This window comes from Coenobita brevimanus, chromosome 23 (genome assembly GCF_032717465.1).
Source record: "Coenobita brevimanus isolate Jiangsu-jjx chromosome 23, ASM3271746v2, whole genome shotgun sequence".
Classification (NCBI taxonomy): Eukaryota; Metazoa; Arthropoda; class Malacostraca; order Decapoda; family Coenobitidae; genus Coenobita; species Coenobita brevimanus.
Genome location: NC_136976.1, coordinates 57,436,693 through 57,508,781, shown reverse-complemented (window position 1 = coordinate 57,508,781; position 72,089 = coordinate 57,436,693). Strand labels below are relative to the sequence as shown.

Genomic DNA, 72,089 nt, shown 5'->3' with positions numbered 1-72,089 from the left:
ATAATAATGCAATTATAGCAGACCATAAGAAGTTTGCTCTCTTTGGAGGGAAAGTGAATGCCAGAACTGATCCATTCCCATCCTGGTGAAGTACTGTACAGTACGAATGGAGAATGGGTGTCTGTAGTGAGAGTTATGAATGTGAAAGTAGTGTTTATTGAATTACTGTGTTAGGATATATATTTTATCAAAGTGCTAAAATTGTAGCATTAAAAAAAGATGTTGAAGCAATTTTATCTAGCATAATTTTGTTCTGAACATTTGTCATGATGCTAGTAGTGTTCTGTAAGTTTATAAGAAATTTTTTATGCTCTGCATGTATTAATGTGTAGCTTACTCCATAGCTGCATACTGTATTTTACAGTTCATTTATAAAATATGTGTTTTTTCAGATATCGTTGTGGTGCCACTGCTGGTGATCACGTCCAGCTTGATCCAAGATGGCAGATGATCTGCGTATGAGCATGAATGATTTCTTGAACACGGACACAAATATAGGAGTTTGTGAATTCATCAGTAATTCAGATCGCATGCGGCCTCAGAAAAGTTATAACTATGATCATGGATTATCTGCTGGCCCACCTGTTCCACAGATGGGTGTTATTGTTCCAGGACAGCCAGCACATCCCTTTCCTTCAGCTCCAGTGGTGTGTGGGCCAGCTCTCCATGATACCTCCCGACCCCCACCAGGGCCACCTATGCCACCCATACCCCCAATGCATCCTCCTGCTCGCCTGGCACACCCATCCCCAGGTCCTTTGCCACATCCACCCGGTCCTATGGCACATCATCATCCCATTCCAACTCATGTAACAGCACACCATCCTTCTTTTTTACCTCATGGACTTCCACATCCTCATATGTCTAATTTACCCATGCCTCCAAATCACCCATATGGATCCCATCCTCCATTAGATTCACAGCCTCTGCCTCCACCTCCCCCACCTCCTCCTCCTCCTCCTCCTCCTGTCTCTCAGATGCTGCAGACTTCAGTCCCACCTCCTCCACTTCCCCATGGGCCAGTACCCTCAGTACCCAGATGTGCCCCACCTCCGTTGCCCAGACACCAACCTCCCCCACCTCTTCCTATCACAGAGGCAGCACCACATCCCCCTCCCCCTCCAGATAAGTTTCAGATGCAGCCACCACTTCCTCCTCTGCCTCCTTTGCCTCCTGAAGTTAGTGATGAGTGCTCAAAACCTCCTCCTCCTATGGGCCCACCTCCCTCCCCTACCTCAAATAGCAAATTCACAAGACCCTCATCGTATGTCAAACATATTAATTTGACAGAAGCAGGGGAAATGTCTATTGTATCAAAAGGTGGAAAGCTTCCAAACAGTTCTAACATGTTGACAAAGAAAATTATCACTAGTGAAGAAGAACCGAAGCCCATTCCAAGCATAGTCACTCCTAGGATGTCTTCCAACACCCAGTCTAAAGCTACTTCTAAACCCACATGTTCAGCTCTACCCTCTGTTCTAGCCACTGTTGTCACTTCGGTTCCTGTCAGAGCTAAGGACTCCACACCACCACCTCCTCCCTTACCTACCTCAGTAAACCCAAACACCCACAACCAGTCTTGCAAGCCATCGCGCATGATAGAGGATGCCTATGATCCAGAAGATGCAATGTTCTCTCCCACATCAAGTCATGGTTCGCCATCAGAAGAGAACTTGGATGAATCTCTGATCAATAAGTATGTAAAGCAGTCAAGGAAAGCCCAAGCTGTTGATAATTGTTACAGCTCTGTAAAAGATCAAGAAAGGAATGGCAGAGATAGAAAGAAGAAAGTTTCTTTCTCTAAAGATACTTCACTTACAGCAAAAAATATCAAGACTCAGGCTGAGTCCCCTGCTAGACTGGATCTGGACACTCGGCTGAAAACAATATTTGGTGGTGGATCAGATGAAGAGAAATCTCCAAAGAAAGCTAAAAAATCTCGTAGCTCGTTGCAAGCCAAGGAAGAGGATGATGAAACCAGACCACTATCTCCAACCCCTTCTCCCTTCCGCTCTAGGTCTCTTTACCTGTATTGGCATAAAGAAACTTTGAAGGCAAGGCAAGAAGGCAGGCCCATCCACGTTGAAGTTGCAGCAGCCCGAGCTAACAGCGATAGAAGCATGCCAAAGCTCAATGGACAAGTTAGATCAGTAGCTCTACCTAATAAAGGTTTTCCTCCCCTTCCAAAGAACCTCCCCACTGTGCCTCCCCCAAATTATAAAAGCACCCTTGGAGAACCATTGTCTTTGAAGGAGAGTAATTTTAAATTTGATATGTTGAAGAATATGAAGCGCATGCATCCATATAAAGTAAGTGAGGCAAAGGTAACATATTTAAAGAATTCCATTGATACCGAGTTAGAGCTAACAAGTGCACCTGCTACTGATTCAAACGAGGAAAAAATTTCATCTACTTCACCAATGGGGGAAACTGATGATGTCGCAGAAGAAACTGTTCGCCTTGTCATGGCAAAAATTCTTGATGAATTGAAATGCATAATTCGAAAAGAGCTAACTAATGATTTGATAGATTCAAAAGTAAAAGAGTGCCTTTGGAATATAAAAAATAGTTAAGTGAAGTTTTCAGTCAGTACAAAACCCAAGGGAAATTGATGAATTACATTATACTCTTCCTTAAGGAGACATTATGGTTGAGCCATTTACCTGTACAATCAGTGTTCTATAAATTGGTCAGCTTCATAAGTACAGTACAGTATTAACAGAGCTATTGACATCACCTTAGCAGTACATAATGCACATGTTTATTATTAATACAAAATTGTGATCATTACTGTATTGTGTTTTCCTGTGCTAAATAATCACAGTATATTGTACAGTATTTTATGACCTGTGTTTCAGATGAATTGATAAATTTGCTTTTCAGTGTTACAATGTATCACTTAACTGATGGAGGATTGCCAGCTTTCACTACACTACCACCAGAACTGTAAGTTGGGCTTTGCCAGTATCGATATGGATGGATATTTGTATATTTTGCTTACTGTACATGTGCTACTTTACTATTGAGTGTGTGTGGATCCATGTAAAATAAGTTTTCTAAAAAAAAAAAAAAAAAAAAAAAAATGATGGAAGTTGACCAGAATAATGAGATACTCTTCATTAAACTTAACTCATCAGTTGTGTGCTATGATCTTAATTATCATTAGTTTTCAGTATGCCATGCAGTATGTATATGGAATTGCCATGTACTGAATATTTCTGTAATTTGGAGAGAATTTCACAAAGTACATAATTGCTGTAGGTGAAATACTGTCCCAGTATTGGTCTTCCGAAAAGCAGCAGCTGTGTTCTAAAATTTTTTCCAGTGCAAGTGTCCGTTATTCTGGTCCATTTTAGGTGGGTCTGCCTGAATATGATCTCACCAGTGTACTTGGTGTAGTATGTTATGACAAAACAGCAAGGTTTAAGCAGTTATATTTCTCTCGTCATTTCAGTTAACCAAATTAGATACTGTATTAAATGAACCATGAAACAGGCAGTAATAGTTTTCTGTCATATTCCGTGAACTGGTAACTTTTGGTTTTATAATTAATACTTTGAAAGACCCTGTGGTACTACTTTTGCTATTACAAAGAATTGCCATTGCACAGTCTATCTAAGACTTCTTGACCTCTTCAATCCAATAGCATATTCTTCATTTTATTCTTGCTATCCTGGTGATTTTTATTCAGTTCTGGAGAGATTTTTCAAACTGTTTTATTCTTGCTATCCTGGTGATTTTTATTCAGTTTTGGAGAGATTTTTCAAAGTTAGGGCTAGATAAAGCATTCTTTAGCAAGTTTTTGACAAATCTAAAAAAAAAAAAAAATGCAGAAAGCAAAAATAAAGCAAAACATTACATAACTAAATTGAATAGGTTATAGGAATTACAGTACAGTATTTTAAAATTCCTTGGTTTGTTCAAAGTTTCGTATGTATCAGTCAGTTAAGAAGTTTTCAAGATTATAATTTATGTAGGTTGGATTCCAGTAATAATATTTTTTTATTGTCTTAGTAATTTTCACTCCTTTTCTGGTACCATGTTGCTTAGATGTGTTTGATTTTAGCCACAAGGCAACAAAGCTGCAAGGATAAAAGTGATACTTCTCATTAACTTAGTACAGTAGTACAGCATTGGTAAAGTAATCCCTTATACCAGACACTGCTTAGTACAGTAGTTCTTTTTGCAATTCTGTGACATAAAAACAGAAATTGTGACAGTAAACTGCCAGTTTCATACTATTCCGTTTTGATTTTAATGACTTTGGTTTAGGTGACTGTAGTTCAGAACATTTAATGGCAGGTGACTTGCATGCATTATATCACATCATATGATGAAAAAGAAGAGAAGAAAAAAGAAAAGGAAAGAAAAAATTGCCAACATTGTAAAGATTTGACCATCATTTAGCACATATTTAGTATCTTGGATCTGTTGATCAACAGGCATCTAATGCTAGCAGTATTTCCTTTGATGTCAGGTAGCTTCTTTTTGAAGGAGTAAGATGTGTTTTTGAATTGGTTTGTCAGGTTCGTAAAGCATAGTAAAAATGTTAATGTGGCATGGGCATTCTAAAATACAGTATACATAGGTACAAGGTAGGACGGTGGATGTTGAAGCAACCCTAATAAGAGAGGGCAGTGTTTGGCAGCTCCCGGTACTGATGTTTGCAGATGATACTGTATTGTTAAGTGAAGACGAAGGGGATCGGCAAGGCTAGATGACTGAGTTTGGGAGTGTGTGTAAGAAATAGAACCTAAAGGTGAATGTAGGGAAGAGTAAAGTTATGGTCTTTGAGAGAAGTGAAGTCACCAAATGTACAGTGAGGGTGGATGAGGAGGAAATGGAAAATGTGAGTACATTTAAGTACTTGGGTAGTGTTATGAGTAAGGATGGAAATTTAGAGGATGAAGTGCTTGGAAGGGTACAACAGGAATGAAAGGTTGCAGGATCTTTGAAAGTAGTGATAAGGAACAGGGAAGTGAGCATGGAAGTAAAAAAGTCACAGCATGACCGTATTGTGATACCAACTCTAATGTTTGGAAGTGAAACTTATACCTTGCTGGAAGAACACAAGTCAGAGTGAGAGCAGTAGAAATAAGTTACAGTATTCGAGAGGAGCATGTGGAGTTACAGTACTTGGAGAGACAGACTGACAAATGAGGAAGTGAAGGAGTGCTGTGATGTGGATGTGGATGTGATTGAAAGTGTTAAGGGAAATACACTGAGGTGGTTTGGCCATGTGGAGAGGATGGAGAGCGAGAGACTAATGAGGAGAGTGTATGTGAGTGAGGTGGAGGGGGGAAGAAGGAGGGACAGGCCGAGGATAAGATGGAGGGATGGAGTGGAGAGGTATATGAGAGGGGGGATGTGTGAGCTAGGAGCAAGGCAGTGAAGTGGATTGGACAGGGTGGCATGGAGGTGATTTGTTTGTGGCCACCCCTTACAGGATTGTGGCATCTGGCAATAGATAGATAGATAGACTTACGTTCATTGTTACTGAGGTGAAGAAAGTTTTCCAGTGACTAGTTAAAGGATTCTGGAGTACTGTACATACCAATTTCCTGTAAGAAAAATGTATGTCATGTGCCCCAGTTAAGCCTTAAAGTGAAATGACGATGGAAACATTAGCTGTATACAGTATTATTATATACAGTACCAGTATAAGATTTTAAAGCTTTTGTTGTAACTAAAAAGATACCTTGGCCAGAGCACCATAAACCTTGTGCCAAAATCAGGTAAACTTGCTGAGAAAAATGTATGTCAGTAATTGGATTAAGTACAGTCTAATCCAACAAGCCATTGTTCTTGAAATATTGTATTATTGCACCTGTGATCCGTAAAGAAAATACCTTATGTCATAAATTCATACCACCTAATATGACAAGAGTAATACCTCACTGAACCAGATTTGAGTTAGGTATCCAGGATGTACCATAATGAAGATAAACCCTTCACAATAGAATGTTTATTCGTTAGGCACTTTCCAACTCATTCTCTTTTAAACTAGCCAGAAAATAGTCCATCCTAGTTACTTTTTAAAGTTGAACTGTTGTACAGGTGGTAGGTCTCTTCTTGTGTAGATGTATCCTCATAGTAATATGTACAGTACACCATTGCCACACAAAGTTATATGTCCAGTTGAAGTCTTAATCATTATTCTCAGCCTTCCAACGTAATCATTAGTTTTAACCTTCATACTGCACCCCCTGTAAAAGAAGAAAAAAATTGTTAACATGAATTTTTACATAATTTTGAACTTTCCTGTCCCATTATTTCTGGTTAGTAAGGTTTTGATATACAGTAATGTATTTATAGTTATGAGACCAAGTACTAGATAATCCTTATTTTAATTATCTTCATATAGGTATCATGCATTCAGAAGTAATTGTCATAACTTGCAGTAATTATCATTTTCCCCATTATCTTCCACTTTGATGTATTTATAAATTACAGTATATGAATGCTATCCTAATGCAATGCGTGTTGGAATTAAAGTTCTGTATGTTTTTTTTCCTACCAATACACATCAGGACTGTACACTGGAAGAATGTGTGAAAATTATTATTGATGTCAACAATCTACGTGTTGCATCAGAGAAGTGTTGTGTGTGTGGTGCCGGCTGAGTCATAGCTGTGATCCTGGCCTCTCAGGTGTTGGGTCCAGAGCTGCCAACAGCTTACTGATCAGGCTGTACTCTGTTAGACTTTCGACAGGTGGGTTAACATTCTTTCTGGAGATACAGTGTATACTTTTTGTATAATCATCTACTTTCTCCCCCTCCAGCTCCTTCAACTGATTAGCTCTAAGAGCAAAGTGGAAGTGATCACAAAGCATAACTGATTATTCTGACTGTTTATGGCACTGTTTATTTTGTTTATTTTTTATACAGGAAAAAATTTTGTTGAATACATATGTGCATATGTGGCAATGAAGCAAGGGTATGCAGGAATAGTATTGCTATACAGTACTTTGGTAACAGTTAGCACAGTACCTCATGCTTTGTGTAGTACCAATTTTTAATCAGTATCATCATGAACAGTGCTGTACATAACCATGACTTTTTTTTTTTTTTAAAGTAATCTGACATTATTATCATATATACTGGTATTTTCTACATACTTATCATGGAAGGGTAGAATGTATTTTTGCACTCATCTGTATGGTAAGTTTTATTTACATAATAACAAGCACTGATCATGGTAAATTACAGTGTGTAAGTACATGTACTGTTTGTTTTTTTTCCCATGCTTTGATTACCATCAAGATATTGGAAGGATGTTCATTGTTGTAAATAATTTATTATGTTAGTTGCAGGTGAAGAGTAATAGTATTTTTGTATCATTTTGTGCCACCCCCTGAGTTATGACGGCACTGTATGTATGTATGTGTGTGTGTGTGTGTGTGTGTGTGTGTGTGTGTGTGGTCTTATGCTATGATCATCCTGTCCATCATTTGGTATAATTGACTGAGTAGGACCTGATTTTTAAGTTTAAATTAATATTTTTGGGGGAAGTATTTGTTAATCACATCAGGATTTTGTAGGCCACAGTAATAGTCTTTTAAGATAACTAGCTTGTACAGTTTCAATACAAGAGCTCATTTTCTTGATGCAGCCAGTGATATGCTTAAAGGGCTATTGGTGTTGTAATGTGTGAGGGTTGAGATAGGGCCACTTCAGTGATGCTACATCATCCCAATGGATTTGTCCAGTTTATACACCAATATCTCTCTTACTTAAGATGGATGCTCTATAGAAGCCTGAAAATTAGGCTTTTCAATTGACAGAATATAGTGCACATACCACAGTGCCTAAAATGTCCCAGTCACTCCAGGAACATTCAAACAGCCACAGTTACTGCTTGTGCAGTACATCATTATTACTACCATGTTTACTATTTTTATATCTGATTGATGTGCCACCAGGTACTCAACTTTGTCATTCTCACCATTTGAGAGTACAAAGACAAAGACTTAAGAAATCTGAAGTAACCGAGGTATTGGTCTTCTTTGCTGAGGAATATTGTAAATTTAGTGTTATTATAAAGAATACATGTTAGCGAGATGTGTCGTGTTTTTTGATCCCCATCTACGGTATCTAATTAGGGAAGTAAAGTTGTAATACCTGTAGCATAATTTATATGTTGTTTGTAGTTAAAGCATCAGATTTACCTGCATATGCTTTATACTTTGCTAGTACAGTACGTCTCATGGATGGTTGGTCAAATTTCAAATTACCATACTGGGCCAGTCCCAGGTGTGACGATGTTGAGTGTTATATATGCAGTATTTGTTGTGAATGAAAGCAGTAGGTCCAGAGATTAAGCTGGGAAAAATGCTTATGCATATGTGAATAGATGAAAGGAAATGCTTGAGGCAATATGAACTTCTCAGTAAATATGGTTAATGTTGATACATTTGCCTTAAAAATCATTGGAAGAAATATGATTTATCAGTTATTAGGATAACTTGTGGAATAAGAGAATGCAGTACATTTGAACACTGTTTATGCAGGAGAGGGGAGTAGCAGGAGATTAGAGAGACAGGAAAGGTATAAAGATAGGAAACGTCCTTGTCATTGGGTTTCCGTGAGTGAGTTAGCTGTAGTATATGCTGTCTGGTTGAGTATTGATAATGAGTACAAATGAAGACAACTTTGTAAACTACCAAGTAATGTACAAATATATAATACCTTATCCTTCACTGCTTGTTATATGTGAAAGAGAATGAGACTGTATACATTATATATATATATAAATTTGGACTAGCTGAAAATAACACAATTGTGGCATTTATATTTGCAAGGGGGCAAAATCAGCTAGATTCTTATAGAAAACAAGACAAGACATGGACATGTGTGGAAGAAAGGATGATGTACATTTTTTTAAAGTTGTTCTCTCCAAGAAAAATAAATACTGTATATAATAGGGAGCCAAATTCGAGATCCGTTCATTTCGAGATGCCTGGACACATTGAGCATTACATCTCGGAACACAACTAAAAAAATTTATACTTCAGAACAAAAAAAGTACAGTACCTGAGAAATTTTTGCAAACAGAGATAAGGTACAGCTGGATAAATAATACGATGCAAATGAGATGTGAACAAAATACTTTGGTACTTTAGCAATGATAGGATAAAGAGCAACCTAAACTGTAACTTGGCAGATAGAAGGAGTTTCAGAACTTCCTATAAAGGAAAAGGTCAAGAAGCAGGTGTTGTGAAGACATTTAGGAAGTGGGAGAAAGGGTGCCTAGCAATTTAAGAGTCAATAGAAAAAAGACAGTTTATGACTAGCAGGGTGAAGGGAGACCGTGCAGTACGTATGAAGAGGTTTGTAGTATCTCCATCCTATGTTAGTAGAGGATGTGTACGTGAGATTTAGTGGTAGTGTTTCTATCATGTGTTTGTAAAGGGTGTGTACATAAGATGTATATTGTTAAAGTTGGATGGCAAGATATAATAAAATGCCAAGAACTGAGGCCTAGAGCTGTTGATGCAAAACATTGCTCAGTATGCCTCCTCCAAGCCTTGCACACAAACTTGCCATACAGCCTCCATGACAAGGTTCATTGTGAGTTGAAACCAAAGACAAGCTAAGTTGAGCCCATATGGCCTTGGCCTCTGACTCCTGGACCTTGCTGACCTATTCAGCTCATCATCCCTTCACACTTTATCACTAACAAAAGTTTGGTTGAAATCCGGTGAGGGGTTTAGGAGATATCGTGCCCACACTCATATGGCCTGAACCTTTGACCCCTTGACTTGATTGATCTAATCAATTCATTGTCCTTTCATACCATATCACTAATAAAAGTTTGTTCAAAATCTGTTGTGGGGTTCAGTAGATATTGTGCCCACACCCATATGACCTTGACTTTGACCCTATGACCTTGCAGACTTAATCAGTTCATCATCCCTTCATACTGTATCGCTGACAAAAGTTTAGATGAAATCCATTGAGGGGTTCAGGAGATATCGTGTCCACAAGGATAAGCTAAGTTGAATGACCATGACTTTGCTGAGCTAACAAGTTCATTGCCCCTTCATACTGTACCACTTACTAAAGTTTGGTCAAAATCTGTCCAGGGGTTCAGGAGATACCACACCCACAAGGAAAAACTAAGCCAACCCCATATGACTTTAACTTTTGACCCTTTGACCTAGTTGAATCAGTTCATCATCTCCTCATACTTTATCACTGACAAAAGTTTGATGGAAATCCATCTGTGGGTTCAGAAGTTATCACACTCAGAAAAGTGTTACGATCAGATGCACGCATACATGCACCCACATACGCACACATGGACAGACCAGTCACTTAATGCCTCCTCCATCATAGGTGGTGGAGGCACAATCTGTTGTGAGTGTGCTATATACAAAGGAGATCTAGTGGTTTAACCACAGGTGGAGGAGGTTGTTATAAGGAATAGAGCTCTTAAGGGCATTGATGAGTGGGGTAGGTTGGTTGATATGTGCCAGGTGTTGTACCGAAACTACAGTAGCTTTATTGCTAATTCCTGAAGTGACTGGAAGAAATTTAATAGTTGTTGCCTCTGTTAACTGAAGGGACTGTTTGTATGAAAAGAATATTACAGTGTGCCTTCTCTTTAGTTACTTGAGACTGGGAAAAACTGTCCATCAGAGGAATTCGCATAAGATGAATCAAACCTTTTACAAAGAAAATAGATTTGAGGCCAGACCCCTCTAGAACTTAACTCAGATATCCTCTCCACACCAAACCCCACCCAGCTAAAAGAATATATACAATATATATACCAATGGATTCAGTACATTTTAAAGTATATTAAGCATGCTAGAAATTATATTAGATACAAGGAAAAGGTGGTAGCAACAAGGGTGAAAAGTGTAGAAGAAATTTTTGGTCCTGTAAGGAAACTGTAGGATTAGCACACATACAGTTCATTTTTAACATCATTCATTTATTTGGTTTAGAAAAGCTCTAACATGCTTGCATGCGTCAGCCTTGGTCACTGAATGGTGACTGTCCATGCAGCTTGATCTCTAGCAGCCTCCCTATTCAGTCCCTTATCCCTGAGATTGCACACTATGACCACCTTCCACGTCTTTTCTGGTCTGGCTTTCACAACCCTACTCCCAGCGTTCACACTTCTCGCTTTCTGCACCCAGTGTCATCCCCCATCCTCTCCACGTGCCCAAACCATCTCAATCCACCTCTCCTCATCACAACACCTATACACTCCATCCCCATCCTTCCTCTTAACTCTTCCATCTTAAACCTAGCCCCCCCCCCCTCCCAGGCCTCACATTGAAGGACGCACTACACATCCATCTAATCGTTGTCATTTCTATATGTTTGAGCCTGCAAATATTCTCTTCCTTTGCTGCCCAGGTCTCAGTATCATACAGCATTACACTTCTAACACATGCTGCATACAAAGATCCCATAGGCAGTGAAGGAGAGCCCTCTCAGTGTCAGGAGAGGCAACAACTCCCTGAACTTCATCCAACCACTCCTCACTCTAGTCACAGAATTAGCTCCAGCCCCACCTCTAGTACATAACATGTCTCCCAAGTAACAAAAGTCTTCCACACACTCAAGAGAATCATCATCAAGATCAGCCCTATCACACTTGGCAATCTCCACATACTGTCCCTGACTTGTGCCCCATACCATCTCTCCACTTCCTAAATCTTTCCTCTGCCATCCTTTCATTTCATGCAATCAACACCAAAACATCGGCATACAACATATTCCACGGGAGTCCACTTCTGAAGTCACATGAGAGGGTTTCAGGCACCACAATAAACAATCTGGGGCTCAAGACTGACCCCTGTTGCACACCAACATTCATGGAAAACTCATCACTCAAATCTCCATTCACTCTCACCTGGGTGTGAGCACTCGCATACATAGCCATAACCGCTCTAACCAGCCACTCCTTGATCCCAAGCTTTCTCATTGCCCACTTCACTTCCTGTAGACTCTGTCAAAGGCCTCCAGGTCAGCAAAAAGTACAGATTCCTTTTCTTTCCTGTATATTTTTCCTGAAGCTGTCGAACAGTAATTATGGCATTAGTAGTCCCTTTGCCTAACATAAAATCAAACTGCATCTCAGCACTGTTCGTTCTTTCTCTAATCAAACCTCCTAGAACTCTCTCCATTACCTTCTTTATCTGGTTCAAAAGTTGTATGCTTCTATTATTTCCTTCTTCCAGGGCATCACCCTTCCCTTTGTACACATTTACAACCACACTCTTACAGCCAGTCATCTGGAACAACACACTTGTATACTGTATAATCGTATTTATCAAATCAGCAACTAACGCCACTCTTGTATTTCCTGAGGCCTTCAGCATTTCAGCATTCAACCCAGACACACCTGCCACCTCACCTCCACCCCAACATTGCCCTACTCAAAGCAGCAGTGCGAATCAAGGCCAAGGGACAATCACTGGATCCGCTGACTCCAAACCTTCCCTGTTCCAGCCAGTCTCCTCATTCAGGAACTGGTTATAATGCTTTCTCCAGACTTCTTTAGTATCCTCACTGTGTACCACTACATTCCTATATCATTCTTCACACACTGCTCACCAATGATATCCGTTTTCCTTCTTCATCTGATTTCCCACTTTAAATATCATATTCTTCCTTTCATCACAATTTGGGTTAGCCTGTAGAAGTCTCTGAGACTCAGATTTTGCCCTGTATACCTCTTAACCATCCCTGCATGATAGTTTTAATCACCATATTGCTAGTACACCATGTACTATAGTATACAGTATTGCTAGAATTAATTTCTTTCCATGCCATTTTGTTTTTGTTGGGTAACCCTAGTCTGTCTGGCTGAGCAGACCCATCAACTGCAGGCAAGCAGCTGTCTCTGCAGATGCACCCTGTGAAGTGAACCGTTACCCTCTTGTGGTATACAGCACCTTGTCACAGTGAGAAATGGGAAAGAGTGTGGGGGTTTGGTTCCTAGATGGACACCACATTTGCATCTCTCAACCCAGTTAACTGGGGCACCATAGTAGGTTCCACATTACCCAGTCATTTGGTTTTATGGTTACCATCAAACATTGTAAATAGTTTGCTGAGTTACAGGGAACTATTGAGTTAGTCACTCAGTGTACTGTACAGTCACCTGAGATGGAAAGAAGAGTAATAAAAACTGACGGGAAGCATCAACGAAATAAGAAGAAAGGAGAGCAGACACAGGGGAGGTGGGGAATAGTGATAAGGCAAAGGAAGAAGTAGCGCAGCATCAAGTGAGTTGATAATGGTTGCCACCACCTACCATCTAGATATGTTGTTGTTGTTGTTGAGTAACCTTAGTCTGTCTGGAAGAAGAGACCCATTAATCACAAGCAAGCAACTGCTCCTGCAGGGCTGTCATGTGCAGTGACCTTATGTTTCCCTGCATAGGAAAGTTCCTCGCTTCAGCAAGGCGCAGTGAAGTGTATGGATGATTGGTTCCCAGATGGACATTGCATTTGCATCTCTCCATCCAGTTAATGGGCACATAGTAGGCTCCACATCACCATCTTATTTAGTTATATGGTTACCACCCAGGGCTGTGAATGGTTTCCTTGGTTACAGGAAACCCTTAGGCTTGTTATTCAGTGGAGTGCCACCTGATGTGAGAAGACTAGTAAGAAAAATTAACAGGAAGGTTAGAAGACGTAGAGAGAGAGGAGAGCAGGTAAAGAAGAGAGTGATGAAGGTGAAGGAAGAAATAGGCAGCACTACATCGAGTGGATGGTGGTTGCCACCACCTACCACCTAAATAAGGAATAGTACGAGCAATGAGTGAATGGAATTAGGCATAAAAAGATAAAGGCGAGAAGTGGATGAAAGGGTCCAAGCCTTCAAATCAGTATTCATGTCGGAAGGTAACTAAGGGGTTTTTGTATGCAGCATGTGTTAGGAGTGTAATGCTGTATGGTAGTGAAACCTGGGCAGTAAAGGGGGAGGATATTCACCGACTCAGACGTAGAGAAATTACAATGATTAGGTGGATGAGTAGTGCATCCCTGCGTGCAAGGTCCAGGGGGGCTGGGTTTATGATGGAAGAGTTGAGAGGTAGGATGGGACTGGAGTGTATTGGTGTTGTGATGAGGAGAGGTAGATCGAGATGGTTTGGACATGTGGAGAGGATGGGGGATGATAATTGGGTGAGGAAGGTGAGAAGTGTTAATATTGGGGGTGGGGTTATGAGGGGTAGACTGAGAAAGACATGGGACGAGGTCATTAAGTGTGACCTCAGGGTTAAGGGACTGAACAGGGAGGCTGCAATGGATCGTGTAGCGTGGAAAGCCGCCATTAGGTGACCAAGGCCGACGCATGCAAGCATGTTGGAGCCTTTAAATATGACACGATGAAATGAAGGTAGCTATCTATCTATCTGTCTATTGCCAGACGCCTTAATCCAGCAAGGGGTGGCCACAAACAAGTCGCCTCCATGTCACTCTGTACCCCGCCATTTCACTGCCCTGCTCCCAGCTCACACACCCCTCTCGCATATACTTTTCCACTCCAGCCCTCCATCTCATCCTTGGCCTCCCCTTCCCTCTCCCCCTTTAGGTCAGTCCTGGTCCGAGGCTTCTTGCTCATAGCTCATCCAGCAAAACACCTTTCAGAGCTGTCATCTGGATAATGTGACCATCGCCTGTCTAATGATTTAAAGCCACACCTCATGCAGTATTCTGGATTTTTCCAAATGCAATCACAACTTGGCAGTTGATATATTGACTTTAGGCCAGTGTATGTGAAGTGTATCTATAAAGAAAAATGCAAAAGAAATACTGTATGTGCTGATTGTTAGGCTTATGAAGTGGAGCCAGGATACCATCATTTTGAAAGGCATGTGAATAAGTGTCTACCCCACTTTGCTAGACTTGCTGTTGATAATTTTCCTTCTTTGTGCTTCTATGTACTCGTTTTTCTGACCCTACATTACCACATCCCTAGGTGCAAAAAAGGCCTTTGTGATGATGATGATGACGAGGAGGAGGATTCGCATAAAGACAGATCATTTATCACACGAGAAGAAAGGAAGGAATTGTTTGGCAGTTGCTTTTCTTATAATATACTTGAGAGGAAATCATAAGAGAAGGCAATGATGTGTACACTTTGTGTATGAAAATTTTAGGCTTTACTGTGGTGAAACATGGGCTGTTAAGAATGAAGATGTCTGCAGCAAGATGGCTATGTAATGCCACTGTATGAGATGGAAAAATATGTAATGCCACTGTATGAGATGGAAAAATATGTTCAGAATTAAGAGGATGCTTGGACACTGAGAATATTAGTGACATTTTATCATACAGAGAGAATGTGTAAAAGTAACTGAATGGAGCTTTATGCAGTACAGATATGGCCACAGAAGGCAGACCTTCTGTAGGCAAGCTAAAGAAAATACTGTATGGGATAAGGTTCTGTTATGAAACTTCACAGTTAGGAATTGCTATCAGAATGCTGTGGGAGGAGACTGTGCAGACTGGAAAGCAATCATCTAGTGAACTAAACAGATGCAAGCATGGATGTCTGCATTTCAAAACATGTGAATTGGCCATTTAAAGAAAATTATATAAGGCTGTAGTACGGATATCAATAATAATATTGTCTTTTGTTTCTCAAAAGTGTCAGTTCTTAAGGAAGTCACTAGTTCTCAACACACATTTTCACTTTACAACTACAAGAATTGTGACCACTGATATGCAGAACAGACCATCATTAAAAAGTGGCAGCAGTTAAACCTTATAATCATCTGTTATAACACCTCTCCCCAAATCATAGCTTCATGAAATGGGGAAGGCTCTGAGATCCCATTTAAAAGATTCAGCCAAAGTCAGTTGCCTCATGAATAATGAACATTCATTTTACAACCTAGGAGCTGTAGAGAAAAAGTTATCAAGAGAAAGATAACTGGTGAACAGCTCTAGGTTCATCAAGGAGCAAGAATCATCTGCACGTTTTAACATCACATTGGGAGGTGCCGACTGAAATGCTAACAACTTAGCAGGAGACTTTAGTTCCTAAACTTAAGAACCTTGAAAGTGATAAGATAAACTCGATGCTAGCCTATACTAGCAACCAGTGTACTAGTAAGTCAGTTAAATATGAGATGGTCAGGGCTCTTAGGGGGAGGCCAGAGATAAGTGTTGCAGTCTTATTCAACACAGAATGAGCCTTTTTTAAAATATTACTTGGGAGGCCAATCCTTAACAAATTACAATAATCAACACGACACAAAACAAGACCATAACATGGACCAGTGTTAAGAAGCAGCATCTGTTCAGCAGCTGTGTGACAGAGTTAAGGTTTCTGATGTACACATTACAACCTCCGACAACTTGATAAATATGTTCTTTATAATTTAAATTTGAATTAAGATATACACCCAATTTTCAACCAGAACTAGCTGAATGAGGTTGACTCACCAGTCTTCAGAGTCAGGGCATTATCAGCATCACCATTCCTCCTGTTTCCTCAGATAATGATGATTTCTGTTTTACCATCATTCACCTTAAGTCTCTTTTCTTTTTTTGCCATCCAGATTTTAAAATCAGTCATCAGGGGTTCCAGTTTATTCTTGGTATACAGTAATTGATATGTGTCGTCTTAACATAAAGCTGAGTGTCATCAGCCTAAAGATAATGGGAAACATTTTAGGCATCTATAATAAATCCTGGGGTAACCCCAAACAGAAGGGGAACTGAGCACAAGTAAGTGTTGTCCACAACTACTCTCTCAGATCTGTCGGATAGATACGACTTAAGGAGTGAAAGAGCATCATCATGGACACTATAAAAATGCAGGCCATTTAGCAGTAGTTCATGATCTACTGTGTCAAAAGCCACAGAAAGATCCAACAGAACCAAGAGAGAGGACATCCCACAGCATGTGTTCAGAACCAAGTTGTAAGGATGCATTAGTCCAGTTTCAGTTGAGTGGTATTCCCTTTATGCCAACTGAACTGGAGAAACAACTCTTTTTTTTCCACTTCAGTAATGGTGTGGACTGATCTTCTGCAGCTTACTCAGCAGTCTTGGACAAGAATGACAAATTGGAGACAGGTCGATAGTTTAACATGCTTTCAGCATCGTACTATATGCCAGCAGAACTGAAGGAACAACTTTGTTCATTTTCAGTAATGGTATGAGTTGCTCTAGCACAGCCCTCTCAGTACTCTTGGACAATAATGACAAGATAGGTACAAGATGACAGGTTAACATGCTCTCACTATTGTACTATATGGCAACTGAACTGGAGGGATAACTGTTCCATTTCAGAAATGGTGTAAGTTTATGTAGTACAGCTCACTCAGGAATCATGGACAAAAATGACAAGTTGGAGACTGAACAATAGTTTAACAGGCTGTCAACATTGAGACCAGGTTTCTTAAGTAGGGGCCAGAGCAAAGCCTATTTCTCAGACTAAAGTTCTTTTCTAGGAAGCATCTGTTTACTGTTTTACAAGTAAAGTCTGCTGCATGTTCTGACATATCTGGCAACTGTGACACTTAATGGATCAAGTGGGCACTATGTTGTATTACCATTTGTGCTGTAACATTTAACTTTGTTTACATCCAGTGGATGAAATAATGAAAAGCAGGTGGCCTCTTATGCATTGTGATTGGAATTCAACTGAATCCCTCAATGAAAGAAGCATTGTCTAATTCACTTTGTATGCAAGATATGTTAGTCATGAAGACTGAAGCAAAATTGGAAGCCAGTTGAGCATCAGGTACAAAAAGTTGGTTCATCATTTATATTCTTCTGACCGATCAGATTATCCATAATTGCACCCAGCCTGTTTTATATTGTTACCACATAAGTCAACTTTATCTTAATAATACTTAACCTTTTTTATTTTTGCGGTATAGACAATAGCCCTTATCACCAACACACAATGCAGACGATTCTATTCAGTCCAGTGTAAGTGCCATTCATATCCTGCACTACTATTATGCAAAGAATTGCTAGATAGACCATACTGCAGAGAATTAACACATATAATGATTGTCTTTACTACTTCAGGACAGTGATGGTTAAAGATAGACCCAAGCCCATTATTATATACAGTATACTGTACAGTATTCACTCAGTTGTCTGAAGAAGAATCAGAAGAATCAGTTTTGTTTAAGTGCTGATCAGCTTCATAAAACATCGAGTGATAGTCAGTATTCTTGTCATTTCTAAACCTTATAATCATTTATTTCATAAGGGGGTTTCGGGAATTCAAACCTGAAAGTAATCAAAGCATGGTCAGAGACTTTGGAATCAATTTCCACATCCATTATGCGACTGCAACCAACAGGGATAAGATCAGATCGAGGACATATGTCGTGATGTGGGTCGCTTGCTACATATGATTGAAAATATTATTCTGGTCAGTGAATTCAAGGAATGCCAAAGAAAAGGGTTTCAACTGTGGGTTGTCAATCCAATAACTGAAATCATCACAATCAGTACACCAGATTTCAGAGAAAGTGCTACCAGAAACTGGCCAAAATCCCCCCTTAAAGTCTTAATCTGTGACAAGATGGTCTGGTCAATACAGTCGCAAATCTGATAGTTTGCTAATGGAAGTTTACTAATACAGTACTTCCATAAATTCAAATGAAGATGGAATTAAGTAAGAATTTTTGGTAGAAACATTTGCACCTTAGAATAGTTGAGTGCTACACCTCCGCCTGGATGGTCAGCAGCAGGCCTTGAACACTTTTTTTTTTTTTTTTTTTTTTTTTTTTTTATGCAAGGAAGAAGGAACCAAAGGCCATGAGCCTGCAGTAAGAGTTCCCTCCAAGAGAACAACAAAATACAAGAGAGAGACAAATTCAAGATCCATTCATTTCGAGATGCCTGGACACACTGCGTTTGAAAGACTGGAGATCATAGGCATCAGGAAATACAGGCAAAGCGCTGCAAACAGTGTTAATATCACATTCACACAATGAAGTTTCAGTCGGACACAAAATGTCAAGCTTATGTTTATTTAGGAGTTTGCTAATATAGTTTAACTTATTTATTTTTTATTTATTTATTTTTTACAGACGAAAATGACAAAGGAAAAACAAAAAAAAAATAATAATAATCCATAGATCAGATTACAGGTTTCCTCCAATCATAAAAAATCAATAACTGATTGACTGACTGCTGTGGCTTGAAGTTTGGAAGGAAAGTAATCTGAGGAAGCAGCTTCCAATGAGAAGCAGTTCTGGGAATTCATGAACTCTGATAGGCAGAAGTTCTGCAATCTGGCAGTGTGACAGTCAAATCATAAATGCAACTAGTTGCCCATATAGCATTGAGGAAGACATAGAGAGGTAGCACCATGGCTGCAACTTTGAGCATTTGCCATAAAAGTATTTGTAAAATAATGCAAGGGAGGCAATGTTCTGTCTTACTTGTAGCGGAGGTAGTTCATATGTAACTGTCAGGCTTTGTTGTGCATTTTGCCCAGTTGTTTTAATGCAACTTCCCCACATCCACTCCACATGGGTGAGCAATACTCAGGCTTAGAGCACACATGACTTGTAAGTTACAGCTAACTGCTTGTCAGTGAAGAAGTTACGGATTCTGTACAGTAATCCAAGTTTCTTTGAGGCGGTTTTTAGCAAGTGATCTAACATAAGAGGTCCAACTAAGGGTGTTGTTAAGCAAAACACCTAGAAATTCAGTACTTTTAGAGACTGGAATAAGGTTGTATTGAAAGTAATGTAGGGAACAGATAATACCTGCTTATTAGTAGACCAGGTATATTTGTTTTTTGTAACATTAAATGAGACATACTTATTTTGTCCCCATTCAGTGATCTTGGGTAATTATGATTTTAAGGAGAGTGCTGTGCTGGGGTTAGAGTTAGAGATATAAAACTTGGTGAATAGATATTTAAGTGAAGGAGCTGTGAAGCATTGAGTCATCTGAATATGAGTGAATGGAATTATGGGCGACAGACAAAAGATCATTAATATGAATGAGGAACAGGGTTCAAGCGAGGCCTGCTCCTTGTGGCATGCCGGCATTAATTAAGTGAAAACTGAAATGTACATCATCTGCCTGTTCTCTTATCTTTCTGTTGCTGAGATATGAGGAAATACAGTAGTCAGACAAAAGATGATAGGTCATAGCAAGGGAACTTGCATAGCAGGGAACAGTGCCACACTGTGTCATAAGCGTTAGAAATGTCAAGGGTACTGCATGTTAGACATTTGACTGATGGATGGTTTGAGTAAAGAGATTGAGTATATCAATAGTGGATCTTTTGTGACAAAAATCATACTGTCTGTCACTAGTTGTTGGATGCAAGATATTTAACATTGTACTTATTAATGACAATCTCAAATACTTTTCCAAGAGAAGTTTGCGATAGCTTTTGATATGTACTCGGAGGGATCAGATGAACTTCCTGTATTTGAAATTGGGTGCATGTAGGTTTCTTTCCAAGACTGATGGAATGAAAGGAGTGCTCACCATCCACTCACTTGATGTAGTACTGCTCTCAGGTGTCTGCCCTTTCCTCTCCTCCATCCTTCTTTCCTTCCATCCTCTTCTGTCTCTCTTACCTTCATTCTTTCCTTGTCCTTCTGCCTACAGGTGACTTTACACTCCCACTTCTGTCTTGCCTCCATTCTTACCTCTTCCTTTTGCCTGTGGGTGACTCTACAATGAGTGACAAGCCAAATGGTTTCCTGTACACCACGAAACTACTATGCTGGGTGGTAACCATATATCCAAATTTTGGCACCTGGTGGTTTAATGGGTAATAATGGAGCTCCAGTCAGATTGAGCCAGTGAAGGTTTATTATCCAAGAGGTGGTTAGGGTTTATTGCTCACATAATGCCACTCAGGGATGAGTGAGGCTGGTCACTCTTATCTTAAATGTCAGGACCAACTTGCCTAGCCCCAGGCTCCTAGGCTCCTCATGAGGCAATGTAGAATTAGATGATGAATGAATGAAAAAAGAGTATGTTTGCATAGTCTGAATAATTTAGTAGAACAAGAGCAAGTTCTGAGATACACTTTTTCAAAATGATTGGAAGAGTTCCATCTGGACCTCGAGCTTTGTTGGCTGGTAAATTGTCTAGGATAGGTTTTATGTACCTAGTCTGTATCTTTGGTGGGGCAATTTCAGGAGCATCATGTTATAGTACAGGAATGTTCTGACTGACTTCCTCTAAGGTAGGATTTCTGGCAAACGTATTGGCAAGAACTTTAGCTTTTCCACATGGACCAAATGTTTAGAAAATTGAGTTTTTATTAATACACGGGGAAGGTTGTCAGTTTTTTAAAAGGATAAAATTAGTGTTTTCAATTAATGTATTCCTGTCGGAGACCATAAGTGAACATTACTTGATGCAAAATGAGACATCAGCTGGAGCCACAGCTTCTCGATGCCCTTAGGAAGAGCTGCTTATGCATATGAAAGTTTGTTGCCAGTCAGTATTTGTGGGCTCCAGCATTGAAACACATATGAGTTCATCACTTTTTCAAGTCCACATCCAAGATGTGTGACCAAGACCCTGACAGTGGTGATGCTGTGTAACCCAAAATCTGTTGAAGGTACAGCATCTTATAAGACCTACATAGACATAAATGCCCTGTTCTGCAATAAGGAAGTGCACATTAAGAGACATCGAGAAGATGGCACTTTTAGGATCATTCTTAATTCTTATAGTGAATATCTTAATTTTGCTGTTCATATCTAAAATGCATGGAACAATGTCAGTGTCATCCTGAAAAGAAAGACCAGTCACAGACATCATTGACAACATATTCTTCAGTTCAGATATTCAGCAAATAGCATCAGGACCAAAACATGATTTCACTGCTGTGCTAGCATCTGCCTCAGCTCTTTCTGTGGGCAGCTTAACAATTAGGGTCCCTGATCTTGTTTCTCTACAGCCATTAAATGGAATAGACTTCATGCTCTCTCCACATCTCCAGTACTTGCAGACAACCCAGCCTTATCATTCTCACTGCCATCCTTTGGTTTCAGTACCAGTACTTGTTGGCTATGTTATGTCCTGTGACAACTCAGTTTGTTGATGGGATCATCCCTTTCCATCCGCAGCTCCCTCAGTTCTTGTTTCAAGATGTCAGTAAATGATGTCAAGGGTTCATGGGGAGTCACCTCAGTAGTGCTGATCCTATGTTAAGGGTTCATGGGAAGTCACCTTAATAGCTTTGATCCTGTTTTCCAAAACCTAAAAGATATATCTTCCAAAAACTGTTAAGAGCATCTCTGGAAAGAACCTTGACCCTGTTCGCAATGTCAGTCTCCATACCAGCTTGGCAGTACCCACATTGTTGCTACCAAATTACCATTGGATTATGGGCTGCCTGTTATGAAACTGTAATCATCGTCCTCAAGGCCTACGCATGTGTGTAATCCCAGTTACCGCAGTTCCAACAGTTCAGCACCTTGACTGACTTTGCTACTTCTGCACCCCAGGCATTGAATCTTATCAGTCATGGCAAGTCCATTGAGTTGCCTGGATAATCCAGCACTAATGTTGAAATTTACAGACACCACAAAGAAAGGATACAGACAAGAAAGAGAAAAGAACAAAAGAATACAAAGAAAAGTGCTAGATGTTACACAGCACCCTCCCCATTGGTACCACTTGCACAGACACTAAGTGTACTAATGATGCACACTACATGAAGGTGGGGACAGGTTACCCTACATAATACAGATAAGAGTGGGGGTAGTTGCTAATACAGTAACTTTTCACAACAATAAATGACAAAGCAGATGAGTGAGCTTTGCACAGCAGCACAACTTGCATTTACCTCATTGGCTATGATACTGCCACTGCAAAGGTTCTATGAATGAACTGAGAGATGTGATGTAAATAACTGCCAAATCCCATTTTCTCCACTTCTGAGCATAGGGGCCCATGGCAAGGCTACTGTAATCCAGAACATTTAAGGGTGGGAGGCCAACCTACGCCTGTGGTAGTATCTGTGTGATAGAAAAGGTCTGGCCATCTCATGGACTTGGACTGCAGTGCCTAGAACACAGTGCACTTTGGCCAGGGAATTCTACCAATCGTGCCACCAGACGATGATGCAAAGAAAAAGAATTAAATGTGATGTGTGGTCAAAACAGGAGTGTCATTGTGAGAGAAGTGCATAAGGAAATGACAAAAGTTAACTGGAATGTTCACAGCTGGAAAAGGAGAAAGGATGAAATGTGAGTTGGACAACTGTAATACAATTTTAGGTGGCAAGAAATTATTTTGGGGGGCAATAAATACTGTAATCTAAGAAGATAATGGAGAGAAGTGTGGGAAACTGAGGGTCGGATGATATTTCGGTACCTTCAAGTGAGGCAAAAATGAAATGCTGTGAGGTATCATAAGGACCTGTAAATGTAAAACATGTAAGAGCTGGAATATTGGAAAGAGAAAACACATGTTTTGAGAGGAACATCTGTTATGGCAGGTTGGAAGAGAAAAAGCACAGAAAGTCCTACTGAAACTGAAGGGTGGTGACATCATTATCCCCAACCTTGCTTCCTCCTAGAAAGTCCCAGACAGGAGATAGCAAACTAGTAGTAATAATCAGGAGGGCAGCTGAGCCTTACGAAAGGGAAGGAGCGTGTGGTATGGAGAACCAGAACATTTAATTTGTGTGTGTGTATATATATATATATATATATATATATATATATATATATATATATACTATCTATCTATCTATCTATATATATATATCCACTCACTCGATGTAGTGCAGCTCTCGGGTGTCTGCCCTTTCCTCTCCATCCTTCTTTCCTTCCATTCTCTTCTGTCTTTCTTTCCTTCATTCTTTCCTTGTCCTTCTGCCTACGGGTGACTTTACACCCCCTCTTCTGTCTTTCTTTCCTTCATTCTTTCCACTTCCTTCAGCCTGTGGGTGACTCTACACTGAGTGACAAGTCAAATGGTTTCCTGTGCACCAGGAAACCATTTACTACGCTGGGTGGTAACCATATAACCAAATTTTGGCACGTGGTGGTTTAGTGGGTAATTATTGCGCTCCAATCGGATTGAGCCGGTGAAGGTTTAGATCCAAGGGATGGTTGTGGTTGATTGCTCATGTAATGCCACTCAGGGATGAGTGAGGCTGGTCACTCTCATCTTAAATGTCAGGACCAACTGCCTAGCCCTGGGCTCCTATGCTCCTCATGGGGCAATGTAGGATTGGATGATGGATGGATGGATATATATATATATACACACAGTATTGGGATGGTTCTTAAAAAAATGAAAATTTAAAAGTTGAGTCTCCCAACCCCTCATTTTGTTTTAACCTGCTGCATCCCGACCGATTTTTTACCACTGACTCCATCCAATTCCGGCAGATTTTCAAAAAAAAAATTTTTGGCTAAAACTTCCGCTTTTTATGAGAAACATTGGAAAATGCTCCCAAAAGTGCTCACCTGGGCTTAGAAGTGGTTTAACCAGGTGACTTTTAAAACGCCTGGTACCGTGCTCTTTGGAGCCGCGCTGCAGCTGTCGCGTTTTCTATGTAGCGGTAACTATTGCAAACCACTCAGAATAGCTATTTGTTCATTTGGTACAAATTTATATGTAGTACAAGAATATATTGGTTTTCACACAATAATATAGGTGATAAAAGCTTTGTTTCACTCACTGAACACATCAACATACTGCACCTTCCTTGGCGACGTTACCGCCTCATCACTTCTGCTCATTTCTTCCTCAGGTGCCACGTAATCTTTGTCGTCCACATCGTCATCGATTGGGGAATCACTCTCGCCTTGAATTTCATACCGTGGTGCGACATGTCTTTACTGGCCAGGTCACTGGTAACAGGTGAGTTGCCGAGACAATGTCGTGGGGGGGGGGAGGTCACGTGGGGTACGGCAGTGTCCCCCCCACCACCTGGCAGCAGGTAGAGAAAGGTGTCCCGTGTATACGTACCAAAAATCACGTGCGAAATTTGAAAAATGTGCAAATGACAGACTCGCAATTGCAAAACATATGGGTACATCATCGGGTGTCATCGTGACAAAACGTAGTGATGTATCCATACGTCAGCGGGACGCAACGGGTAATGGACACAACGTAACATGACAAATTTTTATGAAGATATGTATTTATTTAGGGGTTGCACAGTAGGACTAAAGTTCAGCATTTCCTAAATTTCTGATGAAATTTCAATATAACTTCTGGACCATGCATTTTTAGGTATTGGATTACAGAGCAGACTTGTGAAGGAGCTCTTAATGTTTACTGTGGCAAATTTTGGTCTGTTTCCAGCCTGAGGGAAGCACAGAGGATGGCTTTGAGTAGTGGAGTTTTCATATTCTGGCCAGCAGGAGGGAGGGGGGTGGGGAACACCTGCCAGAACTAACTCTGCAACTACTGTAGATTATATACCATGATTGGATTCCTTTTTAAGCTTTCATTGGACAAACGTGCCACTCTTTAATTTGGCCTGCAACATGTGTTGCATCACTCTAATTACCCGAAGTGTGATGATCATTATCCTATTATAAGCACTCTCTTCTTCAACTTTGAGAACTCCGAGTGCCCCAACTCATAAGTCATAATGAATCAGCATGGTACCTGGAGAAACTGCACAGCATACAGTATATACAGTCTAGCTGGAACCGATCTTGTGTCCTGGCTGTATGTGCGCACCCTGAGAGTTCAAGCGGAGAAACCATGATCGGCTGAACAAGCTGATGTAACGTGTTTGGGATCCGTGTTGTGACATTGCATATTGGTCATTATACCTACTGTACAGTAATAATTTTTTCTCAAGTCATTCAGTAACCAAATGATTACAGGCAACCCCCCAAATTCACAGGCCCGAAATTCATGGCCCTCGCTTGTACGAGGATTTTTCATTCATTCATTCATTGCCAGACGCCATGTATCCCAAACGGGGTGGCCAGGGGCTTAGAGTTAATTGTTTTACAGGGAGGGGCACTAATCCTCCACCAACCCCACTTGACACGTAGGGATGCCAACAGCATCTGGTGTTCCCAGGCGGTCACCCATCCAAGTACTAACCAGATCCAACATTGCTTAACTTCGCTGATCGGATGGGAAGCGGTGTACTCAACGTGGTATGGCCTAGTAAAAATAGTTTAATTGGTAGGTGGGGGTGCCCATCATCCACCCATTTAATATAGTGGTACCCTGTTTTTAGGGTAGCTCTACATCGAGTGGCAAGCCAAATGATTTCCTGTAAACCAGGAAATAATTTACAACGCTGGGTGGTAACCTTATAACCAGTCAACACATGTTCCCTGCATGACAGCAAGTGGGTTGGCGGAGGGTTAGTGCCCCTCCCTGGAAAACAACTAACTAAAAATACGAACAAGAAGCCTCGGACCAGGACTGACCAAAAGATGACGACTAAGGACTGTACAAAGGACATGACACGGATGGTGACCTGGAATGTAAGGGGTGCAAATGATGAAGTGAAAGAGGGTGAGATTGTCCAGGTGCTTTGAGGGTGCGAAAGTGGATCTATGTGGATTAACTGAAACTAAATGGAGAGGTGAGAGTGTGAGAGAATGGGAGTATGGATGGGGAATATGTGCAAGAGTAGGTGAGAATGAGAGAGCAAAAGAAGGATTGTGTATTGTTGTGAGTAACAGATGAACAGATGGAAGGAGAATATAAGAGAGTATGGATCAGTTGGTTCAAGGATTGTGTGGGTAAGACTGAAAGTTGGACTACAAATTTGAGCGATTGTGTGCGTGTATGCACCAATGCAAGATCGTGCAAGCAGAGTGAGAGAAGAGTTCTGGACAAATGTGGAAGTGTGCATGGAATAGTTTGAAAGGAATGAGAGAGTGTTTTTGATTGGTGATATGAATGGTAAAGTAGGGAATGTGAAGGTGGATGGACTAGTTGGTGAGTGGGGTGTGCCTGCTGAGATAGATGAGAATGGCAGTGCTTTAGTGGACATTTGTGCTGGAAGGGGGTTGGTGATAGCCAATACCCTCTTCAGGCACAAAATGATCCACAGGTATACATGGCAGGTGATGAGAAGGGTGGATGGTGAACTGATTGAAAGGAAGGCAATGATTAATTATGTGTGTGTGGATGATAGGATGCAAAGATGTGTAATGGATGCAAGAGCATACAGAGGTTGGGGGAGTGGACTTTCTGACCACCACTTGGTGGTGGTCAGACTCAAGGTCCAACTAAAATGGAGAAATAGAAGAAGGGAAGGATGGGGGAAAGGAATAGATGTAAGGTGAGTGGAAAGGTTACAAGAGGATGAGAAAAAGGCAGAATATAAGAGAGAAGTGGAGGAATGATTGGGAAATATGAATTGGAGCATATGGGGGACATGGAAGGTGTGTGCAAGATATTCACAGAAGAAATATGTGCAGCATGTGAGGTGGTGTGTGGGGTGAAGAAAAGACAAAAGGGGATGCAAGAAACAGCATGGTGGAATGAAGAGGTGAGACAGGCTGTGGCACAAAAGAAGAAAGCATGTAATGGATGGATGAGAAATAGGGGTGTGGAAGAAGTTGAGAGACAGAAGAGAGAGTTATATGTAGAAAGGAAGAGAGAGGTGAAAAGATTAGTAAGAGAGTGTAAGAAGAGAGTGGATGAGGAATTTGGAAGGAATTTGAGTGTCAAGTGGAGGGAATGTAAGAAAATATTCTGGAAAGAGGTAAAGAGAGTCAGACAGGGTGGCAGTGAAGTTAGTAGGGGAGTGAAAGATAAAAATAGTAGATTACTAGTTGAGAAGGGAGAAAAAGTGAGCGGATGGAGAGAACATTTTAAGGAATCGTTGAACATAATGAATGAAAGTAATGTGAGTATTAGTGGCTGGGGAATGGCTGGGAGAAGACAGGAAGGAATCAGTAGGATGGAAGTTGTGGAAGCATTGAAGAAAGTCAAAATGGGGAAAGCCGCAGGAATTGATGGAGTGTGTGGTGAAATGCTGAAGCATGGGGGAGAGATAGTAGTAGAATGGATGTGGAAGATGTGCAGATTGGCCTGGGAGGAAGGTAAAGTCCCAGATGGCTGGAAGTCAGGTATAATTATTCCCTTGTACAAAGGGAAAGGGGAAAAAGAAGTGTGTGGTAATCGTAGTGGCATTTGTCTTCTTAGTGTAATAGGAAAAGTGTACGGTAGGATGCTTATTAACAGAGATAGGGAAATAACAGAGGAATTAGTTGGAGAAGAACAGGGAGGCTTTAGGAAGGGAAGAGGTTGTGTAGATCAGATATTCATTCTTAGATCTTTAGTGGAAAAGTGTCTGGAGAAGGGAAAGAAGTATGCGGACTTCATGGATTTGGAGAAAGCATATGACAGGGTGGATAGACAAGGATTGTGGAAAGTATTAAGAATATATGGAGTAGATGGGAAGTTGTTGAATGCTGTGAAGAGTATGTATGAGGGTGCTAAGGCTGACGTGCATGTGGATAGTCAACTGAGTGAGTTTTTCTATTTGAAGGTTGGGTTGAAACAGGGATGTGTCATGTCTCCATGGTTGTTCAATCTGTACACGGATGGGGTTATAAAAGAGATTCAAGGTAGGGCAGTGGATGTTGAAGTGGCCCTAATGAGAGAGGGCAGTGTTTGGAAGCTCCCTGTAATGTTTGCAGATGATACTGTCTTGTTAAGTGAAGACAAAGGGAAGCTGCGAGGCTTGGTGGATGAGTTTGGGAGAGTGTGTAAGAAATGGAATTTAAAGGTGATTGTAGGGAAGAGTAAAGTTATGGTCTTAGAGAGAGGTGAGGTCAGTGAATGTACAGTCATCAGCATAAATTCGCTGCAAGTCTACTAGTGTGATGCGAGTCCTTTTGTCTGGCAACAGTGTAAAGGGATGAATTGCCACATACACTTTTATACACTTTAATGATGTGTTTTTCAAAAGTGGTACCAGAGACTGCCTAGAATACAATTCTCTGTATACTGTAATTGATTAGCGTAACATAGTGCAAGAGTTGACAATGTTATGGAACGATGTATGAGCGTAATACTCTGGTATTCTTCATTATAACAGTGTGTAAGCTCCCTTCCCATCTCTCCCCCTTACTCCTCCTGATGTTCCCCCCACCCCTCCCTCTCCTTCCTACCCCTCACTGACTTTCATGCCTTGCCTCTGTCTCCTCTCCCCACCCTCTCTACCTTCATTCATTTATCCACAGCACTAACCCAATTGGCGCATCGCAATTCTCTCGACTGTTTTCTAAACCCAGTCTGCCTTATTCCCAGTTGCTTGCAGTACTACCAACTATATCCAAGGTTTATTATCAATATTCCTTCCTGTTCTAGTCCCATTCTTACCCTCCTCGTCTTCTTCCCACTGCTCTCCAGTTGTCTTTCTGTTCTCCACCCTTTGTCACTACCAACAGCCGGGAGATACAGGAACATTGAGGTCTCGTTCTTGTGATGTATTCCTTGCTAGTATTTGTTTGAGAGAGCCTGTGCCTATTATATCAATAGGCAAAATTAAACACATTTGTGCCCACTCCTCCTACTTCTTGCCCTCTCTCTTCCCTAGGAAAATGTTCCCATTCTCCTCATACTGTCACTGAATCACGAAGCAGTATCAGAAACACTAATGTTTCGAACTGCTGCATCATGTGTGGAGTAACAAGTGGGAGAAAGAGACTGTTGCATGGCATGAAACTCTCGAATGTTGAGGAGCAAAAAGGTTACAGGTTTAGACAAGAAATAGAGAAGAGTGCGGTTTATTACTTAGATTAGCGTTGTGGGTGATATAAGGTAGACAGGGCGGAGAGAGAGAGGAGTGGAGATAAGGATAACGGGAGAGGGAAGGAGGAGGGGAGGGTGGGGAGGGACAAGGGATGGATACAAGGGAGAGAACAGGGAGTTTCACCATTCGACAACATTCATATGTCGTATTTTGCTCATTTTTACGCTAATCAGATATAAAGAATATTGTATTCTGGGTGATTTATAGTATTAACTCTTACAAACACGTCTTTAAAGCATATAAAAGCCTGTGTGGCAACTAGTTCCCATACACCATTGCCAGACAAAACGACCCGCATCACATAAGCAGGCTTGCAGCGACTGATGACTGTACAGTGAGGTTGGATGGTGGGGAAATGGAAAATGTGAGTACATTTAAGTACTTGGGTAGTGTGATGAGTAAGGATGGAAGTTTGGAGGGTGAAGTGCTTGAAAGGGTACAACAAGGAAGAAAGATTGCTGGTTCCTTGAAAGCAGTGATAAGAAACAGAGAAGTGAGCATGGAAGTGAAAAAGTTATTACACTACAGTATTGTGATACCAACTCTGACATATGGAAGTGAAGCTTGGACGTTGCTGGGGGGACACAAGTCAAGAGTGAGAGCAGTGGAAATGAGTTATTTGAGAGGAGCCTGTGGAGTCACATGGAGAGACAGACTGACAAATGAGGATGTGAAGGAGCATTGTGGTGTGGATGTGGATGTGATAGGAAGCATTAAGAGTAACACACTGAGGTGGTTTGGCCATGTGGAGAGGATGGAGAGTGAGAGACTGATGAGGAGAGTGTATGTGGGTGAGGTGGAAGGGGAGAGAGGGAGGGGAAGGCCAAAGATGAGATGGAGGTATGGAGTGGAGAGGTATATGACAGAGGGGGGAAGGTGAATTGGCAGCAGGGCAGTGAAATGGTGGGGGACAGGGTGACGTGGAGGCGATATGTTTGTGGCCACCCCGTATAAGGGATTAAGGCGTCTGGGAATGGATAGATAGAAAAATAGTTTGTCCTAACTTATTTTAGCCATACCCATTAAATGCTTGTTTGTTATTAAAGTTTTTCTACAGTATTTCAGTATATATTTGTGATATTTTATGGTGTTTTCTGGTCCCAGATATGGTTTTTTAAGTCTGTGCTCACTGCTGCTGTGTCGATGGCTGTCGGCAACAACATAATTAGCCCTTATATAATCATACCCATTAACAGGTTATTTTTTAAAAATTGAAGTTAATTGTATAATGTACTGTACAGTATAGTATATTTTTGTGTGGTTTTAGGTTCCTGTGATGATTTCTAGGGGTTTGCAGGGGCTATAGGCTACCACTGGGGCATTTTGAGAGGTGTATCAAAATTACACGGAAATTCCTAATTTACAGGAGGTCTGCGTTCCCTGACCCCCACGAAATGGGAAGGGGGTTGCCTGTATTACAAATTGTACATTAACACGGAAAAAGTGGGAGCCTCCATACATGTTAGAGCCCAGGCAGAATAGTCTGCTTGGTGTTAAACTGCCTGCAAATGGAAAAGTTCTTTCTAATTTCTGCCATCTCCACCTGAACCAAAAGATGCATGTGGTGAAACTGTCCAGCAAGTCGTGGTTCAAGCTGAAGAATTTTACTAACATGCCTGTATCCCCACAAAGTGGATATTCAGTGGAGAAGTTGAAGAAGCTCTGTGCAAAGTGGCAGAACCTAATGAAGAGCTCCAAGAGGCATGGCAGACAACAGCTTAAATATGAAGAGGACTTCAGGTTGTCGATGAAGAATCTGTTCAGCATGGCCCGTGAAAGTGCCCTCAACCTCATAAGCATCCCCAAGGACAAGGAAATCCTCAAGGCCCAGCATGAACCAGGATGCGGAGAGTCCATAGCAAGCGTCAACCTTGCTTTGGTTCAAAGACAGCAAGCTACTATGCGAAGGAGATTGAAGTATGAAAAGTACAGAGAATGTGTCGCTTGTCGGGCAACTGAGGTGAACACTACAGGGCAACTGGAGTCCTCTTCCTCCAGTACTGAAGACACTAGTGAAGCTGAGAATGGTGATAGTGGGGAGCTCAGTACAAGTACATCGGCTCCCAACTGACTGCGCGCATCAAAGTTGGTCATGAGCCCTGGTGTCGCTGTTGCACTTGACAGAACAAATGTCAGTGATTGTAGTGCCCCGTACATCCTTGCAGAGAGGGTTAAAAGCCTTGGCCATGATGTGTTGGAGTAGGCCATCAGCCAGTCCAGTGTCGAGCAATTCAGAGATTGACATCGGTCGGCAGCTGCTCTCATGATCAAGGAGAGTTTTTCTTTTAAAGGCCCATTTGTCATTCACTGGGATGGTAAGCTGCTTGATGACTTCACAGGCCATGAATCCATGAAGCAACTGCCCGTTCTCATCTCAAACAGGGATGCTATCCAGCTACGTGGTGTTTCCAAGATTCCATCTGGGACTGGAGAGGCCCAGGCAGCTATTGTAACTGAACTAGAGTGATGGGGAATGGCACATCAAGTGGTTGGAATGTGTTTTGACACTACAGCTTCTAACAAAGGACGCCAAACTGAAGCTTGTGTGCTCCTCAAGCAGAAACTTGAGAAAGACTTGTTTTACTTTCCGTGTTGGCACCACATCACGGAACTGGTATATGGAGCTGCCTTTCGAGCATACTTCATTGCCACTTCTGACTGTCATTTATTCTATCAAAATCTGGCTCTTTCATAGTCAGTTCAGGCTCATCAAGAAAGAGAAGGAAGCCTTGAGGAAGCTGACTGTCTTCGGCATCAGGGTCTACATAAGGGCATGGTTTGTTGCACCAAATGCCATGCCACGTGCCCATTAGGACCTCTACCTTCTTGAAAAGGCTTGTATGTACCCAAACAAGATCATTGGAGAAGCTGTGGAGATGAAACTGGGGGCTTATCTTTGGTACCTGTCTGAAGAGCTGATCTCTCTGGTTCTTTTTGATCTTTAATTATCCATGGAAGAGAAGTGTAGGATCATCACAGGCATGAAGAGCAAACAGGGCGGCATTGACCCTCTCAAACGCACTCCAGCTCCACAGGGAAAAGTTACTCTTGGAGATCTCGCAACTCATGCATCCCACAAATTCTTAGATAAGATGCAGATCAGGAAATTGTTCCTACAAGAAGATCCAGAGTCCTGCCCTGACATTAACGATTATGTTAAAGCACAGGAGACCGCTGCAGGAAATTGATTGATGAATGACAATGCAGAGCCAGCTGTAGCTCCAGTTGAGGAGTACAGTGGTAAGATCACGCACAGTGAGCAACAACAATAGTTCCTGTTGCAGGTTGCTGCTGAACATCGGTTATGATTTCCTGATTCAAAGAAGACGACCCACACTTGAACTGAACATATAGTAAACCCTCATTATACGATGGGGTTCCATTCCTGAAAACCCCATCGTATAGCAATCCATTGTATAGTGAACCTGTTATAACATGTAGTCAATGGGGATACATTCCCAGACCTGCCTAAACTCGCACATTCACACACCTTAACACTCACATACATGAAATATCCTTATGTTTAAACATGTAAAGTAACACATTAATAATGAATAAAGAGGGGAAAAACATGAAAATAACAGTATACAGTAGTTCTTACTATTACTTAAGTAAATAGGATTGTTGATGTCCCCTCCAAGGCTAAGGGACAGTTAGGGCCTCACAGCCCTCACTCATCACTGGCAGAACTGGCTGACTGGGCAGGGCTGGCTGGCTGCACGGGGCTGGCTGATGAGTCTGTACTGGCGGATGAGACTGGGCTAGCTGGCTGGGTGGGGCTGGTTGATGGGGCTGGACCAATCGATAAGACTGGGCTAGCTGGCTGGGCAGGGCTAGCTAATGAGGCTGGACCGGTGGACAAGTGTGTGTGGTCTAATGCCGACAGTGTGAGGACGTTTTTGTTGCGTTTGCACATTCGCTGTTCACTGAGCCGCAGATGATCCATCGTTGTTGCAAATCGTTCCCATTGTATAGTGGGCATAGGGTACTAAAATTTTGACATTGTATAAGCGAAATATCATACAATGAGGCATTGTATAATGAGGGTTTACTGTATTTACATTTTCAATAAATCATATATGGTATATAAGTAAGTTGTGATAGAGTGATTCACATAAAGGCCTGACAATATCCAGTGAGAGCTTTAAAAAAGAAGCCAATCATCGTATGTTATCTACAGTAGTTGCAGAGTTAGGCCTGGCAGGTGTTCCCCACCCACCTCCCCCCTGAAAGCCACAATGTGAACACTAGTTAAGCCATCCCCTGAACTTCCCTTAGGTTGTGACCCCTAAAGAAATTTATATTTTCATAAAAATTTGCTATGTTACATCGTGTCCATTAGAACGAAATGAGGGGTTGAGAGACTCAACTTTCAAATTTTCATTTTTGAAGAACCAACCTGATATATACTGTATATACAGTAATACCCTGATATACAATACCCCTAGGTGCGATACCTTGACTTAACGATGCGGGTAGATACCACTATACCCCACCTAATGATGTCCACACCCAGGTTTAACAATGGGTTTTGATTTTTTTTTACTGATTTTGAAGATATTTTAAACTAAAATTGTGTGTTTAGGTTGATTTATAAACAGTTTTTAGACTTAGAATAATGTGTTTTAGCCATAGGTGAAGTGAACATTGTCATATTAGTTTGATTTTTTCCAGACATGTTTGACAATTCTCAGATTTTATTTATTGGTTTTAGTGAGTTATTTGCAGGTGTTAGGCTTAGGTTAGCTTCTTTTACAGCTGTTAGGCCATTTAGATTGGCTTTCAATTTGTTTTTGAGCCCATTTGGGTGGGTTTTGGACTTGGTGGGGAAATCCAAGGCTGAAAAACACATCCCATTAATTTGCATGTTAAAACTACCCTGATTTACGACCCCACCTAATGATGGTTTTTTAACTAACCAGTTGCATCATTAAACAGGGGTATACCTGTATATACTAAATACTATATATATATATATATACAGTAATCACTCCAATATCCGGATCAATAGAGCCATCGGTAGGTTCGGATATTGGTTTTGTCCGGATATTGGGCCCCAGCTTATGGACTTGTACTTACGGACCCTAACACAGAGAAACACCTATACAACTCCCTCCGGACATGCATAGCACCTATTTAACACCCAAATCACACCAATAAGGCACATAAATGACTGAAATAAATGCAATAGACACATAAAATGTGGGTTTAGAAGTATGTTCATACATTAATAAACATTCTGGTTCTTATGGACTCTAACCGAACCTAACCTAACCGAACCTAACCGAACTCTGAAAAACACATTCCTACTGCACATGCATGAGGTAAGTTTAGTATGGAAAGAAGTACAGTATGACACTTTCTGGTAAGTATAGTATGGGAAAAAATACAATATGAAACATTCTGGTAAATATAGTATGGAAAATAGTACAACATGAAACATTTTGGCTACTTACAGCAAGTCCCTGGCCACCTCGATGAATAACCGCCTCCTCTCGGACTCTGACAGTAAGAACGATTTCCTGAAGCACTTGCACTACACTCTTCCTGAAGTCTTGCACTGAACTTAGTCAATAACACACAGAAGTCCGTTCTTTTCACAGTGTTCACTTTAGTCCAAATAATGTTCCATTAAATTTAAGTGTTGCACATTAACTTTTCCCAAGTTTTTTTAAGTTTCCAAAGCCAAAACAAAGAAGGTTAGTTACGTTAAATTTCTTTTCTACTTAGTCTTTTCTCCCAACTTGAAAACCTTAACACAACACACCGTTTTTTTCACTGCACAACACTCAAAATTCCCGTGTGGTCTAGTGAAGAAGTTCTTGCTGTTTATTCACTGTCAGAGCCCGAGAGTATCACTGGCAGGCGTCCAAGGGGTGCATCGGTGGGTAGTGGTGATGGCGTACCGACTACAGAAGACTCTGAAGACAGCCGCAAACTCACGTCGAGCGGTGACTCCACTGTAGCTGATGTGCTGGGCTGTGGCTCGGAGCATGAGGGCCTGTCTTGGGGAGGCAACGGAGTGGAACCAGGGCTTGGCACAGCGGGGGTCACGGGCCTGAAAAAACTGTCAATCGTTGACTGACGCAAGGACCGATGATTCTGGCGATTGATGATGCGCTGCCGGAAAGCACGCACTTCCTCCACGAGTCCCAAGGGCCCCATCTCCCTGTCGCAGTCCGGGTGTTCCAGGTAGTCTAGGACGAACTCTAGATGTTCCCGGAGTGCGCTCAGCTTGGGGATGGCTGGAGTAGTGTCCTGCTGGGCGGAGTCTGCATCATCATCGCCTTCGTCGTCGGAATCTTCAAGTTCGGGACTGACACCAGCATCCGAAGACGCGATCTCGATATCAGACAACGTCTGATACCCAGGATCGCCCTCGTCGTCGTCCAACCACTCACGAACATCGTCCACATCAACATCGTCGCCGTGCGTACGTAGCCGTGCATGGAAGTCATCCACGTCAAACCCTAGGAAATCGTACTCCACATCTGTTCCGAGAAGCAGACGAGACCAACCATTTTCAAGAGTTTTCACAGGGACTTCCTTCCATGCACTAGCCCAGTTGTACAGCGCAGACTTGATGTTGTAGCGGCGAAGGTTTTCCAAAGTCCGCTTGCCTCGAGTGTCACATCCTTCCCTGCGCTCGTCCTCGTCCTCGAGAACCACCATCACCTCGTCCAGGAACTTCCGACGGTACAGGCGCTTTGTTGCCACGATCACTCCTTGGTCCATTGGTTGAATGAGAGCAGTCGTATTAGGTGGCAGAAACATGCACCTAATACGGCCATTCTCAGCAACCAAGTCCTTGTCGCACGGGTGGGCAGGTGCATTGTCGAGGAGAAGGAGAGCCTTTACCTGGTCGCGAGGAATTCCCAGTGTCTTCGTCTGGTAATGTATGACCTCCTTGACGAAGTGATGGTGAAACCAGTCTTTGAAAATCACAGCTGTGAACCATGCTTTCAAAGAATGGTACCATACGACAGGAAGGACATCCATCACCCCACGAAGGCACCGAGGCTGCTTTGCACGGCCAACAATAATGGGCTTAAGCCGGTGCATGCCGTTAGCATTGGCACAACACAAAGCAGATATCCGTCCCTTAGAAAGCTTGCGGCCAGGTACACGCTTCTCCGTCTCTTCGGCGAGAGTGTTCGTTGGCACCGAGCGATAGAATAGGCCAGTTTCGTCAGCGTTATAGACTTGACCGAGAGTGAGGCCCTCCCTGTCGATCAAGCCTTTCACCTTGTGCCGAAACTCGTCCACTCCATCCTCGTTAGCGTCCAATGCTTCGCCATGTGCTTTACGGTTAGTAAGGCCATGTCGCAACTTGAACGTGAAGAGCCAACCCTCGGATGCCTTGAAGTCTAGGGCGTCGTGAAGCCTTGCAAACTTCTCAGCAGCAGCCTTCAGCTCCGTTCCACGTACCATCACACCAGCTGCACGTTGCTGTCGATACCAAATCAACGTGGAGCGGTCGATCTCTGCATACTTGGGGGTAAACATAACCTTCCTCTCCACGTTGCGTTTGCTTCTCGACGAGAAGTCAGCCGTGTACTGCATGAGCTTGTCTCGGGAACGCTTGATATCAAACAAAGTCGACCGGGCCAGGTTGAACTCGCGGAGAATGCGAGAGGAAGACCAACCCGCATCAACCTTCTCCAATATCTCCCGTTTCTTCTCCAGAGTCAACACCACTCTTTTCCTTTTCTCAGGAGGCGGGGCCATCATCACACACACTAAGAGTAGGGCAGAGAGCAGCAGGAGGCCTTGCAGCAAGTACGGCACCACCACAAAAGCGAGCACGTGGGCAGCCATGGTGAAGAGCGTAGGTCTTGTCGCGGTGAGAGACAGGCGGGAAGTGGGGAGGATGCAGCGGCGCTCTATCGGATGTCGGAGGAATGACGAACCAAAACAATGCTCTCACGCGGCGCGCGCGGCAAGTTCAAATTACGGACGGCAAAAAATCGATTTTTTTTCCAATTTTTTTGGATTTTCGGACCATTTTGGGAATGTTTGATCCCAGGACGATAAGGTTCGGTTAGTGGGGATGTTCGGATATTGGGCGTCCGGATATTAGAGTGATTACTGTATATATATCTATTGCCAGACGCCATAATCCCGTAGGGGGTGGCCATTTGACTTTGAGTTAATTGTTTTTTGGGGAGGGGCACTAACCCTCCACCAACCCACTTGTTGACACGTAGGGAACACGTATGGGTTGGTTATATGGTTACCACCCAGCGTTGTAAATGTTTTCCTGGCTTACGGGAATCCATTTGGCTTGTCACTCAATGTAAAGCCACATGTAAAGGAAAGCAAAGCAATAAGAAGTGACAGGAAAGATGGGAGAAATAGGAGGAGAGGGGGCCAGGCACAGAAAAAGATTAATAAAGGCTAAGGAAGAAGTAGGCAGCACTACATCAAGTGAGTGGATGATGGTCGCCACCACCTACCACCGATATATATATATATATATATATATATATACTGTATTTATATATGTATATATATATATATATATATATACAGTATATATATACACAGTATATACAGTACCCTTGCATCCAGCACGCGTTTGTCCGGTACTTTTGTCCAGTTCGGCCAGCAAAAAAAATAAAATACTCTGTTACTGAAGTACGGATTTGTTGGGCTAGTACGGATCGGCCGTGCAAAGTGGGCTAAATCCGAGGAGTTCTTCTCTAGTACTGACATACTGCATCCAGTAGTATTACCCACCCGGACGCGATAAGGTAGCGAGCACTGAGGAACTTTTCCCTAGTACTGCCACGCCAGTCCAGAACGCCTTCCTCATGGCTTGTGACGTGTGCCAGTCAAATTGCAGTATTGCACTTCCCCTGATGACGAAGACGACGATGTCAATGTGTGACTATGGTGGATTTATAAGGGAGGTTGAGGCAGAGATGCCTCCTCAGGATCCTGAAGGCACTCCTCCAGGGGGTCAGTAGGACCTCCTACTGCGTCGGAAACTCCTCCCTCTTCCCCCCCAAGCCCAAGCACCACTCACCTTTAAAAGTTGGTAAAATCTTAGTTGTGTCAAAATGTAGTTAAGTTGAATTCTGGGGGGACTTTTTCAAGGCTTACCTGACATTATTCATTTTTCCCATAAGGTCTGTTGTTTGTCCAGTACGGATTTAGTCCAGTACGGTAGTCCTGTCTGACAAAAATACCATACTGGACACGAGGGTACTGTATGTATATATATACAGGCATACCCCAGTTTAACAATCTAATTGGTTAGGTAAAACCCCATCGTTAGCCGGGGTATCGTATATTGGGGTACTTTTAACATGTATTTCAATGTGGACCCTTTACCAGCCTTGGGTTTCTCCCCAAACCAAAGTCCAAAACCCACCCAGTCGAGCCCCAAAACAGGTTTAAAGGCAATCTAAATGGCCTAACGGCTGTCAAGGAAGCTAACGTAAGCCTAACACCTGTAAATAACTCACTAAAACCAAGAAATAAAATCTGAAAATCATCAAATATAAGTCTGGAGAAAATCAAGCTTAGTAAACTGTACCCCAAAATGACAATGTTCATCCTACCTATGGCTAAAACACGTTAATCAAAGTCTAATAACAGTTTGTAAATCAACCTAAACACACAATTTTAGTCTAAAATATCACCAAAATTGGTAAGAAAAGCCAAAACCCATCGTTAAACCAGGGTTTGCCCATCGTTAGGCGGGGTATGGTGCAATTTCTACCCCTATCATTAAGCTGGGGTATCACACCTAGAGGTATACTGTAGTATGTCGAGGTATTACTTATATACATATACAGTATATATATATATATATATATATATATACTGTATATATATACTGTATATATATACAGTAAGCTCGCCCCTAATGCGAGGGTTTCATTCCAACCGTGGCGCACCTTCAGCGTGAAACCGCGTAAGTCTTAACTACTCCTTATTTTGCTCCCTAGACCCCCTAAATGTGACGTTTTGCTGTTATCTGCCATTGGTAATCAATATGAAGCACTTTAAATGGTTAGAAGGTTTATTTAAAGTTATAACTTACAAATACAGTACTGCACAGCAAAACTTAAACACACAAATACATAAACACAAGGCAATGTTCCTATGCCGATTGATTTCGGGACAATTCATCGTCAAGTCAATTCGCCATCACTACAATAACAAGACAGTTCGCCGTCATTAATGAAGACAGTTGTGGGTGATGCTAAAATATAATTCAAAGGCGAAAAAAGTATATTTAGAGAATGACGGGGAATCGTTCAGGGTGCGAGTTGTCCTGATGAGGAATCGTCCATGTTTTGACAGGGAATTGTCTGACGGCGAATTGACTTGACGGAGAATTCTCTCAGAACCCGCCGATCATGGGTAATCATATAAATCAGGTTAACTGGTTACAAGGCATTATTTAATGCTTTAACTTTATTTAAGTGCTTTAACTTACATACCAGAACAGTAAATATTTAACTTACAAATACAGTACTGTGGAAAATCAGTGCAGCAAATCTTTAACTAACAAATAAAGAAGGCAATATTCTGACGCCTATCAGGTAAACTGGTTATAAGACTTTATTTCTTGCTTTAACATTATTTATTAGTACTTTAACTTGTACATAAACTTACCAGAACAGTAATGTAAATATTTAATTTACAAATACAGTACTGTGGAAAAAGTACAGGTAATCACATGATCATCTGATCAAAACAAACCGTGCGCGCTTCGCTGAGGTTCGAGGATTTGGCCTTTAAAAGGCCTCTCGTGTAAATTTATAGCTTTTGTAGTAGCTCTTTAATCTTACGTTGTCTTATACGTATCCAAGCACTAACTGCGTATAATTGCGAGCGAGTTCGGTGAGAACGTGTTTAGGACGAGCTTACTGTATATATATATATATATATATATATACAGTGAGCCCTCGAAATACGAAAACCCGAAGTACGAATTTTCGATGGTACGAAATCGATTAATATAGGACATATTCCACAGTACGAAAATATCTTTCACGATGATATGAAAATTGATACTCGATATGAAAGGAAATGCAGAGAGAACCCGATTATCCAGACTATATGATGAGAAGAAGTGACTGAATAGTCTAAAATCGCGATTAATCTGGCGGAAACAAAACACAAGTACTGTTAGATTGATTTATTTACCGGTAAATGTACAGTGAAAGACACAACTATCTTCCCAGTTCAGTCTGAAGAAAATTTACACTAGGCAAAATACAATGAAAACCCTGTTTCTACTAGTGTGTGTTTCAAATGGTTCGATTTTCCCTCGCTATATTCGTCAGACTTTGGGAAGATACTTGTGTCTTTCATTGTACACTTGAAGCAGCAGAAAGACTTTACCAATTCAATACATTATCCTAAAGCTTGTTTCTGGAATTGTTTGACAATTTTCAGTTTGACAAATTACTTTATCTGGCTGAAAAATTTCCTCCCCGGTATCATCACTCTCCCCTACGATCGTTTCCAGCGCAGTGGAAGAAACTCAACGTACTCAAAGGTGGATATCGTTTCCCAATTTCCCAACTGGAGGTTAGGTTAGGTTGAATTATTAGTTACAGATAAGCTCGGTTAGGCCAGATTTAGTTAAACACTTAGGGAAGAATAGTCCTTTCTGCCATTATGTTAACGAAATAAACAAGAGTTGTCACACGAGAACAGCTAAAAATGATGGGGAAACAGATTTAATAAGAAACGTTTACTGTATTTAAACCCTGAAATAATCTGAAAAATATAACAGACTGTCAGGAAGAACTGATTTGGTAAGGTGCTTTTGCTGCTTAAAGTAAAACATATGTTTAGCACCCTCAATGGCTGTTGGTTCAGATATTTGCGTGCTCCCGTGGTCGGCCTTGGGACCATTTTTTCAAAGTTCTAAAATCAATTTCTTTTTACTAACATGTGAAAAGACTTGTCTGGAACATCTGGCTTTCTTTTCTTTTTTTTCCCCCTAAACCCATCCTGTGATTTGCTATGATTCGTGTAAGAATGAATAAAATTAGGATGCATGTTACATCAGCATGTATATATCAGCCGAAAACATCTGGGATGAAGTGAACTGTGAACACCAGACTGCTTGAGGTGGTAGAGTAGGGTCGTGTAAACACACCAGTAACCCTCATTCCCTTCCCATAATTGCTCGCAGTTTTTTATAGCTCACCCCAACTCAGTGTCACTGACACCAGTACAGTAAGGCGTTGTTCAGGGCCAGCAGCAATGAAAGCGATAATGGAATACATTATTGTTTGTTTCAGTCCTCTCTCTTTCACACGTACACATAAGAACAAACAAAAGAATGAGCAGTAAATGTACACTAACTCTAAGGAGCAGATATAACTGTGCTCAGTCAGTTCAAAATATATTGGGAAGAGTGATACCGAACGAAGAATGCAGAACTGAATTCTAACCTACGAGAACATGTGGGACGAAAGAGTAATTTTTTTCTGATTAGCAAACATTTTTGTTCCATATCGTCTCTTATAATTGTAAAACCCATAATCTTTCGTGTAAGCATACAGCCAAAAGACCTTAACAATTCAGTTCATATTGCTCTAGTTTGTCTTCTATACTTTTCTGACTATTTTGAGGGTGGTAAATTATGTTCTCTTGCTGAAAGAAACTTACTGAAAATTAGGGCGCATGTAACATGAGCATGTAAACATCGACGAATACATCTGGAGTGAAGAGAACGCCTGACTGATGGGATGGTAGAGTAGGGTAATATACACACACCAGTGACCTTCGTTTGCTTCCCGTAATTGTTCACAGTTTTTTATAATGCCCTAACTCAGCGTCATTGATACCGAAACAGTGAATGTTGTTCAAGGCCGGCAGCTATGAAGGGGTTAATGGAATACTGTATGAAAAATTCAAAATGGGCGCAGTGCATAGTGCTGCACTCGCTTGCCGAGAGAAAACAAACTAACCCCTCTCTGGTTAACAAATTTTCACGCACTTCTCAGTTGAGTCCATGTCCCTCCTCTCCTCAGAGCCTCGCTGTACTTGAGGATATTTTCACAGCCCTTCACCTTTTCATATTGTTTTGCCATGCCTCCCAATCACCCTGCATCATATCCAGCATTGGGGGAGCCCGTTGCAAAGAAGCAGCAGCACCGTACTCTAATTCTGGAAAGGAAATTGGAAATTATAAGACCCCATGAGGAGGGGCAGAGAGTCTTAGAGATTGGGCGTGCTTTAGGCCTTGCTGTTTTCACCATTGGGACTGTGACGAAGAAAAAGGAGATGTACAAGAATATGGCCACCTCCTTCTCTACAATTGTTTACAGGTATTGTTTACTTCTTAATGAGGGTGGGGGGTGAAGTTTAGGTAGGGTCCGAGGGGGTCCTGGGACTCATCCCCCCATTTATATGTATACTGTATTTCAATGGGGAAAATCGTTCCGATATACAAAATTTCAAATTACGAAAGTTTTTTTGGTCCCTATCCCTTTCATATATCAAGGACTCATTGTATGTATGTATATATATATATACAGTAGAACCTCTTTGGTCCGGACCCTTTGATCCGGATTTCTGTTAATTCGGACAAAATTTAAAAATAATAAGCTCCAAATATATGTTGAAAGTAATTCTAAAGTCATTTTCAGTATCGGCGCGGAAAGCGATCGTCATTCATTTAGTCTCGGATCACGCTAGGTCAAAACATGGGCGCCTGTTTAAACACAGGCTAGCATTCGTTCCATCAACTAGTTCACCAACCATTTATATTTTTACGCTGTATTTCAAAAGTTAATCCTCCTTACCATGCCCCTTAATGCAAGTGTAGCTTCTGCAATGAATAAAGGTGTTAAAAGGAGGAGTTTGCTTACATAAAAATGGGTCAGAATATTCTGCAGTATTTAATGATTACTGTAGGTTATTTTTTGTACTTAAATGTGCTTTACTTGTACATCAAACATTAGCTTCTTGCCCATATGGGCGTTATCAATAGCCAAAGATGACAATGTATTTTTTGCCTACATAAGATTTATTTTTATTCCAAATATTACAGTTAATTAATTAATTTATTTTTTTGCCTACACAGGCCTTAGTCACTTATTACAATTTGAAATGTAGGCTAGTTTTTTGTCATGGCCTTACCTGTAAATTATGCAATACAAAACTATTGTACATGATTAGTTTGGTTATTTTAGTATCCTTTCATCTTTTGCAGTTACGTAGTGTTGACATATGCCACATATGTTAATAATTAACAAACATAACATATGTAGATAGAGTTTGGTATGAACTGGAGATTACCCTGATGGTCCGGACAATCTGCTAATTCGGACAACCCTTCCCCCCATATAGTCCGAATGAGAGAGGTTCTACTGTATATATATTATATATATATATATATATATACATACTGTATATCTATATACAGTATATATATATACATATATATATATACTGTATATATATATATATATATATATATATATATATATATATATATATATATATATACTGTATATATAATATATATATATATATATATATATATATATATATATATATATATACTGTATATATATATATATATATATATATATATATATATATATATATATATATACAGTACCCTCGCGTCCAACATGGTAATATTGTCATGCATGGGTCCCGTGTTGGACCAAAAACGTGTTGGACAAACAACAGAGCTTATGGGGAAAAATGAATTATGTCAGCAACCCTAGGAAAAGTCACCCAATATACCTACCATATACCTATACATATATTAGTACTGCTGTAATTATAGGGAATGGTACTGTGCTGCTAATGATAACTAACCTTTTAGAATAGTGTTGGCGGGCTTATTAGGAATGGAAGGTGGTATCCGAGGCTGTAGGTAGTCCTACTGGATCCCCGGAGGATTGCTGCTGGCGTCACTAGCGGGTAATGGCTGCTGCTCCTCCTCAACCTCCCTCATAAATCCTTCGAAATTCCTCTCCCCTTTCTTCTGCCTCTCGATGAATTCTAGCTTGGTGGCCTGAGGGAGGTGCTGCCACTTCTTGGGGTTCTCAGAAGGCTTCATAGGCATCATGAGCTGAGTAAAATGCAGTAGCAAGGGTAGAAAATGCAGCAAGAAAAAGCACCATCCAATGCGAATTATGCGACTGAATGGCACTGTGGTGGGAGAAATTTAAACAAAACATCACATGAGAGCAGAAGCTTTTTTCATTGGGCGACATCACGATCATGTCACGATAGCAGGCGAGGGAGGCTACTTGATCGGAAGTTTTGATTGGCTGTCAGAGTCACGGGAACGTCTAGTAAGACCGTGTTGGACCAGAGGTGATCGTGCTAGAGGCGAACTCTGTGGATTTCGCCCACTTCTCGGAGCTCCGTCTGTGTTATGCTTACGCACCCATTTTACAGTACTTAAATCGTATTAAATCGTACTAATTTTTTGCTCTCCGTGCTGGATGTTAATCGTGCTGGACAAACGCGTGTTGGACGCGAGGGTACTGTGTAGATAGATATATATATATATATATATATATATATATATATATATACAATAATCCCTCCAATATCCGACGTGATAGAGCCAAAGGCATGTACGGATAGTGATCCTGTCCGGATATTGGGCCCCAGCCTCCTAGACTTGTACTTATAGACCCTAACTCAGAAAAACACCTATACAACTCCCTCTGGACCTGCACCTATTAAAGACCCAAATCACACCAATAAGGGACATAAAAGACTGAAATAAATGCAAAAGAACCATAAAATGAGGTTTTAGAGGTGAGTTTATACAGTACCCTCGCGTCCAACACGCGTTTGTCCAGCACGATTCGCGTCCAGGACGGAGAGCAAAAAATTAGTACAATTTAATATGATTTAAGTACATACTGTAAAACAGGTGTGTAAGCATAACACTGACGAAGCTCTGAGAAGTGGGCGAAATCCGCAGAGTTCGCCTCTAGCACGATCACCCCTGGTCCAACACGGTCATACTGGACGTTCCCGTGACGCTGACAGCCAATCAAAACTTCTGATCAAGTAGCCTCCCCCGCCCGCTATCATGATGGGATCATGATGTCGCCCAATGAAAAACGCTATTGCTCTCACATGATGTTTTGTTTAAATTTTTCCCACCACAGCGCCAATCAGTTGCATAATTCGCATTGGACGGTGCTTTTTTCTCGCTGCATTTTCTGCCCTTGCTACTGCATTTTACCCTGCTCACGATGCCTAGGAAGCCTTCTGAGAACCCCAAGAAGTGGCAGCACCTCCCTCAGGCCACCAAGCTAGAATTCATCGAGAGGCAGAAGAAAGGGGAGAGGAATTTCAAAGGATTTATGAGGGAGGTTGAGGAGGAGCAGCAGCCATTACCCGCTAGTGACGCCAGCAGCCATCCTCCAGGGACCCAGTAGGACCGCCTACAGTCTTGGATATCACCTTCCATTCCCAGCAAGCCCACCAACATTATCCTAAAAGGTTAGTTATCTTTCATAGTACAGTATCATTTATTATTATTACAGTAGTACCAATATATGTATAGGTTTATGGTAGGTATTTAGGGTGACTTTTCCTAGGGTTGCTGACATAATTCATTTTTCCCCATAAGCTCTGTTGTTTGTCCAACACGTTTTTGGTCCAACACGGGACCCATGCATGACAATATTACTGTGTTGGATGCGAGGATACTGTACAATATTAAACATTCTGGGTACTTACAAGTCCCTGGCTCCTGGACTGGTTTGAACTGCCAGTTTGCAGTCCACAGTTAATCCTCTGCACTCTAAATTCTAATTTCTTAACACTGCACAACACTGTAAATTCCCGTGTGTTCTAGTGTCGAGATATTGCAGTTTATTCACTGTTTATTCACAAAAAAACAAGCACCTGTGGCATGCACTGCTATAAGCATCTGCTCTCGATCGGAGTTTGGCTGTGACTATTGATGATGGCGGGGTAACAGAGGTGCCAGATCGCAACGGCCACATTACCAATCTCCTCAGCTTTCATTACCAAATTTAAATTTTCATTACCAAATTCGTAAAGCTAGCATTTATTCTTCACTAATTATATATACAAGTGGAAATACATGTAATCACTCTCCTTATAATTAACACCATGTTGATTATTTTCACTCTATGTAGGGTAGCAGATTAATCAGAGAGAGCAAACAATCCACCATCTCCATCCTGTGTATCCTCATACATGTGAAAAATCCATTTGGTAATGCATTATTCTGATTCATTACCAAATGAATTTATCATTACCAAATTGGCCCACACTTGGTAATGAAAAATACCAAATGGCAACCCTGACAAGGGAGGGGGGAGGGGGAGGAAGGAGGGGGTGAAGGTACCATGGTGTAACAGCTGTTTGGCGCCATGCGGCAATTTCAAATTACGGGAGGTAAAAAAGTCAGATTTTTTTCGAATTTTTTGTGGTTTTTGGCCCATTTTGGGAATATTGGATCCTGGGACGATTATGTCCAGTTAGTGGGGATGTTCGGATATTGGGCGTTCGGATATTAGAGGAATTACTTACAGTACCCTCGCGTCCAGCACGGTAATATTGTCATGCACAGGTCCCATGTTGGACCAAAAACATGTTGGACAAACAACAGAGCTTATGGGGTAAAATTAATTATGTCAGCAACCCTAGGAAAAGTCATCCTAAATACCTACCATTTGCCTATACATATATTGGTACTACTGTAATTATAATAAATGGTACTGTACTATGAATGATAACTAACGTTCTAGGATAGTGTTGGTGGGCTTGCTGGGAATGGACGGTGGTATCCGAGGCTGTAGGTAGTCCTACTGGGTCCCTGGAGGATGGCTGCTGGCATCACTAGCAGTTAATGGCTGCTGCTCCTCCTCAGCCTCCCTCATAAATCCTTCAAAATCACACTTACAATCACTATCCTCATCCATGTCCATGGAAAGTCCTGCTTCTGCCTGTTCTAGCACTCCGTAAGCCTTCACTGCTGCCAGGATCTTGTCTTGGTTTTTTATTATGGTCCTCACGCTGGCTTCATTCACATCGTATGCCTTGGCGATGTCCACTTTCCTCTCCACTTTCTTCTTCTTCTCGATTATTTCTGGATTGGTGGCCTGAGGGAGGTGCCGCCACTTCTTGGGGTTCTCAGAAGGCTTCCTAGGCATCATGAGCTGAGTAAAATGCAGTAGCAAGGGCAGAAAATGCAGCAAGAAAAAATCACCATCCAATGCGAATTATGCGACTGAGTGGCGGTATGGTGGGAGAAATTTAAACAAAACAGCACACGAGAGCAGAAACGTTTTTCATTCGGCGACATCACGATCACGTCACGATAGCGGGCGAGGGAGGCTACTTGATCGGAAGTTTTGATTGGCTCTCAGCGTCACGGGAACGTCCAGGAAGACCGTGTTGGACCAGAGGTGATTGTGCTAGAGGCGAACTCTGTGGATTTCGCCCACTTCTCGGAGCTCCGTCCGTACCCATTTTACAGTACTTAAATCGTATTAAATCATACTAATTTTGCTGGACGTGAATCGTGCTGGACAAACGCATGTTGGACGCGAGGGTACTGTATATATATATAAATATATATATATATATATATATATAAATATATATATATATATACATACATACACAGGTATACCTAGATATACGATACCCCTAGATTCAATACCCTGGCTTAACAATGGGGGTAGAAATACTACCATACCCTGCCTAACAATGGCCAGAACCTGGTTTAACAATGGGTTTTGACTTTTTTTTTTACAGTTTTGATTATATTTTAGACTTAAAGTTTGCATTTACACTGATTTATAAACTGTTTTTAGACTTAGATTAATGTGTTTTAGTCATAGGTGAGGTGAACATTGTCATTGTGGGGTACAGTTTACTAAGTTTGATTTTTTCCAGACTTATTATTGACAATTTTTAGAGTTATAAACTGCTTTTAGACATAATTTACTTCGTTAAAAAGCTATAGGTATTTGGGGGTTTGGGTTAGCTAGAAACTTGTTTTTGGACTCATTTAGGTGGGTTTAGGATTTGGTTGGGGGGGAACCCGAGGCTCAAAAATGCATCCCTATCCTTTACATGTTAAATCTACCCTGAGATACGATACCCCGCCTAACAACGGATTTTTACTTAACCAATTGCATCATTTAACTAGGGTATACCTGTATATATAATTATATATATATATTTATATATATATTCATTTCATTCATTGCCAGACTCCATGTATCCCAAACGGGGTGGCCAAGGGCTTAGAGTTAATTGTGTTACAGGGAGGGGCACTAATCCTTCACCAACCCCACTTGACACGTAGGGAGAACGTTATGCCAACAGCATCTGGTGTTACCAGGTGGTCACCCATCCAAGTACTAACCAGACCCAACATTGCTTAATATATATACAGTAATCCCTGTACTGTCCGGACGCCCGCTATCCAGACTCCCCACTTACCAGACATTTTTGGCCTGGGCCTTTGGAACCCAAAAATAGCCAAAAAATGCAAAAAAACAAAAAACAAAAATCTGACTTTTTTTCAACCATACTTTGAAGTTGGCGTGCAGCACCGAACAGCTCTGTTTACGCTCAGCCACCCGCTGCTTGCTTCCCCCATCCCTCCCAAGTTACCATCTCTCCCCATTTACCACCTACCTACCGTTTTGACTAGACGCTCATTCAATAGATGCTGCCCTTGCTCGTTTTTGTGAATGAACAGTGAATAAACTGCAATTCCTCGCCACTAGACCACATGGGAATTTACAGTGTTGTGCAGTGTTATGAAATTAGAATTCAGAGTGCAGAGATTAAGTACAGAGTATAAACTGGTGGTTGAAACTTGCGGTTGAAACTGGCGTGGTGCAATCAAGAACAGAATATGACGTGTTAAACAATTATAACTCAGGTCAAAGGATTAAGTGCAGCATAAAACTGGATTACTGTACGTGCCACAAGAGCATTTTCACCATTGCCAGAGCCTTAGAGGAGGCGGGTTAACCTTTGTAACAAACGGCCACGGACGTGTTGTAAGTACTCTGTACACTGCAAAAAATTTTCCACACTCCTAATTCCTCATTCTCTGGTTCCTTTTCATTTATTTCATACTTTCTGTCCCTTACTTGTGTGAATTGGGTCTTAAATAGGTGCTAGGCATGTCCGGTAGAGAGTTATGTAGGTGGATTTCTGAGTTAGGCTGGGTTAGGGTCCATAAGTACCAGTCCAGGAGGCAGGGGCCCACTCTCCGGATGGACCCACTTTCCGGACATGCCTTTGGCTCTATTACATCGGATAGTGGAGGATTACTATACAGTATGTTCTCACTATACTGAACTAATTTAGGCCCAAGCCATTCCGAAAAAAGCAAAATTCTGATAAAAGCGACATCCGGACTTTCCCCTGCTAATCCGGACTTTTTCCGATATATCAGACATTAGTTTAGATTGCACCAATGGGTTTTAACCTTTTTTCACTACCATTGCAGTACTGTACTTTGTTATACCTTCACTACATTAATCAAATGGTATAATAATACTGTCCTGTACACTGATAAACATGTCTTTTAATTACCTTCTTGTGGTGAACATAACTGAAGTGGTCAGGCAGTCCGGACTGCTTCTGGCTTTATCGGACATTTTCCGATATATAGGAATTTAGTCCTGTAGCTCCCTGATTCCGATAAAAGTGAATTCCGGTCTATTGAAGTCTGTTATATCGAGGTTTTACTGTATATATATATATATATATATATATATATATATATACAGTAATCACTCCAATATCCGACGTAATAGAGCCATAGGCATGTCCGGATATTGGTTCTGTCCGGATATTGGGCCCCAGCTTATGGACTTGTACTTATGGACCCTAACTCAGAGAAACACCTATACAACTCCCTCTGGACATGCATAGCACCTATTTAACACCCAAATCACACCAATAAGGCACATAAATGACTGAAATAAATGCAAAAGAAACATAAAATGAGGGTTTAGAAGTAGGTTCATACAATAATAAACATTCTGGTGACTGGCTCCTGGACTGGTACTTATGGACCCTAACCTAGCCTAACTCAGAAAAACACCTTCCTACTGCACATGCATAGCTCCTAACACCCTATTCACACCAATAAAGGACATTAAAAGAGTGAAATGAGGTAAGTATAGTATGGAAAAAAGTACAGTACGAAACATTCTTATGTCCGGATAGTGGGGATGTTCGGATGTTGGGCGTCCGGATATTAGAGTGATTACTGTATATATATATACTGTATATATATATTTATACATACACAGTAAAACTTCACTAGAACGGACTATTTTGGGCCCAAGCCATTCTGAAAAAAGCGAAATTCCGATTAAAGCGACATCCAGACTTCCCCTTGCCAACTCAGACTTTTTCCGTCATATCAGACATTAGTCCGGATCGGACCAGCAGTTTATAAACTGTTTTCACTACCATTGCTGTACTGTACTGTATTTTATATTCAGAACAATAATCAGATGGTATAATATATATAATAATTCGTTACTGTATGCTGATAAACATGTCTTTTATTTACCTTATTGTGATGAACATAACTGAAATGGTCGGGCAGTCCGGACTGCTTCTGGCCTTATCAGACTTTTTCTGATACCAAAAAATTTAGTTTGGTAGCTCCTCGATTCTTATAAAAGTGAATTCCATCAATTGAAGTTCTTTATATCTTTATATATATGTGTATATGGAAGGAGACTATTAGAGTCTGGATCAGGTGAATCAAGGAATCAGTTGGTACAAAAAAACAGAAATACTGTATATACATGGATTATTGTATACATGTAGGCTCCAGTAGAGCAGCAAGTGGTTAAAGAAAAAGTGGAGTTCTGGGAGAATGTTGAAGCATACTTGGTGAAGTTTGATAGAAGTGAGAGACTGTTGTTGACTGGAGATATGAATGACAAAGAGAAATGCTAGAATAAATGGGGTGGTTGTCCAGTGGGGTGTACCCGCCAAAGTGAATGAAAACAGTAGTGCCCTGGATAATTGTTCTAAAAAGGTCTGGTAAAAACAGTGCCTTCTTCTGGGAAAAACTGATCCACAGATATTTATATGTGAAGAGTGATAAGAAGAATCAAAAGGGAGCTAATTGAATCTAAGGCTGTGATTGATTATGTGTGTTTGGATGACCAACTGAAATATGTGCACAAAACTAGAATGTATAAAGAACTGGGAAATGGCTTGTCTGCTCATTATATAGGAGTATCAGAGGTAGAGGTGCAAAAAGTTTGGATGAACACAGGCAGAAGACAGGAGGAAGCAGATGTAGCAACGAGAGAGTAAAAAACTGCATAAATTGATAAACGGTAGAGTGCATGAGGGAAACGGAAATGTGACTGGACAGATGTAGTATGTGGAAGGGCGAATAAAGTAGTCATGTGAGAAATGCTTCAAGCATGTGAGGTGGTGAATGGGGTTAGGAGGAGCAGTTAAGGGGTTAAAGGAATAGTGTAGTTGAGTGATGTGATGAAATAAGCCGTGGACAACAAGAATACTTACTGTGAATGGACGGAAAGGTAAGGTATTAAGAGTGTGTAGAGATGAGAGAGTTGTATGCTGAGAGAGAGAGAGAGAGAGAGAGAGAATTAGTGAGAGACAGTGTAAAGAAAAAGTGAATGAGGAGTTTGGAAGGAGCCTGAACCTAAAGTAGAAGGAATATAAGAAACTTTTGTAAAGAGGTCAATAAAAGTGCTGTACAGTAAATTCTCACATAAACTAAATGTTTTCTTTAATACTACCATGTTAGGTAAAAATTTCTCTATCTGTCTATCTATAGCCTGGTGTCATAATCCCATAAGAGGTGGCCGTTCGACTTTGAGTCAGTTGTTTTACAGAAAGGGGCACTAACTCTCCAACTACCCACTTGTTGACACGTAGGGAACACATATGCGTTAGTTATATGGTTACTACCCAGTGTTGTAAATGGTTTTCTGGCACACAAGAAATCATTAGCCTTGTCACTCAATGTAAATCCACCTGAAAAGGAAAGAAGAGAAATAAAAAGTGAGAGGAAAGATGGGAGAAACAGGAAGAGAGGAGGGTAGGCACAGAAAAAGAATGGTAAAGATGAAGGAAGAAGTAGGCAGCACTATTTCAAGTGAGTGGATGATGGTTGCCACCACCTACCACACAAAGTAAAGGTTATTAACCTTTCATATATTAGAGACGTAATATCAAGGCAGCAAATGAGTATTAAAATATGTGCGATGATGTATCTTTATGTATTAAATGCTAAAATCCTTAAGTGGTTTAAAGAAAAAAGTAATATATTGAGATAAATGCTACTGTAAATTGTATCATCGTTGAGCCTTCACTACACATCATGACTTCCTAACAATGAACAGTAGCATGTTATATGAAAATTGTTCCATTGTTGATTAACAGCTTTTTAATGAAGTGGGTGTTAAATGAAAGCATGTTAAATGGGAGTTTCTCTGTGAGAAAGTGATGGGGCAGGTAACACAGAGGTGAATGATAAAAATGGCAGAATGTTATTAGAAAAGAAAGAGAAAACAATCTGATGGAGAGAGCATTTTAATGAGCTGTTGAATGCAGCGAAAGTAGTACCAGTATAAGTGATTGGGGAATGAGTTTGGAGATGATGAGAGACAAGAATAGGGGAAGTAGCCATGAGGATACAAGTGGATGAGTCACTGAAGATTAGTCAAGATGAGGAAAGCACGAGGGATTAATGGACTGTGCAGTCAGTGTTGAAGTATTTTGGAGGGATACTGTATTGATTGAATGATTGTGGAAAATATGCAGATTGGAATGGGAGGATGGTAGAATGCCAGAGAACTGCAAGTCAGGTATGACAGTTTCCATGCATAAGGGGTATGTGTTTTCTTAGCATAGTATGAAAGATATGTTGTAGGATAGTTATCAGCAGAGTTTGGGAGAAAAATGAGGAGATGGTAGGAGAGGAATAAAGGGTATTGGAAGAGGAGAGGGTGTGGACACCAGATGCCATGTTCTCTCTAGAAAAGGATTTAGGGAAGGAAAAGAACTTGCATGCTGCATTCATGGATTTGGAGAAAGTATATTACAGAGAAGACAGACAGGTAATGTAAAGAATACTCAAATGTTGAGTAGAAGGAAGTACAGTGGAGCCCGGCATTTAGCGCCTAATTGGGTCCGTGAAAAGTACTACAAACCATGAAACCACTAAAGTTGGGGCATTTATCATATGGGAAATATGCCAATTGATTCCAGGTCCCATGCCAGCACCCCCTAAAACCCATTTATGCAGTGTAAAATTTACTGACAACACCTGAAAAAAAATTAGTATTAATACAAAGTACATAATAGGCAAGGTAGTCATGTTTCACTTTCCCCGTACTGTTCTTACTTGGCAGTTCCGACCTCTTGCTGTCCCCTCTTTCATCCCTAGGACCACCTCCCAAACCCCCAGAGCAGCAGGAAGCTATAATGTGAGAGTAAAACCAAGTATGTGAGCAGCAAGGCACAGAAAAAAAGGCTCAGGGAGCAGATATAAACCACAATGCATGGAGCATAGCAGGTCTGCGGTAATGGTGGCGACCAAGTGACAATCGCTTTCCATATGTGTGGTTTGTTTACGTTTTTCTTGCCACGAACGAATGGGTTTTTGTCCGAGACCTGGTATTTGGGAATATTTTCAGGCCATCGCTAACCATGAAACTGCAAATGATGATGCCTCTAACTGCGGTGTTCCACTGTACATTGAATGTTGTTAAGAGTATCTGTGAGGGTGCAGAGGTGGTTGTGTATGTGAAGAATGAACTGAATAAGTTGTATAGTTGTATTATTTGAATGTTTGATTGAAACAATGATGATATAAAAGAAACACAAGCAAGAGAAGATGGGGTGTGGAAAGCATCTCTGCTGCTGTTTGCTAATGATAGTGTTTTGTTAAGTGAGACTGAGTGGAAGCTGCAAGGCAAGGTGCATGAATTTGGAAGTATGTGTAAGAAATAAATTTGAAAGTGAATGTAGCAAAGCCCTAAGTTATGCCTTTTGTAAGGAATAAAGTCGGAGTGCACAATGAGGGTGAAAGGTCAGGAAGTGGAGAATGTGAGTGCCTACAAAAACCTAGTTAGTGTGATGAGAAAAGATGGGAGCTTAGAGGATGAAGTGTGAGATAAGGTAGAGTAGGACAGGAGGGTTGTAGGTACACTAAGGGCAGTGACAAGGAATGGGGAGGTTTTTATGGAATTTAGGAACTCATTGCAATGACAGTATTATAATCCCTATTTTAATGCAATGACACTGAAGGGACACAAATCAAGAGTCAGAAGAAAGGAAACAAGTTATCTGGGAAGAGTGTGAGGAGTTATGTAGAGAGCAGACAGAAAAATAAGGAAGTTCAGAGGTGTTGTGGTATGTGTTAGAAAGTGCTAGGAGAAAGTACCCTTAGATGGTTTGTATGTGTGGATGGAGAGAGGAAGAAAAAGAAAGAGAGAGATAGATTAAGAAAGTTTATATGTGTCAGATGAAGAGAAAGAGGGAGATTGAGGATTAGGTGGAAGGACATGATGGAGAGGTACATATATGAGGGTAGTGTGAGATGGACTGAGGACAGCTTGATGGCAGAAGACAGGAAGATTTGTTTCATGCCGCCACCTCCATGATTAACCCATTAGCTCCCAGGGTTCCTGTGTGAGGGATTGTGTTAGAAGGGTATTAACCCTACTACCCTCCGCATATCAGCTCGTAGTCACAAAGTCATAGGTCCCTACCCCGGGATTCCCTGCATTATTAACTTTTGAAAATGCCCAGTTCCATCCTATATTGAAGACACTGGGTGCAAATAGGTTAAAGCAACTGATAGATTTTCCAGTGCTTAACTCATTTGCTCTCAGGGTTCCTGTGTGAGAGATTGTGCTGGAAGGGTACTAAGCATACTACCCTCCACCTATTGGCTTATAGTCGTGAAGCTCATAGGTCCGTATCCCGGGGTTCCCTTCTTTATTAACTTTTGAAAATGACCAGTTCTGTACCATACTGAGGACACTGGGTGCATATGGGTTAAGGTTTCTGGCTATAGGCAGTGAGATTACAAAAGGCTTTCCTCAAGTGGAATTGCTTGGTGGTAATAAAAATAAACTGTAAATAGCATCATGACACTGAAGAAGTCAGTAGGTATTGTTTTTAATCCTTTCAACATGGAAAGGCTCACTAAAAGTACGGTAAATAAAATTATCAGTTGGAAGAAAAAGGTGCCACATTTGTCCAATGGTAGCTTGTTCATCTCACAGGTTGTTTGTGACCTGTGCCTAAGGATTAAAACTTAGACATATGAAAGTGGGTGCAGGTAGTATGTCCTCTCTTTTGCTTGGATTGGCAAAAATAAAGGGGCTCATCTAGTGTTGGATATGTGTATAGTTCTGTTGTATTCCCCTGGTGGCATTTATATAATAGTAAACCCTCTAGGAAATTTAAGCTCATGTTTGGAAGCTAAAGCTTTATGAATGCAAATACTGTAATAGTGTTGACATGCTTGATTGGAGAGTGTTGCTTAACAAGTTTTAATACTGTATTCATTATGGACCTGATAAAAGTCTGTGCAGCAAAGCACATGAAAAAAGCTTGGTACCCCTTTTTAACTTAGTTGTATGGAATACCTCTTATCCTACAGATATGTGATGTGCTTGTGAGGTGGAGTCAGGAATTGGAGGGATGGGATAATGTGTAAGTGTTTGTGAACATTTTTGTGGTCATAATCTTTTATAGTTCTCTGACTTATGTGCTTTCTGTTTCTGTTTATGGATCCTACCTAACCCATCTTGTAATAGGGAATTAAGAGTGTGATAACACTGATGATGAGTACAGGACACAAAGAGAGTATGCTGATCTGCAGAAAACGGACAGGAAGTAAGGTGCTTGAGGTGGTCAGTAGCTATGCATTGCAAACATGACATAATGGATTATGGACTTAACTCTTTACTTGCTAGATCTTTTATATCTGCAAGAAGTTTCCCTCTATTAAATAAGATAATTTCATAATAGCAAGAATATAATTCTAATAGGGTGGCATGTAGACAATTTGTTTATGGCCACTTCTTGTGGGATTAACGCACCTGGCTACTGGTCTAGATTTATTGTGATTACCTATGGTCAGAGGGTCTGCTTGATCATATGGATGCATGGAGAGTGGAAAGGTTACAAGAGGATGAGAAAAAGGTAGAATATAAGAGGGAAGTGAAGGAACGATTGGGTAAATATGAATTGGAGCAGGTAGGGGACGTGGAAGGTGTGTGGAAGATATTCACAGAAGAAATATGTGCAGCATGTGAGGTGGTGTTTGGGGTGAAGATAACACGAAAAGGGATGCAAGGATCTGCATGGTGGAATGAAGAGGTGAGACAGGGTGTGGCACAAAATAAGAAAGCATATAATGAATGGATGAGAAATAGGGGCGTGGAAGAAGCTGAGAGACGGAAGAGAGAGTTATATGTAGAAAGGAAGAGAGAGGTGAAAAGATTAATAAGAGAGAGTAAGAAGAGAGTGGATGAGAAATTTGGAAGGAATTTGAGTGTAAAAGGAAGGGAATTTAAGAAAATGTTCTGGAAAGAGGTAAAGAGTGTTAGACAGGATGGCAATGGGGTTAGTAGGGGAGTGAAAGATAAAAATGGTAGATTACTAGTGGAGAAGGGAGAAAAAGTGAGCAGATGGAGACAACACTTTAAGGAATTGGTGAACATAGAGAATGAAAGTAATGCGAGTATAAGTGGCTGGGGAATGGCTGGGAGAAGGAGAGAGGTGAGAAGACAGGAAGAAATCAGTAGGATAGAAGTTGTGGAAGCAATGAAGAAAGTCAAAATGGGGAAAGCCCCAGGTATTGATGAAGTGTGTGGTGAAATGCTGAAGCATAGGGGAGTGATAGTAGTAGAATGGATGTGGAAGATGTGCAGATTGGCCTGGGAGGAAGGTAGAATCCTGGAGAACTTGAAGTCAGGTATAATTATTCCCTTGTACAAAGGGGAAAAAGAAGTGTGTGGTAATCATAGGGGCATTTGTCTCCTTAGTATACTGTAATATGAAAAGTATATAGACGGATACTTATTGACAGAGGTAGGGAAATAACAGAGGAATTACTGTAGTTGGAGAAGAACAGGGAGGTTTTAGGAAGGGAAGAGGTTGTGTAGATCAGATATTCATTCTTAGGTCTTTGGTGGAAATGTTTCTAGAGAAGGGATAGAAGTTGTGTGCGGCCTTCATGGATTTGGAGAAAGCACACGACAGGGTGGATAGACAAGGATTGTGGAAAGTATTAAGAATATGTGGAGTAGATGGGAAGTTGCTGAATGCTGCAGTGCATATGGATAGTCAACTGAGTGAGTTTTTCTTTTTGAAGGTTGGGTTGAAACAGGGATGTGTCATGACTCCATGGTTGTTCCAGCTGTACATGGATGGGGTTATAAAAGAAATACAAGGTAGGGCAGAGGATGTTGGAGTGGCCCTAGTGAGAGAGGGTAGTGTTTGGAAATTTCATGTACTGTTGTTTGCAGATGATATTGTGTTGTTAAATGAAGATGAAGGGGAGCTGCAAGGCTTGGTGGATGAGTTTGAGAGAGTGTGGAAGATACGGAATCTAAAGGTGAATGTAGGGAAGAGTAAAGTTTTGGTCTTCGAGAGAAGTGAAGTCAGTGAATGTACAGCGAGGTTGGATGGTGAGGAAATGGAAAATGTGAGTACTTTTAAGTACGTGGGTAGTGTGATGAGTAAGGATGGAAGTTTGGAGGGTGAAGTGCCTGAAAGGGTACAACAAGGAAGAAAGGTTGCCGGTTCCTTGAAAGGAATGATAAGAAACAGGGAAGTGAGCATGGATGTGAAAAAGTTACTACATGATAATATTGTGATACCAACTCTAACGTATGGAAGTGAAGCTTGGACGTTGTTGGAGGGACACACGTCAAGAGTGAGAGCAGTGGAAATGAGTTAATTGAGAGGATCCTGTGGAGTCACAGGGAGAGACAGACTGACAGATGAGGAAGTGAAGGAGGAAGCGTTAGGAGAAACACACTGAGGTGGTTTGGCCATGTGGAGAGGATGGAGAGTGAGAGACTGACAAGGAGAGTGTATGTAAGTGAGGTGGAGGGGGAGAGAGGGAGGGGGAGGCCAAGGATGAGAAGGAGGGATGGAGTGGAGAGGTATATGAGAGAGGGGGGTGTGAGTTGGGAGCAGGGGAGTGAAATGGCAGGTGACAGGGCGACGTGGAGACGATTTGTTTGTGGGCACCCGTATGGGGTTAAGGCATCTGGCAATAGATAGATAGATAGATCTTCCTTTCTACACATAACTCTCTCTTCCATCTGTCAACTTCTTCCATGCCCCTGTTTCTCATTCACCTACTATATGCCTTCTTCTTTTGTACCACAACCTGTCTTACCTCTTCTTTCCACCATGCTGTTCTCTGCACCCCCTTTCGTCTTCTCTCAACCCCACACACCACCGCACATGCTGCACAGATTTCTTCTTTGAATATCTTGCACACAGCTTCCACGTCCCCCGGTACTCCAATCCATATTTACCCAATTGTTCCTCCATTTCTCTCTTTTATTCTGCCTTTTTTCTATCCTCTTGTAACCGTTCCATCCTCCTTGTAAGAACTACTTCCTCCTGTCCTCCCTTTCATCTATATCTTCACTTCATTTGGACCTTGATTCTCACCACTACATAGTGGTGGTCAGAAAGTCCACTCCCTCAACCATTATATGCTCTTGCATCCATTACACACCTTCTTATCCTATCATCCATACACACACATAATCAATCATTGTCTCCGGTTCATTCAGTTCACCACCCACTCTTCTCATCACTCGCCGTGTATACCTGTGGATCATTTTGTGTCTAAAGAGGGTATTAGTTATCACCAACCCCTTCCCCACACAAATGTCCACTAGAGCACTGTCATTTTTTTCCATTTCTGCTGGTGCACCCCACTCACCAACTACTCCATCCACCTTCACATTCCCTACTCTTGTATTCATATCTCCAATCAAAACACTCACTCATTCCTTTCAAACTCTTCCATGCACACTTCCACATTTGCCCAGATCTCTTCTTTCACTCTACTTGCATGATCTTGCGTTGGTGCTTACACACACAATCGCCCACATTTGTAGTCCTACTTTCAATCTTACCCACACAATCCTTGAGCCAGCTGATCCATACTCTCTTATATTCTCTTCCATCTCTTGCACACAACAATACATACTCCTTTTGCCCTCTCATTCTCATCTGCTCCCTCACATATATCCCATCCATACTCCCACTCTCACAATCTCACCTCCCCATTTAATCTGTTATTCCACATACAGGTATGTCCATTTTTGCACCCTCAAGCACCTGGTCAATTTCTCTCTCTTTCATCTCATCATTCACGCCTCCTACAATCCATGTCACCATCCATACCAACCATATCCTTTGTTTGGTCCTTAGCCATTACTGTTGGTCAGTCCTGCTCCAAGGCTTCTTTGTATATATTTTTAGTTAGTTGTTTTCCGGGGAGGGGCACTGGCCCTCCGCCAACTCACTTGCTTTTACATAGGGAACACGTGTTGGTTGGTTAAAAGGTTACCACTCAGCATTGTAAATTATTTCCTTGTTTACAGGAAATCATTTGGCTTGCCACACATTGTGGAGCTACCCTAAAACAGAGTACTGCACACTAAGTGGGTGGACCATGGGCACCATTGCCTACCAGTCTTAATACCTGTATTTATTCAGAAAGTTTTTAGGATAACTTGTGATTATTTACTAAAAGTGAATATGTCCCTAACTAATTAGTCTTGCACTGGACACCATGATGATTTCTCTCCTGCTGAATATGTGTACTTGAATGAATTACAGTGCTGTACGAGTGTAAAACAATGAGTGCCTAACAAACTGTCCTGAGAGAAAAATAGATTCACACAGACTAAACTGAATACAGTATCTGCAATCTGAATGCAGTGTAACAGTATAACAAGCAGATTTTATCATATTTATATTTCTGAACAGTAAACTCCCATATCCAACTAAATCTTTATCCTTGTAGTGTTAATACATAATTGTTTTGCTCTGTCATAAATTGTTTTCTTTTCTCTTCCACCGATATTTTTTGGAATAGTCCACCAATGCTCTGTACAGAAAGAGGAGTACTGTAGTAGATGTGGAGGTAGGAAGGGAAGTCGCAGAAACCAAGGACTGGACTGCTTTATGAGGATGACCAGGAGGTTGTGGAGCCACCCCAGGCCAAGAAACCCCAGACTTAAGTTGTCCCCAGCTTCAGTCCCAACAATGGGTCAGAGCATCCCAGGGGAGTCTCCTGTCCTGGAAGTAGTGTTGGAGATTTCACCATTGTCCAGAATGGGAAGAAGAGAAAATATGGGTACTGATACCATGTGCTATATGTGGGAACAATAGCTGAACAAGAGGAAATCCCAAATATCACCAAGACAGGAGAATAGCACTCACTTTTCAGGACTTTCCTGCCAGTAGAGTGGATGAATTCCATAATTCTGTCTCCACATGAGTGAGGCAAGAGGCTTAGGGTTGCCAAACTTCTCTTAGGATTGAAGCATATCATAAAAAAGGACAACACAGAATTGGTGTTTGCAGACCTCAAATGACATGCCATAACTCATCGTTTGGCATCTGACCTGGACAGGTAATGGAATCTTGGTGATATCAGCTGAGTTTCCCCAGAGATCATTCTGTGAACAATGGAAATCATTAAGACCTGATGGTGCATCCAAGAAAACTCCCAGACAGAGATTCATGTTCTCATGGATACCACTCTTTTTTAACTCTGGCCAGAGGAGTTCCTAGTACCAAAGTGGTGTCTGTGCAAAAAGGTGCTGCACTTGAGTTCAACAGAGGTTTGCATCTGCTGTGATTCCACCTTAATAGTCATGATTTGTAAGTTGGTGTAGACCTGGTAATGCATCAAACATGATGTTGGTGAGATGAGCAACATTCTGCAGGACACAGCACGAGGACTGTCGAGAAGGATGAACTGCTATAATGAGCTGCGACAAGGAACATCAGACTGGACCAACCCAGCACCTGTTGTAATAACATGGAGTGGCATTCTGACAAGACCACAAGAGATAGGCAAATACCCACTGAATGGCTGGCCATCCTCTCCTGGTTCAAAGACTCATACACTTAAAAGGCACAAAGAAAAAGAAGGTCAAAGTTAAAATGTGAATGCCTGGCCCACCCCAACTAAGCAAACCAAGCAGGGGAAGGAAAGGAAAGGGGAGAAAAAAAATAAACTAGGAAGGAGGGAAGGAACAAGAAATGACTACCCTCACCATAACACTCATAAATACCCAGAAATTCATTTTATGGAAGACATAGGACATCCACATGGACCATGGCACGAAGCTGAACAGCCTAAAGGGTGATGGGCAGGGTCTGCAATGCAGCACAAGAAGAAAACCAAAATAAAACAAGGCAGAAGAAAAACAGATGAATATGTTACGCCATGAGAATAACATCGGAGACATTAAATAAGGGGATTGTGCATGGGTTTCTCTGTGAAGAGGATATATTTCAAGCTGGGAGATTGAAACCAAAAAGTTTTAAATGCCTAGCCAATGTTGCAAACCAGCATCATTGTGATTTTCATTTCAACTGCTGTGATTACAGTATAGGGGAGCTTTCTCGGCACGATCAAAATATACAGTATACATTTATAGACACTAAATACACTAAATCCATGAAGCCAGTAAATGGAGGAATTTATCCTAAAACCTGCCATACTGTAACAATAACTTTGTTTAATACAAATATGCAAGTGTTCCTCAATGTATGCCTTCCTAAGGTTTTAAAAATACATCATGAAAACTAAACACTTGGCACACCATATAGACAGTCACTGGAAAATCATCTTGAGAAGCACCTATATGCCATGGCTTACATGTGTTAGTGCCAAAGTTAACAGCAGGTTATGAGACTTAAGTATCAAAAATAAAAAATTAGAAGTAATGGAAGTAGTAGCATTAGTTCTCGAATCCAGTATCTTCTTTTGGAGTGTATTCTTGATGTCTCCAGACAGTTTTATTCAACTTAGGGGAGAATTTTCCAGTGGGAGAGGATAGCTATTATAGTCTTAATAAACCCCCTTTGCTACCACTTATCTTTCTAGATTTAAGTCAGGTAGCAGCAAGAATAAGCTAAAAAGCACATCACCTAGATTGAATGGGTTAAGGAATGCATGTCAGTTGTGTATAGTGGATAGAATATAAAAACTAGTGATTCATGATAAGATGTGATTAAGGAAATCCGTTTATCCAAGCATAGAGGAGAGTGTCCATAAATGGTATGGCCATATAGAGGGATTGGATATGAGTACTGCCATGTGGTGAATTGGCATTTCATGTAGTGTAGGGTCGTTTGTTCTTTGTTTCTTTGTAATGAGGATGTTACAACATTAAGTTATATGAGTGGGATTTGTTATTAACTAAAGCAATGAATTGTGTGCCTCTCATATTAGTATTAGCCTTTATTGAAAGTACAGTATTTTTGCTTCTTGCCACAAGTGACAAATATTTTTGGCATTTGTGCATCCTGTTGTTATTCTTAAGGCTGTGTTTTGCATTTTTTGAAGTTTTTCCATTTTTAGTGAATGTTAAGGTGCAGGCCCACCACTTGTTCACATGATTCATATTTGTTCTAATGAACTGTTTGTTGACTGTTTTCATTGATTCCTCCTATTGCCCAAGGGTACCTGTCTGTGTTTTCAGAGCAGCTTGATAGCCAACAAATGAATGCCTGATGGATTAGTGAGTTATGGGGCTCCAGCCAGATGTAGCCTGGATGGGTGTAAGTCTAAGGAATGGTTGGGGTTAATTGCTCATGCAGTGCCAATCAAAGTAAGCTGGTCAACTTGTCCTGAGTGTCTGGATTGAGTGACAAAATGCTGCCTCACTTACCTGATAGGGCAGTAAAGAATTAGATGGTGGATGGAAGGATCGTTATTTTCCATTACGATCATTTTCAAAGTACAGCATGCTTTCGTTTTATGATGAGGATGCATTTGAAAAAATCCATCACAAAACATTTTATTGTTTGTCAAGTCATGTTATAGCATGGATTCAATGGGGATATATTTTTGGCCAAGAGTCACCCACCCAACTAAGTGTAAACTCTAGTTTCCAATTCACCTAAACTGTAGTTATATCACTTCACTGCACTTAACTTGCTGGTTACCACCAAAAATTACTTTAAAAATTAGTTTCCAACTCACCTAACCTGGTAGATATTTCACTTCACTGCACATCACTTGCTGCTTAAACTCCAACATCACACTATTAACATACCTGGTAGAGACTAAGTTCACAGGCCATCTTGGAACAAACAGATGACTAAGCTAGCATGTACATTATTATATAAGCCAAAATATTGATCATACATTCACCATCAAGGCTTTGTATGGGATCATAATCATCATATAAGTGAAAATTTAATCATATATCAAAAAAAGGTCATTTTGTTGTCATACTAGTAGTCCATCACATACTAGTTCGTCATAAAATAAGGGTTTGCCGTACAATATATTGAGTGTACTGTGTAGAGTATCTTAGATATCTGTCATTTAGAAGTCTCATCTTTTTTCTTTTTTTTCTTGCTTTTAGGGTCACTGGTTATGCAGATGTGCGACAAATCAAGTTTACAAAGAACATTAGCAGTCATACTGGATTAAGAAATCACACAAGCCATGAATCTTCACATCTGACATCATTACCTTCATCATACAGTATTAGCAACCCCACAACAAGTGCAGCTTCAGTAACCATGAGACTCTTATGATGAACTCAGGTGGTGGGTAAGCCATATTTTTCAACAGTTTGTCCATTCTTCCTCCTCTAACACTGATTATTTGATGTAAAATTAATCAGCTGTTATAACATCTGTGAATGTAGCTGTCTGTTATCCATTGCCATGGGTGATAAGCGGTGGTGACCATCATTCTCTAACTTGGTGTAGTGTTACCTGCTTCTTCTTCCCCATCTCATTCCATCTCATGTCCGCCCTCCTCTCTTCCTTCTTCTCCCTTTCCCTCCTGTCACAGTTTCTTCTTCTTTCCACTTCAGGTGGTTCTACACTTAGTGACAAGCCTGATAGTTTTCTGTAACCAGGAAACCATGTACTGCACTGGATGGTAACCATATAACCAAATTACAGGGTGAAGTGGAGCCTGCTATGATGCCCCTGTTAACTGGGTGGAGAGTGACTAATGTGGCATCCATCCAGGAATCAAAGGGCTGTCACCCACAAGAGAACATCAGATCTCTGCAGGGGACAACCATGCAGGGGCAGTCGCTTGCCTGTGGTTGATAGCTCTACTCAGCCAGACAGACTAGGGTTGATGAACGACAACAACCCAATGCCAAGTTCTGTGAGGGGATGGCCTCTCCTAAAGGATCTTATAGCATTTCTGTTCCTACTAAATACTCTAGCAATGATCTTCACTGACCTTTTTGCTGTTAGGAGGCTTTACAAGCCTGAATACCTAGTCATTTGGTAGCAACAAAGTAGAAACACCCATTATAGTGGATGAGTTATGGTATTATTACAACTTAAAGAATGCAGTAGGGAAAGTGGCTGGTGACATTTTATATGGGCATGAGACTGGTAAGTCAAGTGTGAGTAATGGGAATGTACTGTATTTGTTAATGATTATAGAGATTAGATACATCAGGGGTATACAGGTATGTGGTTTGATAAAAAGAAAATAATAATAATAATAATTATAATTAGGTAGTTTTATAATGAGTTTTAAGTGCTTTGTACCATTGCTTGTTGCACATCAACAAGTTTTCTGGTTGCCATATCTTACTAGACAGTATTACGAGGTCTGTTCAGAACGTATCCAACCTTAGGCTCTAAAAAAAATAGATGACTAACCTGTTGAGCTAGGACACTAATCTTTCTCAAAGTAGGCCCCTTGTGGGTTGACACATATAGCCCAGAGTTCTTTCCACTGCCTGAAATTTTTTTCAAAGTCGGTTGTCAGTATCTCCTGCAGTTGCTTCATCACATTCGTCATTATCTCTTCTCTCATCTCAAATTAGGAACCTTCAGCTGAGTTTTGAGCTTGGGGAATAACCAAAAGTCACACAGAGCCATGTCTGGTGAGTAGGGAGCCTACAGGACTTGTGGGATGTTGTGCATGACCAAAAATTGCAGAACCAGTAGAGATGAGTGGGCAGGGGCATTGTCATGGTGCAGCTTCCAACTTGCTGTTTTCCAAATGGCTGGTCTCTTCCGCCGAACTGCATCACAGAGATGACGGATAACGTAGTAGCAATAATGTCTGTTGACAGTCTGACTTTCTGGTGCGTATTCATGACTCACAACACCACAGTAGCCTCCCAAAACTGTCAACATGCGAATGCACTTCACCATGCTGTGGACCTGTCGTGCATTTTTTGGCTGAGGCGACCCCCGCATGCTTACGCTTTGATGATTGCTTCGGTTCCTGAGTCATACCCATGCACCCAAGTCTCATCTTCAGTGATAACAGTCTTCATTAAGTCTGGATTGCAATTTGCACACTCCAACATGTCTAGAGCAACATTCATCCAAGAGATGAGATCATGATGAATGCGACAAAGCACCTGCAGGAGATACCAAAAACCGACTTTGAAAAATATTTCAGGCAGTGGAAAGAATGCTGAACTACGTGTGTCAAGTCAGAAGGGGCTTACTTTGAGGGGGATTAGTGTCCTAGCTCAACAGGTAAAATATTTACTTTTTATAGAGCCTGAGGTTAGATACTTCATGAACAGACCTCATATACCATGTGCCACTGCGCTGCAGCAAGTGCAAGATTAAAGGTATATAACCCTTCCACCGTTGGTCATTTACTGCCGAGTTTGTCCCACGCATCTTCACATATGACCTAAAGAACATCATGCTATTTCTTCCTTAGGCCTGATTAATCATATGTACAGATCCATAATTTTTATTCAGAGCTTTTACAAATGATGAAACTTGGGTTCACAGATATTATCCAGAAGCCAAATGGTGAAGCCCCCAGTGGAAGACACTGATGTCACCGAGACCAAAAAAGGCCCATCAGTCATAATCCCAGGGAAAGATCTTGCTGCTTGCATTTGTTTTTTTTTTACAATAATTTGTGTACACAGAATTCTTCCCAGATATACTGCTCTTAATGAAACTTTCTGCCTAGAAGTTCTGATATGTTTACATTTAGTAGTAAGAAGCAAAAGACATAAGAAGTGAAATGGCAAGTGGTACCTTTCCGTTGTTCCGCATTAGGGAATTTATGCAATATTATCCATATTTAGAAGCAACACTAACACCAACATCAGTAGTAGTTCATGTACCATTCATAACTGAAGACCTGTTCACAGTATTTTTTTTTTTTTTTTTTTTTTTTTTTTTTTTTTTTAAAAACGGAGGAAGGAAAAACAAATGGGGAAAAAAAAAAATCTATACACCACATTACTGGTGTCCTCTATTCATAAAATATCTGTAATAGTTAGACTTGAACAGTTGTGGGTTGAAATCTGGAGGAAAACAACTCTGGGGAAGCGAGTTCCAGAGAGATGCAGTTCGGGGAACGAAAGAATTCTGATAGGCAGAAGTTCTGCTGCAATATGATTGAGTGACATTCCAGTCATGAGCGCTACCAGATGCCCGTGTAGCACGAGGGAAGGCATGGAGAGGTGGCACCATGGACGCAACTTCGTCTGAGCATTTGCCAAAAAAATATCTGTAAAATAATGCAAGGGAGGCAACATTCCTTCTTACTTGCAGGGGAGGTAGTTTATATGTAATGGCAGGGTTGTTAATGATTCTAACAGCTTTATTCTGAATTTTGTCTAGTTGTCTTAATGCAACCTCTCCACAACCATTCCACAAGGGTGAGCAATATTCAAGCTGAGAGCGCACATGACTCTTATAAATTATAGCTAACTGCTCGTCGGCGAAGAAGTTACGGATTCTGTACAATAATCCAAGTTTCTTTGAGGCGGTTTTAGCAAGTGATCTGACATGAGAGGTCCAGCTGAGGGCATTGTTAAGTGAGACACCAAGAATTTCAATACTTTTGGAGATGGGAATATTAGTAGCACTGAAGGTAATGTACGAATCTGGCAATATCTGTCTATTAGTAAACTGTATATATTTAGTTTTACTAGCATTAAAAGAGACAAGGTTGTTTTGTCCCCATTCACTGATTGTAGCTAGATCTTGATTTACGGAGATGGCTGTACTGAGTTGAGAGGTAGAGATATTAGACTTTGTAAATGGATGTCTGAGTGTGAATGAACTATGTAGTGTTGAGTCATCTGCATATGAGTGAACGGGATTGTGAGTGACAGATAAGAGATCATTAATATGAACCAGAAATAGGGTTGGCGCCAGAACTGATCCCTGCGGCTCGCCAGTGTTAATTGAGTGGAAATTTGAATATACTGTACATCATCTAATTTTACTCTTATTTTCCTGTCAATAAGATAAGAAGAAATCAAAGGAACAAAAGACATTAGTCCATAGCAAGGGAGTTTGGACTGCAGGGAACAGTGCCATACTCTGTCGAAAGCTTTAGAGATATCAAGAGCTACTGCATGAGTTTCTCCAAAAAGATCAATTGACTGACGGATGGTATGAGTTAAGAGATTGAGTATGTCAATGGTGGATCTTTCGTGGCAAAAACCGTATTGTCTATCACTAATTAAGTTGTTGGATTCAAGATGTTTAACAATATGCTTATTAATTAAAGTTTCAAATACCTTACCAAGAGAAGATGTGACAGCTATTGGTCTGTAATTGGAGGGGTCAGACGAACTTCCTTTCTTCAGAACTGGGTGGATATTGGCTTCTTTCCATGAATTTGGGAATAAAGAAGTACATGTGCATAGTCTGAATAATTTGGCCAGGACAGAGGCAAGTTCAGGGGAACACTTTTTCAAAACAATTGGCGGAATTCCATCTGGGCCTGGAGCTTTGTTGGTAGGTAAATTGTCTAGGATGGATTTTACGAATCTTGTCTGTATTTTAAGTGGGGCAATTTCGGGAGAATCAAGTTCCAGTACTGAGACATTCTGGCTGGTATCATCTATGGTAGAGTTTCTTGCTAAGGTACTAGCAAAGATATCTGCTTTCCCACATGGGTCATTTGTAATATTGCAATCTAAAGATTTTAGTGGGGGAATGGAAGATGACTTGTTAAAGTTATTATTGAAAGAATTAAGGGTTGACCAGAATATTCTATTGTCATTAGGGTTGTTAAGTAGTTTTGATGCTTGTTTTGAAGAAAGTTTGATTTAGATAGATTTAATACCGCTTTTGCATGATTTCTAGCAATTTTAAATTGGGAGAGTGATTCAGATGTTTTTGATTTTAAGTAAGAGTTATATGCTAATGACTTTTGGGCTGTTGCTCTGGCACAATTGCCATCAAACCATTTTGGAGAGTTTGATCTTTTAGTGAATTGTTGACTTGGTATGAATAAATCCATACCAGCTAGTATTAAGTCGCAAATGTGGGATTGGGTAGAATTGGGATCACTAGAGAAGAAAGACTGCCATGGAACATCAGCAAGATAATTTCTAAATCCATCCCAGTCTGCCCTGTCAAAGTGCTATCGGGTCACCCTGACAGGTTCAGAATGGGGAGGTGTAGGAGGGTTAACTAATGAGGCTTTGATGAGATTGTGGTCAGAGGATCCAAGTGGTGACAGTACCTCTATCCTGTATTGTTCTGGATTATTTGTCAAGAATAAATCCAAGAGATGGGCATTATGGTCAGGATTATCAGGTATTCTGGTTGGCTGCTTTACCAACTCCCTTCCCTTATAAAAATAACAACACTTTGGTCATCATCAACATCAACACAGACACCGAACTCATCATGGTCTCCAAGAGACGGGACACTGTCACTTTCGCAAGTGAATCAACGATTGAACGAAAGTGCCGCACATCCTTACATGCTGTTCATCTTTGTCCTGCGTACATTTTCACGGTTCAGCCTACTGATACAGTCCCTTGTGAAATGGCTATCATCAGAAATGACAATATTCATAATCATTGCAACTTCACTTATGCTCCAGATAAACTTGTACACCATCAATGCATCAGACACTCACAGTTTTTTTATTTCACTCATAACACATCAGTTTACATAGTCTGTCCAGATATATCACCATCACATACTTCAGCCTCAGGATTATACATAGCACTGGACTATTGTGCAGTATTTACACCAGCCATGTCTACTTTATCCACCATCAATCACTGCGCCATTCTCAATCATACACACAAACATTTCCACCCACTGCCTGATATGAACTTAAACATGAGCACAAGTATTAAGTTGACTTCACCTAAGTTTGAAACTATGCAGCTGATCAATGAAACAATGAAGCCCTGGGAAGATTTGAGTTTGAGTATGTTCAACCCATATTATGTGTATAGCCCAGCACCTACTGTCTTTATAATCTTCTGCATTGTATTTGCAGTACTGCTGTTCGCAATGCACAGAATGCATGCAAGAATTGCAAATTTGGAGTCAGTATTTAGTGAGGGGAGAGTTAACATCCAAGTTAACCCCCCTGAATGAAGTGTACATATTTTGTATATAGTATTAATTATATATATATTAAAAAAAAAATACAAAGAAGAATGACCCATGTATGGCATACCAGTACCATTATCTTTAAATGAAATATTAATAACTCTTACCATAATCTTAATTTTAAACTTTATTTTTTTTGTTTCTTGCATGTATGCATTTCACTACAATAACCCAAGTACATACTGTATTACAGTTAAATAGTTTACTTTTAATGCATTTATTCAAATATGTTTACAACTTGTTTAAAATGTAATATTACTGGATAATTGCTATTTACTTTGAATGTTATATGTATACAATATTATAATCAATATTATGTGCTAATAGATTAGGATATGTCAATGATAATTGCTGTCAGAGGACCTTCAGCGGCGTGGCCGAGCAATGTTATGAGTCCATATTATATTTACAAATCATAATAGATAGATAGATAAATAGACAGATAGACAGCTCTATGCGAGCCTGGGAAAGGGAAATGATCTTGCAATTTAACTGAGGAAATGCTGACGACAGATTAGGAAGTAGCAATGTCAGGAGATGATGCAGGTATTGTGTCAGCGAGATAGCAGGGGAACAAAGCCTAGTGACATACACACATACTCACACACAGGTTTCTGGAACTTTCCAACCACAGTGTAACACACGTGACACAACCCCTGTTTCACCAGAATTTAGGAGAGAGAGCTCAGAAGGAGGCTAGCGATTGAACCGACAGGTAGTGGAGAGAGTGAACAAGATAAAAGGGGCTCAACTAGACTTTCTTATTATATTGTCTCTGTAAGACATACCCTTCTCAACTTAGATTTCTCTGAAGATAATAAATGAAGATCAACTCCTTGTATTCATCTTTAATTCCTACTACAAGAAATCGAGAGTGAGAACTAAACCACAAAACTTCTCTACAAGTAACTACAAAGTCTTTTTTGTGACACGGGCCCAGTTATGCAGTGAATCACCCAGTAGTTTTGGGGCTAAGAAAAAAATATCTGTTAGTACCAAGCTACCTAACGAACATGACTTTGCACTGATTGTTTCCAGACTTAAGCTTTTGATGAAAGGATATCATTATGTTACAGCTAAAGACTTCCAGTCTGAAATGACAAATGTCCAAAAGGGCACCATCTACCTATCTATTGCCAGACTCCTTAATCCCATAAGGGGTGGCCACAAACAAATCACCTCCACGTCACCCTGTCCCCCGCCATTTCACTGCCCTGCTCCCAGCTCATACCCCCCCTCTCTCATATACCCCTCCACTCCATCCCTCCATCTCATCTTTGGCCTCCACCTCACTCGCATGCTCTCCTTGTCAGTCTCACTCTCCATCCTCTCCACATGGCCAAACCACCTCATTGTGTTTCTCCTAATGCTTACTGTCACATCCACATCCACACCACAATGCTCCTTCACATACTCATTCGTCAGTCTGTCTCTCCATGTGACTCCACTTGCTCCTTTCAAATAACTCATTTCCATTGCACTCATTCTTGACTTCTGTCCCTCCAACAAGGTCCAAGCTTCACTTTCATAAGTTAGAGTTGGTATCACAATATTGTCATGTAAGAGCATCAAGAAAACAAAAAAAAGTTCCATTGATGCTTCCATCAGCAGCAGGAACACTGGAACAAGTGTGTACATTTGGCAGGTGAGTACTTTGATGCAGATACCTAAACTAGGCATCTGATATTCAGAACGTTGAATTTGTCAGCCTTTATCAGAACTTTTTTTTATCATCATCGTCATCCAGACCTCATTTCCCGCCTTAGGGTGGAGTGATTTAGGGCCATGA

The 72,089-nt window shown here is 41.0% G+C and overlaps 1 pseudogene; it reads right to left on the bottom strand.

Moving 5' to 3' along the window:
* Positions 1–25,967: 25,967 nt before the first annotated feature.
* Positions 25,968–26,088, bottom strand: LOC145393130 (5S ribosomal RNA; annotated as a pseudogene).
* Positions 26,089–72,089: the final 46,001 nt, after the last annotated feature.